This window comes from Rutidosis leptorrhynchoides, chromosome 9 (genome assembly GCF_046630445.1).
Source record: "Rutidosis leptorrhynchoides isolate AG116_Rl617_1_P2 chromosome 9, CSIRO_AGI_Rlap_v1, whole genome shotgun sequence".
Taxonomy (NCBI): Eukaryota; Viridiplantae; Streptophyta; class Magnoliopsida; order Asterales; family Asteraceae; genus Rutidosis; species Rutidosis leptorrhynchoides.
This window is the reverse complement of record NC_092341.1, coordinates 292117875-292189963: the sequence shown is the minus strand read 5'-3', so window position 1 is coordinate 292189963 and position 72089 is coordinate 292117875. Positions and strand designations below refer to the sequence as shown.

Below are 72089 nucleotides of genomic sequence, written 5' to 3'. Positions count from 1 at the left end.
AGAATTAACTAAACTATGTTCTAGTGATTACAAGTTTAAACCTTCGAATAAGATAGCTTTATATGTATGAATCGAATGATGTTATGAACATCATTACTACCTTAAGTTTCTTGGATAAACCTACTGGAAAAGTGAAAAATGGATCTAGCTTCAACGGATCCTTGGATGGCTCGAAGTTCTTGAAGCAGAATCATGACACGAAAACAAGTTCAAGTAAGATCATCACTTGAAATAAGATTGTCATAGTTATAGAAATTGAACCAAAGTTTGAATATGATTATTACCTTGTATTAGAATGATAACCTACTGTAAGAAACAAAGATTTCTTGAGGTTGGATGATCACCTTACAAGATTGGAAGTGAGCTAGCAAACTTGAAAGTATTCTTGATTTTATGTAACTAGAACTTGTAGAATTTATGAAGAACACTTAGAACTTGAAGATAGAAATTGAGAGAGATCAATTAGATGAAGAAAATTGAAGAATGAAAGTGTTTGTAGGTGTTTTTGGTCGTTGGTGTATGGATTAGATATAAAGGATATGTAATTTTGTTTTCTTGTTAATAAGTCATGAATGATTACTCATATTTTTGTAATTTTATGAGATATTTCATGCTAGTTGCCAAATGATGGTTCCCACATGTGTTAGGTGACTCACATGGGCTGCTAAGAGCTGATCATTGGAGTGTATATACCAATAGTACATACATCTAAAAGCTGTGTATTGTACGAGTACGAATACGGGTGCATACGAGTAGAATTGTTGATGAAACTGAACGAGGATGTAATTGTAAGCATTTTTGTTAAGTAGAAGTTTTTTGACAAGTGTATTGAAGTCTTTCAAAAGTGTATAAATACATATTAAAACACTACATGTATTACATTTTAACTGAGTCGTTAAGTCATCGTTAGTCGTTACATGTAAGTGTTGTTTTGAAACCTTTAGGTTAACGATCTTGTTAAATGTTGTTAACCCAATGTTTATAATATCAAATGAGATTTTAAATTATTATATAATCATGATATTATCATGTATGAATATCTCTTAATATGATATAAATGTCTTTACAACGATAATCGTTACATATATGTCTTCTTTAAAAATCATTAAGTTAGTAGTCTTGTTTTTACATATGTAGTTCATTGTTAATATACTTAATGATATGTTTACTTATCATAGTATCATGTTAACTATATATATATCCATATATATGTCATCATATAGTTTTTACAAGTTTTAACGTTCGTGAATCACCGGTCAACTTGGGTGGTCAATTGTGTATATGAAACATATTTCAATTAATCAAGTCTTAACAAGTTTGATTGCTTAACATGTTGGAAACATTTAATCATGTAAATATCAATCTCAATTAATATATATAAACATAGAAAAGTTCGGGTCACTACAAATTGAACACCACTGCAAGAAGAGAGCAGATGCAGATGGCAACAAACATTAAAATATGGAAAATGGATGTAAAGGACCAAATGGCAGTATGAGATATATAAACAATAAGCGGGAAGGAGACCTCATCTTTTCCTTGAAGTCGATAATGGCAGGTATTTCAGCGTTGTTGATAATAAGTGTTGCTGATGTGCTAGAGAGCGAAAGGACACCTGCCAATGAGGGTGTTTAAAATCAGCAACACGTAAGGCAAATAATGAGAATCTACAGTTGTTAACCGTGCAGCATACCATTGAATCCCTTTTTTCACCGCGACAGAACTTAAGATGATGTAGTAATAGGCAGGGGCTACAGCCTGCCTTTTAAGGAAAGAGGCACCTGAAATGTCCCGTTCTTATTGATTAAAAACGTTCCATATTAATTGATTTCGTTGCGAGGTTTTGACCTCTATATGAGACGTTTTTCAAAGACTGCATTCATTTTAAAACAAACCATAACCTTTATTTCATCAATAAAGGTTTAAAAAGCTTTACGTAGATTATCAAATAATGATAATCTAAAATATCCTGTTTACACACGACCATTACATAATGGTTTACAATACAAATATGTTACAACAAAATAAGTTTCTTGAATGCAGTTTTTACACAATATCATACAAGCATGGACTCAAAATCTCGTCCTTATTTAAGTATGCGACAGCGGAAGCTCTTAATAATCACCTGAGAATAAACATGCTTCAAACGTCAACAAAAATGTTGGTGAGTTATAGGTTTAACCTATATATATCAAATCATAATAATAGACCACAAGATTTCATATTTCAATACACATCCCATACATAGAGATAAAAATCATTCATATGGAGAACACCTGGTAACCGACATTAACAAGATGCATATATAAGAATATCCCCATCATTCCGGGACACCCTTCGGATATGATATAAATTTCGAAGTACTAAAGCATCCGGTACTTTGGATGGGGCTTGTTGGGCCCGATAGATCTATCTTTAGGATTCGCGTCAATTAGGGTGTCTGTTCCCTAATTCTTAGATTACCAGACTTAATAAAAAGGGGCATATTCGATTTCGATAATTCAACCATAGAATGTAGTTTCACGTACTTGTGTCTATTTTGTAAATCATTTATAAAACCTGCATGTATTCTCATCCCAAAAATATTAGATTTTAAAAGTGGGACTATAACTCACTTTCACAGATTTTTACTTCGTCGGGAAGTAAGACTTGGCCACTGGTTGATTCACGAACCTATAACAATATATACATATATATCAAAGTATGTTCAAAATATATTTACAACACTTTTAATATATTTTGATGTTTTAAGTTTATTAAGTCAGCTGTCCTCGTTAGTAACCTACAACTAGTTGTCCACAGTTAGATGTACAGAAATAAATCGATAAATATTATCTTGAATCAATCCACGACCCAGTGTATACGTATCTCAGTATTGATCACAACTCAAACTATATATATTTTGGAATCAACCTCAACCCTGTATAGCTAACTCCAACATTCACATATAGAGTGTCTATGGTTGTTCCGAAATATATATAGATGTGTCGACATGATAGGTCGAAACATTGTATACGTGTCTATGGTATCTCAAGATTACATAATATACAATACAAGTTGATTAAGTTATGGATGGAATAGATTTGTTACCAATTTTCACGTAGCTAAAATGAGAAAAATTATCCAATCTTGTTTTACCCATAACTTCTTCATTTTAAATCCGTTTTGAGTGAATCAAATTGCTATGGTTTCATATTGAACTCTATTTTATGAATCTAAACAGAAAAGTATAGGTTTATAGTCGGAAAAATAAGTTACAAGTCGTTTTTGTAAAGGTAGTCATTTCAGTCGAAAGAACGACGTCTAGATGACCATTTTAGAAAACATACTTCCACTTTGAGTTTAATCATAATTTTTGGATATAGTTTCATGTTCATAATAAAAATCATTTTCTCAGAATAACAACTTTAAAATCAAAGTTCATCATAGTTTTTAATTAACTAACCCAAAACAGCCCGCGGTGTTACTACGACGGCGTAAATCCGGTTTTACGGTGTTTTTCGTGTTTCCAGGTTTTAAATCATTAAGTTAGCATATCATATAGATATAGAACATGTGTTTAGTTGATTTTAAAAGTCAAGTTAGAAGGATTAACTTTTGTTTGCGAACAAGTTTAGAATTAACTAAACTATGTTCTAGTGATTACAAGTTTAAACCTTCGAATAAGATAGCTTTATATGTATGAATCGAATGATGTTATGAACATCATTACTACCTTAATTTCCTTGGATAAACCTACTGGAAAAGGGAAAAATGGATCTAGCTTCAATGGATCCTTGGATGGCTCGAAGTTCTTGAAGCAGAATCATGACACGAAAACAAGTTCAAGTAAGATCATCACTTGAAATAAGATTGTTATAGTTATAGAAATTGAACCAAAGTTTGAATATGATTATTACCTTGTATTAGAATGATAACCTACTGTAAGAAACAAAGATTTCTTGAGGTTGGATGATCACCTTACAAGATTGGAAGTGAGCTAGCAAACTTGAAAGTATTCTTGATTTTATGAAACTAGAACTTTTGGAATTTATGAAGAACACTTAGAACTTGAAGATAGAACTTGAGAGAGATCAATTAGATGAAGAAAATTGAAGAATGAAAGTGTTTGTAGGTGTTTTTAGTCGTTGGTGTATGGATTAGATATAAAGGATATGTAATTTTGTTTTCATGTAAATAAGTCATGAATGATTACTCATATTTTTGTAATTTTATGAGATATTTCATGCTAGTTGCCAAATGATGGTTCCCACATGTGTTAGGTGACTCACATGGGCTGCTAAGAGCTGATCATTGGAGTGTATATACCAATAGTACATACATCTAAAAGCTGTGTATTGTACGAGTACGAATACGGGCGCATACGAGTAGAATTGTTGATGAAACTGAACGAGGATGTAATTGTAAGCATTTTTGTTAAGTAGAAGTATTTTGATAAGTGTCTTGAAGTCTTTCAAAAGTGTATGAATACATATTAAAACACTACATGTATATACATTTTAACTGAGTCGTTAAGTCATCGTTAGTCGTTACATGTAAATGTTGTTTTGAAACCTTTAGGTTAACGATCTTGTTAAATGTTGTTAACCCAATGTTTATAATATCAAAAGAGATTTTAAATTATTATATTATCATGATATTATCATGTATGAATATCTCTTAATATGATATATATACATTAAATGTCTTTACAACGATAATCGTTACATATATGTCTCGTTTAAAAATCATTAAGTTAGTAGTCTTGTTTTTACATATGTAGTTCATTGTTAATATACTTAATGATATGTTTACTTATCATAATATAATGTTAACTATATTTATAACCATATATATGTCATCATATAGTTTTTACAAGTTTTAACGTTCGTGAATCACCGGTCAACTTGGGTGGTCAATTGTCTATATGAAACATATTTCAATTAATCAAGTCTTAACAAGTTTGATTGCTTAACATGTTGGAAACATTTAATCATGTAAATATCAATCTCAATTAATATATATAAACATGGAAAAGTTCGGGTCACTACAGTACCTACCCGTTAAATAAATTTCGTCCCGAAATTTTAAGCTGTTGAAGGTGTTGACGAATCTTCTGGAAATAGATGCGGGTATTTCTTCTTCATCTGATCTTCATGCTCCCAGGTGAACTCGGGTCCTCTACGAGCATTCCATCGAACCTTAACAATTGGTATCTTGTTTTGCTTAAGTCTTTTAACCTCACGATCCATTATTTCGACGGGTTCTTCGATGAATTGAAGTTTTTCGTTGATTTGGATTTCATCTAACGGAATAGTGAGATCTTCTTTAGCAAAACATTTCTTCAAATTCGAGACGTGGAAAGTGTTATGTACAGCCGTGAGTTGTTGAGGTAACTCAAGTCGGTAAGCTACTGGTCCGACACGATCAATAATCTTGAATGGTCCAATATACCTTGGATTTAATTTCCCTCGTTTACCAAATCGAACAACGCCTTTCCAAGGTGCAACTTTAAGCATGACCATCTCTCCAATTTCAAATTCTATATCTTTTCTTTTAATATCAGCGTAGCTCTTTTGTCGACTTTGGGCGGTTTTCAACCGTTGTTGAATTTGGATGATCTTCTCGGTAGTTTCTTGTATAATCTCCGGACCCGTAATCTGTCTATCCCCCACTTCACTCCAACAAATCGGAGACCTGCACTTTCTACCATAAAGTGCTTCAAACGGCGCCATCTCAATGCTTGAATGGTAGCTGTTGTTGTAGGAAAATTCTGCTAACGGTAGATGTCGATCCCAACTATTTCCGAAATCAATAACACATGCTCGTAGCATGTCTTCAAGCATTTGTATCGTCCTTTCGCTCTGCCCATCAGTTTGTGGATGATAGGCAGTACTCATGTCTAGACGAGTTCCTAATGCTTGCTGTAATGTCTGCCAGAATCTTGAAATAAATCTGCCATCCCTATCAGAGATAATAGAGATTGGTATTCCATGTCTGGAGATGACTTCCTTCAAATACAGTCGTGCTAACTTCTCCATCTTGTCATCTTCTCTTATTGGCAGGAAGTGTGCTGATTTGGTGAGACGATCAACTATTACCCAAATAGTATCAAAACCACTTGCAGTCCTTGGCAATTTAGTGATGAAATCCATGGTAATGTTTTCCCATTTCCATTCTGGGATTTCGGGTTGTTGAAGTAGACCTGATGGTTTCTGATGCTCAGCTTTGACCTTAGAACACGTCAAACATTCTCCTACGTATTTAGCAACATCGGCTTTCATACCCGGCCACCAAAAATGTTTCTTGAGATCCTTGTACATCTTCCCCGTTCCAGGATGTATTGAGTATCTGGTTTTATGAGCTTCTCTAAGTACCATTTCTCTCATATCTCCAAATTTTGGTACCCAAATCCTTTCAGCCCTATACCGGGTTCCGTCTTCCCGAATATTAAGATGCTTCTCCGATCCTTTGGGTATTTCATCCTTTAAATTTCCCTCTTTTAAAACTCCTTGTTGCGCCTCCTTTATTTGAGTAGTAATGTTATTATGAATCATTATATTCATAGATTTTACTCGAATGGGTTCTCTGTCCTTCCTGCTCAAGGCATCGGCTACCACATTTGCCTTCCCCGGGTGGTAACGAATCTCAAAGTCGTAATCATTCAATAATTCAATCCACCTACGCTGCCTCATATTCAGTTGTTTCTGATTAAATATGTGTTGAAGACTTTTGTGGTCGGTATATATAATACTTTTGACCCCATATAAGTAGTGCCTCCAAGTCTTTAATGCAAAAACAACCGCGCCTAATTCCAAATCATGCGTCGTATAATTTTGTTCGTGAATCTTCAATTGTCTAGACGCATAAGCAATCACCTTCGTTCGTTGCATTAATACATAACCGAGACCTTGCTTTGATGCGTCACAATAAATCACAAAATCATCATTCCCTTCAGGCAATGACAATATAGGTGCCGTAGTTAGCTTTTTCTTCAATAACTGAAACGCTTTCTCTTGTTCATCATTCCATTCAAATTTCTTCCCTTTATGCGTTAATGCAGTCAAGGGTTTTGCTATTCTGGAAAAGTCTTGGATGAACCTTCTGTAGTAACCAGCTAGTCCTAAAAATTGGCGTATGTGTTTCGGAGTTTTCGGGGTTTCCCACTTTTCAACAGTTTCTATCTTTGCCGGATCCACCTTAATACCTTCTTTGTTCACTATGTGACCGAGGAATTGAACTTCTTCCAACCAAAATGCACACTTTGAAAACTTAGCGTACAATTCTTCCTTCCTCAATACTTCTAACACCTTTCTCAAATGTTCACCGTGTTCTTGGTCATTCTTTGAGTAAATAAGTATGTCATCAATGAAAACAATGACAAACTTGTCAAGGTATGGTCCACACACTCGGTTCATAAGGTCCATGAACACAGCTGGTGCATTAGTTAAACCAAACGGCATGACCATAAACTCATAATGACTGTAACGTGTTCTGAAAGCAGTCTTTGGAATATCATCTTCTTTCACCCGCATTTGATGATACCCGGAACGTAAGTCAATATTTGAATAAACAGACGAGCCTTGTAGTTGATCAAATAAGTCGTCGATTCTAGGTAGTGGGTAGCGGTTCTTGATGGTAAGTTTGTTCAACTCTCGGTAGTCGATACACAACCTGAATGTACCATCTTTCTTCTTGACAAACAAAACAGGAGCTCCCCACGGTGATGTGCTTGGTCGAATGAAACCACGCTCTAAAAGTTCTTGTAATTGGCTTTGCAGTTCTTTCATCTCGCTGGGTGCGAGTCTGTAAGGAGCACGAGCTATTGGTGCAGCTCCTGGTACAAGATCTATTTGAAATTCAACGGATCGATGTGGGGGTAGTCCCGGTAATTCTTTCGGAAATACATCGGGAAATTCTTTTGCGACGGGAACATCATTGATGCTCTTTTCTTCAGTTTGTACTTTCTCGACGTGTGCTAGAACAGCATAGCAACCTTTTCTTATTAGTTTTTGTGCCTTCAAATTACTAATAAGATGTAGCTTCGTGTTGCCCTTTTCTCCGTACACCATTAAGCGTTTTCCTTTTTCTCGTATAATGCGAATTGCATTTTTGTAACAAACGATCTCTGCTTTCACTTCTTTCAACCAGTCCATACCGATTATCACATCAAAACTCCCTAACTCTACTGGTATCAAGTCAATCTTAAATGTTTCGCTAACCAGTTTAATTTCTCGATTCCGACATATATTATCTGCTGAAATTAATTTACCATTTGCTAATTCGAGTAAAAATTTACTATCCAAAGGCGTCAATGGACAACTTAATTTAGCACAAAAATCTCTACTCATATAGCTTCTATCCGCACCCGAATCAAATAAAACGTAAGCAGATTTATTGTCAATAAGAAACGTACCCGTAACAAGCTCCGGGTCTTCTTGTGCCTCTGCCGCATTAATATTGAAAACTCTTCCGCGGCCTTGTCCATTCGTGTTCTCCTGGTTCGGGCAATTTCTAATAATGTGGCCCGGTTTTCCACATTTATAACAAACTACATTGGCATAACTTGCTACGACACTACTTGCTCCGCCATTACTCGTTCCGACACCATTTGTTCCTTTCGTTCTATTAACCCCTGGTCCGTAGACCTCACACTTCGCCGCGCTATGACCATTTCTTTTACACTTGTTGCAAAATTTGGTGCAGAACCCCGAGTGATTCTTTTCACACCTTTGGCATAGCTGCTTCTGATTGTTGTTGTTGTTGCGGTTATTATTGTTGTTGGGATGATTGTTGTAGTTGTTGTTGTTGTTGTTGTTGTTGTTGTTGTTGTTGTTGTTGTTGTTGTTGTTGTTGTTGTTGTTGTTGTTGGGCCGTTTGTTGTAGTTGCGATTGTTGGGATAATTGTTGCGATTATTGTTGTAATTGCTGTTGTTGTTGTATTGGTGATTCTTATCACCGTTTTCCTCCCACTTTCTTTTGACTTGCTTCACATTGGCCTCTTCAGCAGTCTGTTCTTTAATTCTTTCTTCAATCTAGTTCACTAGTTTGTGAGCCATTCTACATGCCTGTTGTATGGAGGCGGGCTCGTGTGAACTTATATCTTCTTGGATTCTTTCCGGTAATCCTTTCACAAACGCGTCGATCTTCTCTTCCTCATCTTCGAATGCTCCCGGACACAATAGGCACAATTCTGTGAATCGTCTTTCGTACGTGGTAATATCAAATCCTTGGGTTCGTAACCCTCTAAGTTCTGTCTTGAGCTTATTGACCTCGGTTCTGGGACGGTACTTCTCGTTCATCAAGTGCTTGAATACTGACCACGGTAGTGCGTACGCATCGTCTTGTCCCACTTGCTCTAGATAGGTATTCCACCATGTTAACGCAGAACCTGTGAAGGTATGCGTAGCGTACTTCACTTTGTCCTCTTCAGTACACTTACTTATGGCAAACACCGATTCGACCTTCTCGGTCCACCGTTCAATCCGATCGGTCCTTCGGTTCCATCAAATTCCAAAGGTTTGCAGGCAGTGAATTCTTTGTAGGTGCATCCTACACGATTTCCTGTACTGCTAGATCCAAGGTTATTGTTGGTATGTAGCGCAGCCTGTACTGCGGCTATGTTTGAAGCTAGAAAAGTACGGAATTCCTCTTCATTCATATTCACGGTGTGTCGAGTAGTCGGTGCCATTTCCTTCAAAATAGTCAAATGGAACAAGTTAATCATACAGAATATTAAGAGTAGTTAATAGTATTTCGTAGCATAATATGAACTCATTTATAAAAGCTTTTTCTTCATATTAGCGTTTTATAAGTTTAAATTCGGGTAGTACCTACCCGTTAAGTTCATACTTAGTAGCTAATATACAATTCAACTACTACAATTCTATATGAAAAACTGATTATAATAATATTTCGCGTTCAAACTTTTACACAATATTTTACAAACTTACAATACCGCTTATTTTACATATAGCATGAAATATAGCACACAATAAATTTGATACAAGATGGTTGTGAAGATAATTCTAGCTAGTATACAAGTCGTTCAGCAAAGGCAATAAAGACACGTAATTCATACGTCCAGAAACAAGTCATGCATTCTGGTTTTACTAGGATTACTTCCCATCCTTGGTCTTGTGGAACATAACCGTTATGGCCGTTGATAAGACAGCGTGTTGTAACGTCGTCAAAGGGACGAGGGTTACGTAATGTCCAACAGTCCCGTAACAATCTAAAAACCTCATTTCTTACCCCAATTACCGACTCCGTCACTTGTGGAAACGTTTTGTTTAATAGTTGTAGCCCGATGTTCTTGTTCTCACTTTGGTGAGAAGCGAACATTACTAATCCGTAAGCATAACATGCTTCTTTATGTTGCATGTTAGCCGCTTTTTCTAAATCACGAAGTCCAATATTCGGATATATTGAGTCAAAATAATTTCTTAACCCGTTGCGTAAAATAGCATTTGGGTTCCCCGCAATATATGTGTCAAAGTAAACACATCGTAACTTATGGGTTTCACAATGTGATATTCCCCATCTTTCAAACGAAAGTCTCTTATAAACCAAGACATTCTTGGAACGTTCTTCGAATGTCTTACAAACTGATCTCGCCTTAAATAGTTGTGCCGAGGAATTCTGACCGACTCTAGACAAGATTTCATCAATCATGTCTCCGGGTAGGTCTCTTAAAATATTGGATTGTCTATCCATTTTGTGTTTTTATACTGTAAAATAGACAAGAGTTAGATTCATAAAAAAAATACTTATTAATACAAGCAATTTTTACATATATCATAAAGCATAAGCACACTATATTACATATATTACACCACACGAATACAACTATCTTATTCCGACTCGCTCGTTTCTTCTTCTTCGGTTTTGGTTCGTTTTGCCAGGTTTCTAGGGATATATGATGTTCCCCTAATACGAGCCGTAATTTTCCACATTGGTTTAGAAAAACCTGGTGGTTTAGAGGTTCCCGGGTCATTGTTACAACTTAAGGACTTCGGGGGTTGACGATACATATAAAGTTCATCGGGGTTGGAATTAGATTTCTCTATTTTTATGCCCTTTCCCTTATTATTTTCTTTTGCCTTTTTAAATTCAGTTGGGGTAATTTCTATAACATCATCGAAATTCTCGTCGGAATCCGATTCATCGGAGAATTGGTAATCCTCCCAATATTTTGCTTCCTTGGCGGAAACACCATTGACCATAATTAACCTTGGTCGGTTGGTTGAGGATTTTCTTTTACTTAACCGTTTTATTATTTCCCCCACCGGTTCTATTTCGTCATCCGGTTCCGATTCTTCTTCCGGTTCCGACTCTTCTTCCGGTTCCGACTCTTCTTCCGGTTCCTCTTCGGGAACTTGTGAATCAGTCCACGAATCATTCCAATTTACATTTGACTCTTCATTATTATTAGGTGAGTCAATGGGACTTGTTCTAGAGGTAGACATCAATCACATAATATCAAACGCGTTAAGAGATTAATATATCACATAATATTCACATGTTAAAAATATATAGTTTCCAACAAAATTTGTTAAGCAATCATTTTTCAACTAAACACGGTCGAAGTCCAGACTCACTAATGCATCCTAACAAACTCGATAAGACACACTAATGCAAAATTCTGGTTCTCTAAGACCAACGCTCTGATACCAACTGAAATGTCCCGTTCTTATTGATTAAAAACGTTCCATATTAATTGATTTCGTTGCGAGGTTTTGACCTCTATATGAGACGTTTTTCAAAGACTGCATTCATTTTAAAACAAACCATAACCTTTATTTCATCAATAAAGGTTTAAAAAGCTTTACGTAGATTATCAAATAATGATAATCTAAAATATCATGTTTACACACGACCATTACATAATGGTTTACAATACAAATATGTTACAACAAAATAAGTTTCTTGAATGCAGTTTTTACACAATATCATACAAGCATGGACTCCAAATCTCGTCCTTATTTAAGTATGCGACAGCGGAAGCTCTTAATAATCACCTGAGAATAAACATGCTTCAAACGTCAACAAAAATGTTGGTGAGTTATAGGTTTAACCTATATATATCAAATCATAATAATAGACCACAAGATTTCATATTTCAATACACATCCCATACATAGAGATAAAAATCATTCATATGGAGAACACCTGGTAACCGACATTAACAAGATGCATATATAAGAATATCCCCATCATTCCGGGACACCCTTCGGATATGATATAAATTTCGAAGTACTAAAGCATCCGGTACTTTGGATGGGGCTTGTTGGGCCCGATAGATCTATCTTTAGGATTCGCGTCAATTAGGGTGTCTGTTCCCTAATTCTTAGATTACCAGACTTAATAAAAAGGGGCATATTCGATTTCGATAATTCAACCATAGAATGTAGTTTCACGTACTTGTGTCTATTTTGTAAATCATTTATAAAACCTGCATGTATTCTCATCCCAAAAATATTAGATTTTAAAAGTGGGACTATAACTCACTTTCACAGATTTTTACTTCGTCGGGAAGTAAGACTTGGCCACTGGTTGATTCACGAACCTATAACAATATATACATATATATCAAAGTATGTTCAAAATATATTTACAACACTTTTAATATATTTTGATGTTTTAAGTTTATTAAGTCAGCTGTCCTCGTTAGTAACCTACAACTAGTTGTCCACAGTTAGATGTACAGAAATAAATCGATAAATATTATCTTGAATCAATCCACGACCCAGTGTATACGTATCTCAGTATTGATCACAACTCAAACTATATATATTTTGGAATCAACCTCAACCCTGTATAGCTAACTCCAACATTCACATATAGAGTGTCTATGGTTGTTCCGAAATATATATAGATGTGTCGACATGATAGGTCGAAACATTGTATACGTGTCTATGGTATCTCAAGATTACATAATATACAATACAAGTTGATTAAGTTATGGTTGGAATAGATTTGTTACCAATTTTCACGTAGCTAAAATGAGAAAAATTATCCAATCTTGTTTTACCCATAACTTCTTCATTTTAAATCCGTTTTGAGTGAATCAAATTGCTATGGTTTCATATTGAACTCTATTTTATGAATCTAAACAGAAAAGTATAGGTTTATAGTCGGAAAAATAAGTTACAAGTCGTTTTTGTAAAGGTAGTCATTTCAGTCGAAAGAACGACGTCTAGATGACCATTTTAGAAAACATACTTCCACTTTGAGTTTAATCATAATTTTTGGATATAGTTTCATGTTCATAATAAAAATCATTTTCTCAGAATAACAACTTTAAAATCAAAGTTCATCATAGTTTTTAATTAACTAACCCAAAACAGCCCGCGGTGTTACTACGACGGCGTAAATCCGGTTTTACGGTGTTTTTCGTGTTTCCAGGTTTTAAATCATTAAGTTAGCATATCATATAGATATTGAACATGTGTTTAGTTGATTTTAAAAGTCAAGTTAGAAGGATTAACTTTTGTTTGCGAACAAGTTTAGAATTAACTAAACTATGTTCTAGTGATTACAAGTTTAAACCTTCGAATAAGATAGCTTTATATGTATGAATCGAATGATGTTATGAACATCATTACTACCTTAATTTCCTTGGATAAACCTACTGGAAAAGGGAAAAATGGATCTAGCTTCAATGGATCCTTGGATGGCTCCAAGTTCTTGAAGCAGAATCATGACACGAAAACAAGTTCAAGTAAGATCATCACTTGAAATAAGATTGTTATAGTTATAGAAATTGAACCAAAGTTTGAATATGATTATTACCTTGTATTAGAATGATAACCTACTGTAAGAAACAAAGATTTCTTGAGGTTGGATGATCACCTTACAAGATTGGAAGTGAGCTAGCAAACTTGAAAGTATTCTTGATTTTATGAAACTAGAACTTTTGGAATTTATGAAGAACACTTAGAACTTGAAGATAGAACTTGAGAGAGATCAATTAGATGAAGAAAATTGAAGAATGAAAGTGTTTGTAGGTGTTTTTAGTCGTTGGTGTATGGATTAGATATAAAGGATATGTAATTTTGTTTTCATGTAAATAAGTCATGAATGATTACTCATATTTTTGTAATTTTATGAGATATTTCATGCTAGTTGCCAAATGATGGTTCCCACATGTGTTAGGTGACTCACATGGGCTGCTAAGAGCTGATCATTGGAGTGTATATACCAATAGTACATACATCTAAAAGCTGTGTATTGTACGAGTACGAATACGGGCGCATACGAGTAGAATTGTTGATGAAACTGAACGAGGATGTAATTGTAAGCATTTTTGTTAAGTAGAAGTATTTTGATAAGTGTCTTGAAGTCTTTCAAAAGTGTATGAATACATATTAAAACACTACATGTATATACATTTTAACTGAGTCGTTAAGTCATCGTTAGTCGTTACATGTAAATGTTGTTTTGAAACCTTTAGGTTAACGATCTTGTTAAATGTTGTTAACCCAATGTTTATAATATCAAAAGAGATTTTAAATTATTATATTATCATGATATTATCATGTATGAATATCTCTTAATATGATATATATACATTAAATGTCTTTACAACGATAATCGTTACATATATGTCTCGTTTAAAAATCATTAAGTTAGTAGTCTTGTTTTTACATATGTAGTTCATTGTTAATATACTTAATGATATGTTTACTTATCATAATATAATGTTAACTATATTTATAACCATATATATGTCATCATATAGTTTTTACAAGTTTTAACGTTCGTGAATCACCGGTCAACTTGGGTGGTCAATTGTCTATATGAAACATATTTCAATTAATCAAGTCTTAACAAGTTTGATTGCTTAACATGTTGGAAACATTTAATCATGTAAATATCAATCTCAATTAATATATATAAACATGGAAAAGTTCGGGTCACTACAGCACCCAAGTCGCCCCATAGTGTTGTCCGTATCGTTTTACCCCTGCACACAAAAAACAGGTCATCACACAAACTACAACAAACACAGGTATGCATAAAACTGAAATGTACGTAAACATTTAAATGAGATATGTAACGCTCATTCACCAGGTCAAACTCAACAATCTCTTTGGCCGATTCCCGTGGGTGGGGTTTAGTGACATTCACAGCATAGCCGACCACATCTAACAAAATAATGAGATAGGTCAAAGCAATCAGACAATGCAAATAAATAAGAGATTAAGGTGCAGAAAATAATACCAAAGAAAAATTTTCCCAAAGTTGGTTTCAAGTCTTCGATTTGAATACATTGGAAGGGATAACAGATGAACGGGCTTGTGTCAACATTTGGCTGTTTCCTCAACAATGTGGACCCAGTGAGCTCAATCATCAGGGCTTTGTCCTTGAGAATATGGTAGTCATCTCTATTAGATATGAAGTCAAAGTTGGTTAGCAAGTAAACAAATTTGTCCTTAAGGCATGGGATGAAGTGGTGCGCCACATTAGTTTTAGCAGTTAATTGTATGACATTCCCCTGAGTTATATGTTTGAGCAACATCATACACATAAGAAGAAATTGCACAATTAATACAATCGACAAATAATAATAACGAAACCTATTCAAACAATATTGACCTAACATCATCTTTGATATGCGTTATTACAAAGTGAGTTTAGATTTGTATACCTGCTCATCTGAAGCTATGAATTCGGTCCCCAAATACCTGCCATAAATTGTATGTGTATCCCAACTTCTGCAGATCATGACCTGCACCTGTGATTGCTTGCTTAATTCAAGCTCATTGAGAAAGACATATGTTTTCCTGTCAACAGCAGATATGGAGGGTGTCTTGTTCTGAGCCATTGCAATATAATTTGATGTTTTGGTTGATACACATAACAATAACGCAGATCACTTGAATTTATAAGCATCAATGCATGCAGCATATACGGAATCCGAAACATCCCTCTAATTGGGTGATTGAATTCAAATGTAAGTTACAAAATTGAAAACTTTTCTTGCAGGCTGGAATATGAAGGTGAAGGTAATCAATTGAATTTCATGAATACCAATTTAGTTGCAGTTTAAACCGAGCAATTAAAGATCCAGTTATTGGGTAAATTGAAAAGTTTCATCACAGTAGTTACCTACATCCACAAACAGAGGGAGAATGGGAGAAAGTGATAGTAACGTGCGGGAACAGGCGATGGGAATTAGGGTTGGGGTGGGTTGCGACGTTAGTAAAGGGAAGGGAGATGGACGATTGAATTAAGGAGGTTACGCGGTTACCTAACTTCTTAAATCTGGTATTCAGGCTGGATAAAGTAAGTGGACCCACTCCATGCCGATGCGTGAGTATTAATGAATTGAGTGGGTTTTAATAATTTTTTTTTTACATTATTACGTATAAAATGTTTTTTTAAAAGAACATACACTTTGTTTGCTTTTAAATGAATAAATTACAAATTTTTATTTGGCTCATTTATGAAGATGGGAGTCAGTTTATATATATATATATATATATATATATATATATATATATATATATATATATATATATATATATATATATATATATATATATATATATATATATATATATATATATATATATATATAGTGGTAGGATCAATAGGGAAGTAACCATTTGGGGGGAAGCGGGGGGAAGCAATTTTTTTTTTTTCGTTTTTTGAAAAAACTTTGTTCACGAACATTATAGATTGGATGAAAATAAGAATATTTAGAAAAGACACTTTGTGATGAATGTTATTATTTTGGTGGGAAAACGCTCGAAGAAGTAATATATAACAATTATCGTGTTTTTCGAGCGTATGTTGAGATTTTAGACATTAGGGTTTAGATATTAGGGTTTATAGGGTTTAGATATTAGGGTTTAGAAATTTAGGGTTTAGGGTTTAGATTTAGGGTTTAGATTGAGTTTTTAACACGAACGGTTTATAGCCCAAAACACCAAACCCTAAACCCTAAACCCTAAACTCTAAATCGAGCTAAATTTTACTTCACAAAACATGAAGAAAAAAAAACGTTAACATTCTTCACGAACAATATTATCTTGAATGTTATTTTTGTCGAGCGTTTTCTCGCCAAAATAATAACATTCATCACGAAGTATCTTTTCTAAATGTTCTTATTTTCATCCAATCTATAATGTTCGTGAACAAAGTTTTTTCAAAAAATGAAAAAAAAATAAAAATTTTGCTTCCCCCCGATTGGTTACTTCCCCATTGATCCTGCCCCTATATATATATATATATATATATATATATATATATATATATATATATATATATATATATATATATATATATATATATATATATATATATATATATATATATATAGGGGCAGGATCAATGGGGAAGTAACCAATCAGGGGGAAGCAAAAAAAAAATCGTTTTTTTGGAATTTTTTCCCGGCATCAAGATCACACGAAAATATGAACATTTAGAAGAGACACTTCGTGATGAATGTTATTATTTAGGCGAGAAAACGTTTGAAAAAAATAACATTCAAAATAATATTGTTCGTAAAGAATATGAACGTTTTTTTTTTTATGTTTTGTGAAGTAAAATTTAGCCCGATTTAAAGTTTAGGGTTTAGGGTTTAGGGTTTAGTGTTTTGGGTTTATGGACTAAACCGTTCGTGTTAAAAACTCAATCTAAATCCTAAATCTAAACCCTAAACCCTAATATCTAAACCCTATAAACCCTAATATTTAAACCCTAATATCTAAACCCCAATAGCTAAAACTTCAACATACGCTCCAAAAACACGATAATTGTTATATATTACTTCTTCGAGCGTTTTCTCGTCAAAATAAAAACATTTATCACAAAGTGTCTCTACTAAATGTTCATATATTCATCCCATCTATAATGTTCGTGAACAAAGTTTTTTCAAAAAACGAAAAAAAAAAGTTTTTGCTTCCTCCCGCTTCCTCCTGATTGGTTACTTCCCTCTTGATATATATATATATATATATATATATATATATATATATATATATATATATATATATATATATATATATATATATATATATATGAGGAATATTCATTTGAGTCCATAAATTAAGTTGAGATTCAAGGGACCAATGAGAGCGCGACACGTGTCGCGAAAATCACATGTGATTGAAAAAAATTCAAAACTTTTTTTTTGAAAAAAAAAATTTCAAATTTTTTTTTCGAAATTTTAAAAAAAAAAAAAAATTTTAAATTTTTTTTTTTTACAATCACATGTGATTTACCTGCACAATTACATGTGATTGGATTTGCCATGCATAATCATATGTGATTGGGTTTACAATCACATGTGATTGACATGCATAATCACATATGATTTTTTTAAAAAAAAAATTTCGAAAAAAAAATTTTCGGAAAAAAAATTTGAAAAAAAAAATTTTCGAAAAAAAAATTTAAAAAAAAAAATTTCGAATTTTTTTTTTTCAATCACATGTGATTTTCGCGTCACATGTCGCCATCTCATTGGTCCCTTTGTTTTCAAGCTAATTTATGGATGCAAGTGATTACAACTCATATATATATATATATATATATATATATATATATATATATATATATATATATATATATATATATATATATATATATATATATTACTTGGCACATCTTAATTTGGCGTTGACTCGTGTTATTATTGTATTGCGCAGTGACATCATATTTTCGAACGAACTGTCTTTTTAATGTTTTTAATATATTTTTATTAAGCATATGTACCATCCCTATTTGTGAATGATAAATTCAATGTATATACTTAACCTATAAATAATTTCGTACAACTTAATGTCACACTACGATAAATCATGTAATTTTATACATTCAGACCCATACTACAGTTATTGTGGATTGTAAATAATTTATTTAATTAATTAATTCAATAGGTTAAAAGATAAAATCTTATATAATAAAATTTACTCTTCCGACTTTATAATATATTATTATCTTGTCTAGTTTGTCTTTTCATTCAGGGGGATGATTCTCACACACACTTTTTTAATCCTCACACACCAATTTAAAGAAATGGAGTATTATTAGAAGAGTAAAAGGTTAAAATAGATGTGTGAGAATCAAAAAATTGTGTGTTAGAATCATCCCCTTTCATTAAATGAAATATTTCTTGTTTATTGTTTTCTGGACTAAATACCTCTTAATTTGAGCACAATTTTTTTCTTTTTAATTAACACAAGTACATTATATTTTAATTATTATATAAATCTATAAAGTTTATTATCTAGTTTATGTAATGTTTTATAAATGTATTATTTTTATTTCAAGTATTTTTTTTTCGAATTTAGTAGTTTGTATTTTTTTAATATTAAATTATTATTATTATTTATTAAATAATTTAATTTTATATAATAAAATGTAAAAAGAAAAAATATGTGAACCCTACAAATGTTTGACACGGAAATTTTGACATTATGTGTTTATGAAGGTCAAATAGTGACATTGTCACGTCACGACCTCACATGTAGTTTTCACTTTTTGGCTAAAAATGCAATATTTGCTTAATAGCAGTCTTAAAAAGTAATTATTAAAATAACTGACATTTATAATGTTACATTTTCAATAATAAACCGGTAAAGTTGGAACTTCAGTGGTTTTATGTGATTATTCAGAGTAGGGAACAATATTTTTGTAGATAAATAAAAATAGTATGCTGAACAATTTTTTTTGGAACGAGGAGTAATATCTTTCTTTTTTAATTAGTGTTTTTGGGATGTGATGTTGTTCTTCTTCTATCAAAAGTTCATTTTCTTCTATCAAAAGTTCATTTTCTATTATCTAATCATGAGATGTTTGTTATAAAGATATATTCAAATATTCAATTAATAATATACATATACAAACAAACACCAACATACATATATCAAGTAGGCGTGTATGCCCACCCACTACGGATAAACTTAACTGAAGTTAAAATTCCATGATTGTGAAGCTATGAGCTTGTGGTTGATGAATGCTCTTTGTTTGAGAGAACGATACACAAAGATGTTTTGTGATCTGTCACTGATCATTCAATTTTTGTTCACGTTTCTAGTCTCAACAAGAAGAAAGTACGAAATTTTATCGAGTAACGGGAAATGGTGGCCTTTCGGAAGAGGATAGACTTCGGTCCAACCTTTCGGGAGGAATGTGGCATAATATTATTGTTGCAGGTACTTCCATTGAAAACCATGGCGTAGCTTACAAAAAATCCTTTGTTCGAGTGATTGGGGATGGCTCATCAACGTCCTTTTGGAATGATATAAGGCTTGGAGACTACATGCTGAAAGACGAATTCTATAGATTGTGGAGACTTGAATCTGAAAACAATTGCAAAATTAGTGACAGAATCGCATGGAGTGGGGATCGGTTTGAATACAACTGGAAGTGGATCAGAAGTCCAACGAGAAGAGAAGTAGGTGATCTCGATCAGTTAATTTGCTTGCTGGAAAATTTCGAGCTTAAAACAGGTACAAATGATCGCTGGAAGTGGAATTTATCGAGTAACGGGAATTTCAATACAAATATACTTACAAAAGCAATCGAGGAGGCGAGACTTGTGAACCAAACTGTTCAACCGGAAACATTAAGAAATAATTTGGTACCAAAAAAGTTGAAATCTTCACGTGGAGCTAAACTTCGACGGCTACCGGTAAGATTAGAGCTAGATAAACGGGGTGTTGATCTCCATTCCACCCATTGTCCGTTGTGCGATGACGACGTGGAATCAGTTGAACATAGTTTAATTCTATGTAAGCATGCTTTCGAGGTTTGGGAAAAGGTTTTCAAATGGTGGGGTGTATATAATGTCACAAATTTATGCATTAGTGATGCTTTCATGGGAAACCTCAACCAAACGCTTTCACCCTCGGTGAGTAAAATTTGGCAAGCCGTTGAGTGGACGTGTGGTTATTTAATTTGGAAGAATAGAAACTCTAACGTGTTAAAAAATAAATCGTGGAATGGTCATGTGGCGCTCAACGAAATCCAAATTAAAAGTTATGAATGGATCGCGAGGAGAATGAAGAACAAAAAAATAGAATGGACGAAATGGATTTCGGATCCAAGATCCTCTCTGTAGGAGGCATGGTTAATCCCTTAGTAGTGTTGCTGTTATTGTGTGCTTGTTGGTCCCATATTGTTTTTATTTTGGTTTGCAATGTGGGCATTTGTCTGTATGTTCATGGGACTAGCCAATTTCGTAGTATGCATATATGTTCAGGTTAGTGTCCTGTTTATAGTTGTATATTTTTGGGGTGGGCTTGCCCACTCTGTACAGTTGCTCTTGGGCCAAATTTCTTGGCTTGTTTTATAATAAATTTTTGTCTTTTCGAAAAAAAAAGTACGAAATTTTATTGAAAGGGATTTAAACATAAAACCTTAACTAGCTAGATATAGAACGTTTGATTGATTCTAATATTGGTCAATAGGATGTACAATCTTTTGGTGGAACATATTGAGGCGTAACGTCGAAATTGGCAGTGGCACAGCGACAAATTTATGATTGAAATGACCAATATTATCTATCCTGATTCGACATTATCAATATATTGATTTCTCCAATAATTATATACCAGATTTCTTTGAATGGTAGCACTTACAAAGAAGACATAATTTGAGAATTTAATATATTATAATGCAAAAATCATATTATACTACACTAAAATCAGGGGCGGATTTGAAGACGTGCAACACGTGCGCTCGCACAGGACCCATAATTCAAAAGGGCCTATAATCCAACAATATGTGGTACTTATGAAAAATATTGTTATGATTGATGCTGGTATTTAATCTAATTTTTCTAGTATTACTTGTGACGACCCGGAAATTTTCGAACAAATTTAAACTTTAATCTTTATATGTTTCCGACACAATAAGCAAAGTTTGTTAACTTAAAATTCAAGAATCTTAAACTGTGTTCATACATTCATTTAACCTCGACCAAACTTCGACGATTCACGAACCATTAGATAAACGGATACAAATATATATGTATATGTGTATATATTATAGCTTGAAAACATTAACAAAGTATTAGACGTATAATACTTTACATAAACGTATTTGTTTCAAAATATATTCAAATAATTATCGATAGAATTAGAAGATGATATCAAATGATTGATTTATCAGATACATTGAATTATGATTACGAGTCTCTGTTAAGAGGTCCATTTTGATTTAGAAAACCTTTCCTTTTTAACGATATTAGGAATAAATGGTAAAGTGATCTTCGAGTAAGGACAAAGTGTCAAGTAGCGAGAGCAAGTCAGATTGGTGAAAATTTCTGTTAAATTCCAATATATGCCTTACAATAATTGTCTCGTGACTTTTGATAAGATAAATTAATTAACCTTCATATTAGGTATTGTGAAAGTGAAATTAGGGAATATAGGTAAATTAGAAAATAGATATTGACAAGTTAAATAGATCGATATTTTACATTAAAATGATTCCTTACGTTTGATTTTGTCTTTAGACTTAATCCTACGAGTCATGATTAAACTAGAAGTTAAAACCTTGAAACCTGATATGATTCATATATGATTTTACGTTCATAAACGAAAACGTCATTTCGATATAATTGACTTTTTAAGAACGTCTTATGACATAACAACTTCTTCTATTATAACCTTTGTAATAAAATGATTTGGAATATAAAGTAATTGGAATATTAAAATGTCTTTGTAAACATTTTTATATAAATAAAGTATATCAATTTTAAACTTTAAAAATACAAATGTTACGAAATAATATTTCTTATTACTTAAACGATTTCAAGATATATAAATTTGAATATTATTAGTTTTGAAAAACTATATATTATATATTGTCCCAAATTTATATTTCGAAATGAAAATATAAAAAAATATATATTTTAACTTAGTCATAAAACGTCCTGATTTAAAATAATATATTTTGATAAACAACGAGTCACTGATTTATAGAAGCAAATGACCACAACGCTCAATTTTATAAATTACATTTTTTATAAGGTAATTTATTGATGAGTAAGTCAAATTATTAATAAGGGTACACGTCGTGTAACGTAAAAGGCTAGTTATCTAAACGTACGAAAGTGCGTTCGAAAAACCGAAAGTGGTACATAAGTCGAGTGACAACATACGACTCATTGGAATTAAAATTACAAATTAACTATGCACGAGAATATAATATAATATTTTATTAATTCTAACGAATAAATATATTATATATTAAATAATATATAAATATAACATATGTTACAAATAAATCGTCGGTAGAAGAAAGAATGCGTTTGAGCTGTAAAGTTGTTGCCATGCGATCGCATGGCTATAAAGGAGAGACACCATGCGATCGCATGGTGTGTTTGGTGAGCTCCCATTTCCTTTAAAACGCGTTTTTAGTCCGGATGGAATTCATTCTATCTATCTCTCGATCTCACACATATACGGAGTATATATTATATATTATATATTATTATTAATTATTAAGATTATTATTATTAATCTTACTATTATTATTATAAGTATTAGGAGTGATATTAGTAGTGATATACATAAAATACTACGACGAGGTTCTGCTCGCGTGATTTCAAAAATGAGTTTTTTCGAGTAGGAGAGGACTAAGGAAATTATGGGTTATAGCTATGGAGGTTATGGGTATGGATCATGGGTATGCTCGTGAGGTCAACCTAGTGTTTATAGTCTCCGTTGCGTCTACGTACCTTTCCTGCAATATTGAATCTCAATATTGATACGTAAGCACTCATAATTTAATTTTTACATACTAATAGTGTATCCCTGACTAGTGCTCGAGGATATAGGATTATGCATGATTGTACTTTTGACATTTCCATTAGATAGGTTATGTTGAATCTTGAATTAGTTACATATGCAGTTGAGATAAGGTATAAGATATGCATGTTGTTGGAAAGCTAGCGAAAAATTAAGAACTTTTCATTTAGATATCGAATGGTTTCGATGAACGGATTAGAAGATATAGTCAATTGAATTTTTGTATTATTATTAAAAATGATTATTATTATCGTCGTTATTATCGTCGTTCTAATTTTTATCTAATTATTATTATTATTATTATTATTATTATTATTATTATTATTATTATTATTATTATTATTATTATTATCATTATCATTATTATTATTGTTATTATTATTATTATTATTATTATTATTATTATTATTATTATTATTATTATTATTATTATCATTATTAATATTATCATTATTTTTTTTATATTATTACTATCATTAAAATAGTTTTAAGTATTATCATTAATGTTATTATAATAATTATTATTATTAGTATTATTATCATTAAAATTGATATTAGTATCATCTAACTATTATGACTAATATTATTATCATTATTATGAATGCGATATAAAAGACGACTACAAGATATTAAACAAATCGATTAGGAAATAATGAGTATGAGTATCATGATGAAATTAAAATATTGTAAGATATTGAATTAGATAAAATTATCGTTCTTATTATTTTTATCATTTTATTATTATTAAAAGTATTATTAATATTAAAACTATCATTTTTACTAAAATTATCATTTTTAATAGAAATATCATTGTTATTATAAAATATCATTATTATTACCAGCTTAGTACTATTATTAATAAAAATTATCATTTTAATATCATTTTTAGTAAATATAAATATAGATATTTTATTAGCAGAATAATAATAACTATTATTACAAAATAATAAAACTTCTAATTATTATTGTTATCGATATCGATATTATTTTATCAAATAAATATGTAATACAAAGATATTTTATTACACGTAATATATTTACATTAATAATACTTATCGCTATATTAAATGAACATTATAAATTTTATTACTTAAGATATATAAAAGTATATTTTTATCATATATAAATTTTAAATATAAATTTTTATTAACAAATGACTTTTATTATTTACTTTCATAAAACCGGTTAAAAATATTAAATATATATAAAACCACGATATTTAAGTTATATGATAATCATGTATGGATTTCGGAAAATCATTTTGGGTCAAGTTGACTTTTTGTTGACTGTTGCATATTAGTCTCGAGCATTAGGATTGTGATACACTATGACCTGACCTAAATTGTTAGACAAATATTGACCAACATATAAATATATATAATTAACATAGGTTCGTGAATCCGAGGCCAACCATGCACTTGTTCAATGACGTCATATGTATTTTTACTACGAAATACAGTATGGTGAGTTTCATTACTCCCTTTTTATATATATTTTTGGGACTGAGAATACATGCGCTGTTTTTATGAATGTTTTACGAAATAGACACAAGTACTTAAAACTACATTCTGTGGTTGAATTATTAAACCGAATATCACCCTTTTTAGTCTGGTAATCTAAGAATTAGAGAACAGAAACCCTAATTGACGCGAATCCTAAAGATAGATCTATTGGGCCTAACAAACCCCATCCGGGTTACGGATGCTTTAGTACTTAGATTTTATCATGTCCGATGAGAGTCCCGGAATGATGGGGATATTCTAGACGCGTTCTATTAATGTCGGTTACCAGGTGTTCACCATATGAATGATTTTTATCTCTATGCAGTTTATGCGAAATGCCTGATATGAGATGGATTTTTAATTCGCGGGTTACGCGTGTTATTTTGTACTCGGGTTACGTGCACAATTATATATCTGGAGATCTTGTGGTCTATTAAAATGATGAAAAATGATTGTTTATGATAAAATAATGAACTCACCAACCTTTTGGTTGACACTTTAAAGCATGTTTATTCTCAGGTATTAAAGAAATCTTCCGCTGTGCATTAGCTCATTTTAAGGATATTATTTGGAGTCATTCATGGCATATTTTCAAAAAACGTTGCATTCGATTCGTTGAGTTCCTCAAGATTATTGTTAAGTCAATTATAGTTGAATGTATTATGAAACGGTATGCATACTGTCAACTTTCGGTGTAAAGAAAGTTTGTCTTTTAAAAACGAATGCAATGTCTGTAAAATGTATCATATAGAGGTCAAATACCTCGCGATGTAATCAACTATTGTGAATCGTTTATAATGTATATGAACGGATCCTTTCATTACTGAACTTATTCTTACATATATTTAAAACTTTGTAGATAAAAGTCTATCTTTTTTATTAATTGAATTGGGCTCGTATGGAAAATTGGAATCAACGAGACGTCCCTAACTAAAATGATACAATGTACTCGTAGATAGGGGCTACCCCTACACGTAAGGTAGCTATGCCTAGTAATTTTAGGTTTTCTTTTTCGAAAAGTGTAATAACGTTAATAACTGATCCGGATAGTAACAAATACAAAACAATAAAAAAATTAAACATGAACCCTAGTCAAACTAAACAAACCTATACAAACGCCGCCAACAGATTGGGAATACATTTAGCCATGATATAAAGCAACACTAAAACTACAGCAAACCAAACTAAAGTATCAGTTGTACTAAATACAACAAACGTACAAACAAAAAAACAAACAATGATGATGACCTGGAGAAAGCCGACCACCACCACAACACAATAACCAAAGAGAAACCCGACCTCCGCGGTCCAGCTTAAGCTGCCACATATAATCCGTCCGCAAAAACACACATCTCACCTTCAGGGCAGAAACTAGATCTCCAACAGGGATAGTCTCGCCTGGCACAACCCCGACAGTACAACTAGAAATATAAACGAACCCAGGCAAGAAGACTGTGCCTGCAGCACCACCGCCGGTGACCCAAACTCGCCTACTGACACCGTCCTACACCCTCTACTAATGAAGACAGTCCACACCAACGGGGTAATGGACCAACTACCACATCAACGAAAAGAAAAGCTACCTCTTCCACCACCACCAACCACCTTTACCCCAACAGGGTGGAGATGCACCAAAAAACCGGCAACGGACAAGAACCCAATCAGAAAAGACAACAACCAGTGGCCAAACCAAGTGTGTGGTACACCATCGACGTCATCATGCCGAACAAATCCAGCAATGGCAAGTTCCCCGGCAAGGACACCGGCAGTTGAACCAATTAGAGTTACTACCTCCGGTGTCCACCACCAACAAGGTGGTGCACCACCGGAAACCACCAATATTGTCAGATCCGACAAGAAAAGTATGCCTGTAGGGGCTGTGAAAAGAGGCTAAAAGGAGGAGATTAAAGCAGCTGTCATCGGATCCACCACGAGAATGGTGGTGGATAATGACTACGACCACCGGAATGCGCCTTCGCCACTAGGGAAAAGGAATAACACCGCCGAAAAAAATGCTAGAAAAGCAGCCGAAAATATGGGGAACTACGTCACCGACAGAAGAAAGAAAACAATCAACCTTAACCCTTTCCACCGCGAGAACGATGGCTAAAGAGGGTTAAAGTCGCCAGAACTTGCAATCAACGCTGAAGACATATACAAACAACATCCAATGAGGAACAAGAGAACGACGAAAAAAAGTTTAGAATTACTCATAAAATTTTAGATTTGATGCACATCTTAGTCTTTTGTAAAGTTCCATAATTCCTAATCACCACAAGTTTATATAACCCATTGACCTGCGTGAAGGCAAAATTGATCATTATAGCCTTTCCATGTTCTAGTAAACTACGTAACCAAACGATATTGAATCTTAAAGGTTGATTAATTAATTTAGAATCAATTCAAAAAAGACTACAATATTTAATTATAATGTTTGAACAATAGCAAGTGTGGAATATTGAGATCGAACGAACAGTGTATCAATAATTGTATATGTTATAATTTTTGAATTCACAAGATACAATTTCAAATCGTGTAGCAGATAATGAGCAACTAAACATTGTGTATATAGCCTACTCTTTTAATACTACACAAATTCGGTTACAATACGATAGCCTAGACTTGATTTTCAATTCTTGAAATCAAGGTAAATCCCATGAAATATGTGATCTCAATAACTATACTTGAATGCATACAAAATCATTATCATATTGACAACTTAACTTTGTAAACATGCTTCTAATTGTAGACTCTTTCCGTAACATATCCACGTAAGTAGGAAATATGGTTTTCTTCACAAATGTGGAAAACACAGATAGTCCAGTAAGCATGAGATAGTCTGATCGGGCCAGACTCTCTTGAGATAGTCTGGAACTTCTAGACTTCCACACTTAATAAATTTCTAAATTTCTAAACAAACGTCGTCAGATTCTTCATACAGACTGTCTACATTGTTTTCGAACCAAAGAGCCACTTAACAAACATTTAGTAAAGTTCATATATAAGGGTGGTATTAACCCAACGTGATCAAGGGACATTAGATGAGGTGGAATCCGAGGTGTCAGCTGTCTGACGCTCCTGACGCCCCAAACGGGGCGTCACCGTGACGCTGAAGGGGCATCAGTCACAAATCTAATAAATAAAAATACGGAAGTGTCACGGATTTTTCAGCCAAGCAGAATCCACCATTAATTTTTATATATTATTAATTTAGTTATGTTATACTCAACTACCAATCATATTTTACCACACCACTCACCGCAAATTTAACACTCAAAATTGATACTCACCTTTATTTAATTTCACTTGTCACAACACTTAAAAAGTGTATCATTTGACTACATATCAGCACCGCTAAAGTTAACATCGGTATAAGGGAATTCGAGTTATGACATACACGACTATTTCATTCCAATAAAATAGCAACAACTATGAAGTGTTACATGTATCATGCTATATGTAAGAAATTTAAGACTCAAACAACATTGTTGCTCACAATCACAATCCACTTTCAACAAATGTATGTTTATAATAAAGGAACAGTTCTTTATCACTAGTTAGTTTTAAAGTATGTAATAAAAGACTTATGAACTTATATTTAGGACGTTGTTGTTGGGCTATTAGATCCAACACTACTTGTTAAGTCAAGTTACAACCTATATAAGTAGGTTATATATCATTTCAACATAAAATAACTTAATATTATAAACCATAACATATATTATATTATATTAATATACTCTCTATAATATAATATAATATTGTATTGTAATATAATATAATATAATAATAATATAATATAATGTAATATAATATAATATAATTATTAATTATAATAATTAATTAATATCATATAATATAATAGAATATTATAACATTAACATCATAGAACAATAGCATGCACCCAAAAAACTGTGGAGACCACAAATTAACATACCAGTGGGTATAGGACTACCTTTCGTAAGGAATGTATAATATCTCATCCACAATAATAACTTCATCCTTCCTAACAATCTAACTTTATATCTACTTACAAGAACTAAATCCTGTCTATTTCTGGTTGTGGTCCTTTTCACTTGTGCAGGGAGCTAGCTAGAACCCATCTAAATAGTTCCATATATACAGCTAGCTAGCCAGAGTTCACTCAAACACTTCAAATAAATCAACCATTATGGCTTCATCAACAGCACCACATCATGCACTCAGCATTGATGGGAGCAGTTTTCTGCATCAGCAAACTCCCAAAATAATGAACCACAGTTCGAAATGGGTTCTTAGTTCTCCAGATCCTCCTGGATTTTTCGAACACGTATTTGGTTCAATAAAGTGTTGGAAAATAAACTTGATTTTGGGCTATTTGTTTTGGATTTGGGCTTGTAAGTATACAACTATTTTGGATCAAGATTATAGCCCATTATGTAGAAGCTTCTTGTAATATGTAGTAGTGAAAGTGTGTAGAATGTGTGTAGAATAATCTTGTAAAATATCTAGGTCTAGAAATACTAGGAAATATCTAGATAGTAGTAGATGATGGAGTGATCTAGACTACTCCATTGAGTAGTATAAATAGAGGGCTTCACCCCTCATTTGTAATTAAGCAACAAAGCAATTCAATAAGCAATAAAAGAAGAGTTTTCAAGATCAATCAAACTTCTAAATTATCAATCATCTCTTCCATAAATAATATACACATAACCTCCTATTTCTAACAAATTGGTATCAAGAGCTTGGTTCGACAAGATGATGGCCAACAATGTCATCACATTTCCTCGCCTTACAAAGGATAATTATGATCGATGGAGCATCCAAATGAAGACCTTCCTAGGTGGACAAGACTTATGGGAGATTGTGGAGGAAGGCTATGAGGAACCTGCAGAAAAAGGTCCTCTCGGCAAGGAGAAAAAATTAATGAAGACGAACGATCAAAAGGCTCTTTCCATCATCCAACAAAGTGTAGATGATGGAGCTTTTGAGAAAATTGCAAGTGCAACCACCGCCAAGAAAGCATGGGAGATCTTGGAGAATTCTCACAAGGGAGTTGAAAAGGTGAAAAAGGTTCGACTACAAACACTACGAGGTGAGTTCGAATCCTTAAATAAGAAAGACTCAGAATCAATTTCTGATTATTTTACAAGAGTCTTGGCGGTTGTCAATCAATTAAAGAGGAATGGTGAAACTCTAAGTGATGTAAGAGTCATTGAGAAGATTCTTAGATCATTAGATTCAAAATTCGACTATATAGTCGTAGCCATCGAAGAATCTAAAGATCTAGAATCAATGACTATCGATGAACTCATGGGTTCACTACAAGCCCATGAAGAGAGGTTCAATAAGAATAATAAGGAGCCATTGGAGCAAGCTTTACAAGCAAAACTGTCTTTCAAGGAAGAGAGCAGTGAAAAGACTCATCAAACGAGTCAACGAGGTCGTGGTCAAGTACGTGGCCGAGGACGAGGACAAGGATATATCAAACGTGGAGGTTATAGTTCTTACAGAAATGAAGAAAGAAGTCAAAATTTTCACCCGACAAGAGGTCGCGGGAGAGGTTACACAAGTAGAAAGCCAAGGTATGACAATTCTCAAACCAAATGCTATAATTGTCATAAATTTGGCCATTATGCTTCGGAATGCGAGAAGTCAGACAATTACGTGCAAGAAAGAGCAAATTTAGTGCAAGAAGATACCGAAGCCGTGAAAAACACTTTGTTACTAGCATGCAAAGGTGAAGATAACGGAGAATCAAATTTGTGGTATCTCGACACGGGTGCAAGCAACCATATGTGCGGTGACAAAAACATGTTTGTGGAGTTAGACGAGGTAATTAGTGGAAATATCACCTTCGGAGATTCCTCTAAAGTCCCGGTTAAAGGCAAAGGTAAGATTCTCATCCGCTTGAAAAATGGAAGGCATCAATTTATCTCTAACGTGTATTATGTGCCCAATATGAAGACGAATATACTGAGTATTGGACAACTCTTGGAGAAAGGCTATGATATTCACATGATAAATCGTACCCTTTCTTTAAGAAACCAAAAAGGAGGTTTGATTGCTAAGGTGCCAATGTCAACGAATAGGATGTTCATGCTAAATATTCAACATGACATTCCAAGATGTTTAAAAGCATGTTTCAAAGATAATTCTTGGCTTTGGCACATGAGATACGGGCACTTAAATTTTGGAGGCTTAAAATTATTATCAAGTAAAGGAATGGTGAAGGGTTTGCCTCCAATTAATCATCCGGATCAAATATGTGAGGGATGCCTTCTAGGAAAGCACTTTCGAAACAGTTTTCCAACAGAAGCTTCTAGTAGAGCGAAGAAACCTCTAGAACTTATTCACACGGATGTGTGTGGACCCATCAGCCCACTGTCTTTTGGTAAAAATAGATATTTTCTTCTATTCATTGATGATTTTAGTCGAAAAACATGGGTCTATTTTCTAAAAGAGAAGTCGGAAGCTTTTGGAATGTTCAAGAAGTTTAAAGCATTTGTGGAGAATCAAAGTGGTCTCACCATAAAGGCGTTGAGATCCGATCGTGGAGGAGAGTTCACATCCAAGGAATTCAAGGAATTTTGCGACAACAATGGCTTACGACGTCCTCTAACCCTTCCGTATTCACCTCAGCAAAATGGTGTTGCGGAAAGAAAAAATAGGACCATTCTTGATATGGCCCGGAGTATGTTAAAGAGCAAAAGGATGCCTAAGGAGTTTTGGGCTGAGGCAGTGGACTGTGCGATCTATCTATCAAATCGCTCGCCCACTAGAAGTGTCAAGAACAAAACGCCCATTGAAGCTTGGAGTGGAAGGAAGCCCGGCATCTCACACCTTCGAGTGTTCGGTAGTGTGGCATATGCTCATGTGCCAGATCAGAAGAGGACGAAGCTCGATGATAAAAGCGAGAAACTCATATTCGTGGGTTATGACTCAAGTTCGAAGGGTTACAAGCTATACAATCCCAATAATGGTAAAGTAATCTCAAGTCGAGATGTGGTGTTCGATGAAGAAGAAACATGGGATTGGAATGTTCCCGAAGAGGAGAACTACGACTTTCTCCCTTATCCATTCGAAAGTACTACAAGGAACGAAGAATATCTAGAAGTTCAAGAACCTTCTAGTACACCATCTCCGCACTCTCCACGTACTCCAACCACTACACCTAATGAAGTGACACCAACATCAGGAGGAGAATCAAGTAGGCTACAACATCACACAAGGAGCATTAGGGAGTTGTACGAGGTAACCCAGCCTATGGAGGATCTATCATTGTTCTGCCTTCTTGCCGATTGTGAGCCAATAAGTTATGAAGACGCAGCGAAAAGCCAAAAGTGGAAACGTGCCATGGACGAGGAGATTCAAGCAATCGAGAAGAATGATACGTGGGATCTTGCTACACTACCAAAGGGACATAAGGCTATTGGTGTAAAATGGGTGTACAAGGCCAAGAAGAATTCCAAAGGTGAAGTTGAAAGATATAAGGCAAGGTTGGTGGCGAAGGGATATAGTCAACGAGCCGGCATAGACTATGACGAGGTATTTGCTCCCGTCGCTCGTCTAGAAACTATAAGATTGATAATCTCACTTGCGGCTCAACATAATTGGAAGATTTATCAAATGGATGTCAAATCCGCGTTCCTTAATGGCCACTTAGAAGAAGAAGTCTATATAGAACAACCTTTGGGATACGTCGTGAAAGGCCAAGAGAATAAGGTGCTGAAATTGAAAAGGGCCTTATATGGGTTGAAGCAAGCGCCTCGAGCATGGAATAACAGGATAGACAAGTATTTCCAACAGAATGGCTTTACAAAATGCCCACATGAGCATGCTCTATATACCAAAGTAAGCAAGGAAGGAGATGTTATGATTGTGTGCCTATATGTGGATGACTTGATATTCACTGGTAGTAATCCCAAAATGTTTGATGAGTTCAAGAAAGCAATGGTTCAGGAGTTCGAGATGACCGACATTGGACTTATGGCTTACTATCTTGGGATCGAGGTAAAACAAAAGAAAGAAGGAATATTCATATCCCAAGAAGGTTATGCGAATGAGGTGCTCAAGAAGTTTAAGATGAATGACTGCAAGTCAATGAATACACCGGTGGATTGCAATCTCAAATTGTCAAAAGATGATGAAGGATACTTGGTGGATCCAACACAATACAAGAGTTTGGTTGGAAGTCTGAGGTACCTAACCTGCACGAGGCCAGATATTCTCTACGGAGTTGGACTAGTAAGTCGATACATGGAAGCACCTACAATAAATCACTTGAAGGCGGCCAAGAGGATACTTCGCTACATCAAAGGTACGATTGACTATGGCCTATTTTATTCGCCTTCTGAGCACTTCAAGCTAGTTGGATACAGTGATAGTGATTGGGCTGGAGACATAGATGATCGTAAGAGTACGAGTGGTTTCGTGTTCTATATGGGAGATACGGCGTTCACATGGAGCTCGAAGAAGCAACCCATTGTGACTCTGTCAACGTGTGAAGCCGAGTTTGTAGCAGCAACATCGTGCACCTGTCATGCAATATGGCTCAGGAAGTTACTAAGTGAGCTTAAGTTTTTTCAAAAGGAACCTACAGAGATATATGTGGATAACAAGTCTGCGATTGCTCTAGCGAAGAATCCAGTCTTCCATGATAGAAGCAAGCACATTGATACGAAATACCATTACATCAGGGAGTGTGTTACAAATAAAGAGGTGCAGATAAAGTACGCGAAGTCACTTGACCAAGTTGCTGATATTTTCACAAAGCCTCTAAAACACGAGACGTTTCAGAGATTACGGAATATGCTCGGAGTAACGAAATCAAGTTTAAGGGGGGCTGTTGGAAAATAAACTTGATTTTGGGCTATTTGTTTTGGATTTGGGCTTGTAAGTATACAACTATTTTGGATCAAGATTATAGCCCATTATGTAGAAGCTTCTTGTAATATGTAGTAGTGAAAGTGTGTAGAATGTGTGTAGAATAATCTTGTAAAATATCTAGGTCTAGAAATACTAGGAAATATCTAGATAGTAGTAGATGATGGAGTGATCTAGACTACTCCATTGAGTAGTATAAATAGAGGGCTTCACCCCTCATTTGTAATTAAGCAACAAAGCAATTCAATAAGCAATAAAAGAAGAGTTTTCAAGATCAATCAAACTTCTAAATTATCAATCATCTCTTCCATAAATAATATACACATAACCTCCTATTTCTAACATAAAGAACGTATTCCTTCGAAGAAACGATACGAGTTCTTCATCGTCATTGTCTCAGCTTTCAACTTCTGCACGTGTCAAGGAGGTTTTGTGTAGTGTATTTCCTGTACTTAACTGGGGAAAAAACTACAAAGCTTCAAAGTTTAAGAGTGACTTGATTGCTGGCTTGACTCTTGCAAGTCTCAGCATTCCACAGGTACATTACTCACCCAGTATAAATTTATAAACACACATATTATATAAGTTCACTGTTTAAAAGTTCTCTTTTGAATTTTTGCAGAGTATAGGGTATGCTGGTTTAGCAAATCTAGATCCTCAATATGGCCTTTGTAAGTTAGAAAATCTTGTTTACCTCATACATTTTTATTATCGGTTATCATAATATTATATACTCCATCCTTCCCAAAATAACTGGATCAGTTTCACTTTTGAAGTCTTTCTTTTAAACTTTGAATATAAATTTAAATATTTATATTTGTATTATACTTCATATAATATTCGGTGAAAATTATACCAACGTTTATAATCTACTCCATTTGTATAAATTTCATCATAAATTTTATGAAACAAACGAAAATATTTAAAGTCAAATTATTTTGTAAGATCATATTGATTTAATTGGATATATGTATTAATAGATGGAAGTGTTGTCCCACCTTTGATATATTCTGTAATGGGAACTTCACAAGAATTAGCCGTCGGTCCAGTAGCTGTGGTGTCCCTGCTGATATCATCGATGGTCTCAAAAACAGTTGATCCGTTAGCTGATCATGTTTCTTACAGAAAACTCGTTTTCACTGTTACATTATTCGCAGGCACCTTTCAAGCATTTTTTGGATTGCTTAGGTACTAATCCATATTGTCTGAAAAAATTATTTTTGTAAGTTTATAAGAAAAATGATTGTTTCGGATCATTAATTTGTATGACTGCAGGTTAGGTTTTCTTATTGATTTTCTATCGCATGCTGCGATTGTAGGATTTATGGCAGGTGCAGCCATAGTTATCGGTCTTCAACAACTTAAGAGTTTACTTGGGATTAGTCATTTTACTACTAAAACTGATGTTGTCTCTGTGTTGAATGCTGTTGCTAAATCACTTCACACTTCGGTATGCTTTTACTTAGATTAACATTTTAATTTATTACTCACTATACTAACTGTGTACCATGTTTAATTACTAAAATGCCCTTGTGAACAGGAACTATCAGAGCTGTATACACAGGGGTAATTTAGTAATTTTATATTAGTACTTTTCAAAGCTTTTTTTTCTTTTCTTTTAATATCGTTAATTTTCTTTTAACCTCGGTGAAACGGACCCACACTCCCCTAGTTTAAACTAAGTATCCTTTAACTACCGATTAATGATTATACACTTTTGTACTCTTATTTTGACAGTGGTATCCTTTGAACTTTGTTCTTGGATGTTCCTTCCTTATTTTCATCCTCATTACTAGATTCATTGTAAGTATATCACTTTTAAACGCGATGTCTGTCCATTAAAAAAAATGTTCTGTCTCTAGAAGATTAACGTGATAGAATTACAGGGTAAAAGGAACAAGAAATTATTCTGGTTGCCAGCTATATCTCCAGTTATATCGGTCATTTTATCCATGTTGATCGTATACTTAACAAGAGCAGATGAACACGGAGTTAAAATTATTAAACATTTTAAAGGTGGATTAAATCCAAGTTCACTCAACCAACTTGAGTTCAATAGTCCACACCTTGGTGAAGCAGCCAAAGCTGGCTTCATTTGTGCTATTGTCGCACTAACGATGATTTACATACTTTATAATCCACACTTCATTTCAACATCAACATCAACATATTCACTAATAATAATCTTACAATTCATTTCATAATACTTAGATATGTAAATTTTACAGGAAGCTGTTGCTGTTGGTCGATCATTCGCGTCAATTAAAGGGTATAATCTTGATGGGAACAAAGAAATGTTAGCCATGGGATCTATGAATATTGTTGGATCTATGTCTTCTTGCTATGTAACCACCGGTAGCAATTTTTCTAATTTTTTTTTATTTTTTTGAACAGCAGACACATACTTTTCTTGTTCACGACCAGACTCGAACTCGTAACCTCAAAGTTGATGAGTTCACTTGACACTCCTAAGCCAGAAACCTTTTGGTTAACCACTGATAGCGATACATATACTTTTTATTTAACTATGACACTCCGCAAAATTACAATTGTTATCATTTTTACTCCCCAAGAAAAAGTTTCAAGTTTTGCCACTGACAACTAACTATAAACTATTTTATCTCAAAAATGATCGATCCGTTTGTAATGCACGACTATTTTTCTTGTATGGCAGGATCGTTTTCGCGGACTGCAGTAAACTTTAGTGCAGGGTGTCAATCTGCAGTATCAAATGTAGTAATGGCAATAACTGTGTTCATATCACTACAATTATTAACCAAGCTATTGTATTACACTCCTCTTGCGATACTTGCGTCGATCATTTTGTCTGCGCTTCCTGGATTGATCGATTACAACGAAGCTTATCATATTTGGAAAGTTGATAAAATGGACTTCCTTGCATGCGCTGGGGCTTTTTTTGGTGTACTATTTGCATCCGTGGAGATTGGTCTTTTAGTTGCTGTAAGTTTTTGTTACTATATTCAAGATTATTGAAACATATGTTTAAACCTAGTTTTTAAGATTATGTTTATCTTAATATGTATTCACCTTCATTTGAACTAATTAAATGATGTCAATAATGATGTGTAGGTTTGTGTTTCATTTGGAAGATTAATCCTTAATTCGATCAAACCGGGGATCGGAGAGCTAGGAAGACTTCCAGGTACAGACATCTTCTGTGACAAAGCACAATATCCTCAAGTTCTTGATGTTCCAGGTGTTTGCGTAATTCGCCTCAACTCTGGCTCATTTTGTTTTGCAAATGCAAATCCCATCAAAGAAAGGTATTTAAATTGTGTTATCTACATTCAATTCAATTCATCAATAAGAAAAATACTTTTTTACTTAAAATGTTTGTTTCATATGGTGGTTCACATTGTAGGATAACCAGTTTATTGACTCGTGAGTACGAAAAGGAAGGAGTAAAGAAACCAATAGGTGGAATCATCTTAGACATGTCAAGTAATAGTTTTTTACTTCACATTATAATAATAATAATAATATAATAATCAAGTTTATTACAAACGAGTAAATGGATAAAGTTTTTCTTGTTCCGGCTACCCGAGGTACACGGTCTATCAGGGTTATTCCGTGACCATTTTTGACCATTTTCCCTGGTCACCTAAAAAATATGCTACTGGTGAACCTAAGACCTCTTTTGATCGATCAGAACACCATTCACTCGGCTATATTGATCGATTTAATTAATAACCAATGATGAATTCTTACTTTAATATTGTATTCTAGGTGTCTTGAGCATTGATTCTTCCGGAGTTCTTGCACTAGAAGAAATGCACAAGAAATTGGTTTCAAAAATGATACATGTAATATTTTCGATCAAGAACTTAAATTTTGAACCTTTTTGCAGTTATGCAATGATCTATAACTACCAAGTCTTATTCGTTTACTTTGTTGCAGTTGGCTATTGTGAATCCGAGATGGAAAGTGATTCACAAGCTAAAATTAGCAGGGTTCATCAATAAAGTAGGAAACGGAAGTATTTTTCTCACAGTTAGTGAAGCTGTTGATGCTTGTCTCAGTTCCAAACCTATTGGGCTAACAGTTGTTGATAATGCCTGAAAACAGTTGTATGTAAAAACATCTAGTGTACAATGTAACTAAGACCCTAGTTAGTATGTGTACAAGAATGATATATCAGGTATGCTCTGCTTTTCGTCTTATAAAAAGTTCTCAATCAATCTGTTGTCCATATGATAGGTTGCCATTGTTTATGTGTAGAAAAATCATTCACTTCTAGTCAATTTATATTGACCATGCTAGTCTAAGTTCATGTACCGGCTTCAAATAATACATTAATATGGTGTTCATTGTATGTTATATCAGTGACAATAATGATAGGATTGAAACAACATGTCCTACATATCCCTTAGTACTTTAAAACCAATTGGTAGTAGGAGGAGTTACGCCTAGACTTATATTCACACGTTTGTTTCTTTCCAAATTCGATGTGAGACTTTGATTTGCACCATAACAAACCTTCTCTCAAACCCAAGTCTATGGCCCCCCTCCAGCGATAGTCCAGTCCAACCTATACCACCGCAAAACGTAACTCTCAACCTGGGTCAAGAAGATTTATGGGCTGAGAGGTGCACCCTCGGCGCTGTCCACCACATCTGGGCTATAGCCCAAACAACATGTCCTACACACAAGCCCAACGGTTCCTTGGTACTCTAAAACCAATTGATATTAAATGGAGTTCCCCCTGGAGTTATATGGACACATTTGTTTCTTCCAATATCTACTTTGGTTTGTAGCCTAACAAAAAAGACAATGTAACTAAGACCCTAATTAGTAGGACTACTCTTGTAACAGAGTTTATTGAAAACAGTGTTATGTGTCAACTTGGGCCAACCTTACCCGTTCCTTTCGGAGGCTATGATTTGTTGCGTCAAACTGCCTTTCAAGTTTCAACGTGCATGTTTTGTCGCTTCTGGTTTTACGGAAACTAAATGGCTTTCTAACTCAAGCGCATCCTATCGTATTTTCATGTTTCATATTTGTTTGGGAAGGTTACCTAGAAGATATACCAGTTATACACTTGTAAATCATGTTAAGAAAGTTGTGCATTTAACTAAATGTAAAATAGACTTTTGACATGTAAATTGTCGGAAAAAGAAAATCAATTCAAGCAATTCACATATGTTGCAGAACTAAGGAAACTAAATTACTACTGGATTGATGTTTTGTTGTATAAGTTGACATATTGGTCAGCTTTTACAATGGGTCTCACAGAAAGTCAACTGTTTGTTAGTTCACATATAGTCAAACTGAAAACACATGGAATAGGAATAAAATGATCAAGACTGAGTAGAAGATAGACCTTAAAGGGTGTCTTTTCTGTTATTATTTGTGTGCTTTTGGAATATGATCCTCATGGTGCACAATATCGACAAATCGACAATACTATTCAAAAGAACTATTTAAGTTATGAAACTCAAATTTGTGCACATCACTTTTGCTAGAAGTTTAATTTCAAAAAGACACCATGAAACACAGACCTTTAATCACTAGACATGGGCCATAGTACCTCAACAAAAACCAATGAAATCGATACGAAACACGTCTCGAGGAAAAGTTAGCAACAAATTATTAAGAGAACAAAGTGAATGAATCAAAATATAGATCAAGCATTCTTCATCTTCTCTTTAAAAGTAACCCTCAAAAGTGCCATATTGCTTGTTTAGGTTGTTGACCTTATCCAAAATTGGTCCCATTTTTTTGTGAGTGCCCTGTTGCTTGCTCTTTTGTTCATATTGAGTTCAAGAAATCTATATGTAGGCCTTATTCCTTTATGGGTGCTCAATGTCTTGTGCTTTATTCACCACAATGTGTAATGAAAAACAAATAAGTTCAAATAAATTGGGGGGCTGTGCCCGTTCGTAGTAGGGGTTCCTCGTAAAAAAAAAAAAAAAAAAAAAAAAAAAAAAAAAGCTACGTGACTCGGAGCACTGTATCGAATTATTAGTTAGAAATGTTAGAATGTTATAATTCACTCAGGATTCTTATTGATCAAACACGCCAAATATATAATATATGATATAAGCTCATATCCCTTGATTTTAGGGATTATGTCTCTTGCTACATTTAATACTAGATATGCCTATATTTAATATGAGATGCGCTAGATATTACATATGATATATTCTATGTTTAATATCCGTTAACATCCCCCCGCAGTTTGAGCGAGAGAGGAATAAACGGTCAAACTAGATTAAAATGCTAAAAACTAAATAATATTCTTCTTTCCGAGCAGACTGATATTCGTTGATGTGGTTGCGTATTGCTTGACTGCGTTTCCTTTTCCGAATCGTTTTTTTTTATTTTTATTTTTTTTTTTACGTCGTGGCTTGCTTTACCTAACGATTGAGCAGGACTTGGGCATTGAACTTTGTCGATGATAACCAGTCTTTATCGGAAGAGATTATAATTCTTATTATTAATTTTTTTTCAAGGTTTGGAACCTAGTCTAGCTAGGCGGCTCATCCTCACGCCGATTATAAAATAAATATATATAAAATGATGTGTAGGGACCAAATATTGATTATTGATAAGTGAGGACAAAATAAAAATTGATAGTATGGGTATGTGATGGAGGTTTAGTGGGAGAGAGAAGATTAAAGGGAAAATAAAAGTGCAAGCAAAGATAAAGAAAGATTAAAGTGTGAGGTATTACATCCCAATTTGTCTCTGGAATTTTTCTACAAATCAGCCAATTCTTCGGTCACAAATTAAACAAAGCCCAACAAATAAAAACACACAGAGAGAAAGGGGGTTTAGGATCGGTGGTGACTAACTGAGACTTGGAAGAAATCACTCTATTAGGGTGAAGAAAAAAAGAAGAAAGACAGATAGAATACGGGAGCTGAGACGGCGTATATGTCAACCGTGATTTGCTGCTCCGGTGGTGATATGACGGTGTATATTTCAACCGTAATTGGATGTTTTTTGCAAGAAATGGAAAAACAAAAGAAAAGGATAAAGACGGGAGCTGAAACGGTGTATATTTCAACCGTGATATTTCAACCGTGATTTGCTGCTCCGGTGAGTGATTTGAGGTGGTGATTGTGACGGTGTATATTTCAACCGTGATTTTTTTTTCGTTAAGTTTTGCAGGAAACAGAAGAAATATATAGATAGAAGACTGAAGAGGTTCGGTGTTGATGGTGGATAGGAAGATTTGCAACGGTGTATATTTCAACCGTGAGTTTTGCAAGAAACAGAAGAAAGATAGATAGAAGAGTGAATTATAGGTTCGGTGGTTGATTGGAAGATTTGATGGGTGGTAGAGCAGAAGCGGCACACATTCGGCCGACTAGGTTTTGGATCAAACCCTCTGATACCATGTTAGAATGTTATAATTCACCCATGATTCTTATTGATCAAACACGCCAAATATATAATACATGATCTGAGCTTATATCCCTTGATTTTAGGGATTATGTCTCTTGCTACATTTAATACTAGATATGCCTATATTTAATATGAGATACGCTAGATATTACATATGATATACTAGTGAAGGGACATGTGGTTTCACGGGTTTTTTAAGAATTTTTTTTTATAATGATACATTATATAAAAAACGTGCAAATAAACTAACGAAATTAATCGAGTAATATTAGATAGAAAACAACATTGTTTAAACAAATATTTGGTAGAACGACAATAAGAAAGACAAATCCAAAAGCACAGTGTTTAATATTCAAAACATTAACAAAACAACTTGAAAAGGATGTTAATACTTCATTACTTCCAAAAATCATCAAATAGCCATTTTAAATGTCAGTCGGCCATCTAAATGAAACCACCTACTAAAGCTAAACGTGCAGGTAACGAAACAGATTCAATTGCTTCAATTCTCGTCCACCTTCAAAATCCCAAATGTAGGAGTAAATAGATTAATATAATAAATATATTATATTATAATATATAATATGTTTTTCCAAAACATACACCTACATTCATGTTCATACATGGATGTACATTCATGTTCATGCATGGATGTAACGATTATAACCTATTTTTATATGCAATAAGGTTGTAAATAAGTTTTCCTAAACTTCAAATAAGCATCATTAATCCACTAATCAAAACCTAATTAAAAGTGTAGGATCTCTAACGCCTTAACCTATGTTGGGTCAAAGCATACAAATATAATATAAACAATACCTTAAGTAGCCTCTTATGTTGTCATATAACCATTGCCAGCATTCTTCCTGAATTTGTTACCACTTTTCTCGAGCTTCTTTCCCACTCTACCGTTCTTTGAGCTGACTTAATACAAACGCTATACAATCAATAGTACCCAATTACTGAAATAGGGCACAGAGTAAATACAAATACAAATACAAATTTGTATTATAATAATTAAAACATTATTTATTATCATTCAATTAAACCAAGGAGAATAACCATTACCATATTTCTGAAATATTTATAGGAAACCCACCGAGTCTAATCTGTTAATCTTAAAAAGCGAATAAAACAAATGAAAATATGTCAGAAAATTCAAATCAAGGTAGAAAAATAATAGAATTGAGTTATGAAATCGATATATCAAAACCTTTAATTAATTAATGCAACTGTTGTCGGAAATTTGAGACACTGGTTGCTTTCAACAGCCATGATGAACCTATTGCTCTATATCCTTTTAACTGCAACATAAGAATATATTCATGATATACATATAACTAAGGGTGGTAAAACTACTCAAGATGCACAAAAAAAGACATTAAGCAATGAGAACCATCAATAATTAGCAAGTTGAGAAAACCTTTATTCAAGATACAGAGCAGAGCATTTCAGTGACATCCTATTTTTTTTTAAATATATATTAATTATTAGGTCATTTTTAAGATGATGTTTTAGGCTTAAATAACATTACTTTAAAACTATAAAATCGAAAGGCAACATACGCTGGAGTTTTAATCTGTTCCCAAAAGTAGATCGTTTCATAAGTGTATAACTGCTTTTTTCCAGCAAGAGGTGACAAAATATCTTGATTCAATCTAACAAAATCCTTAGCAGGTGTCCTGTTCGATTAAATTTATGTTAGTATGAACTCAAATTGGTATAATAGTCCAAAGGATAACTTCTATATTTGAATACATAAAATATCGTTTCAAGTATAAATAAATAAAAATAGATAAAAGTATAGGCATACTATCTTACTTTGCTGCCAAAAGTTTGTCTGTGTGATGCAAAAGTTCCTTGGTAACTGTATTAGCAACTAATTCACCAAATTCGTTAGCAGACTCAGCAAAAACCTGCTCAAATATTATTACACCCGATTCGGGTACAGTGGCTAACCAAGCATTTCGGGTACAGGAAAGCTGCAACTCACATCACAGTTCAACAAAAAAATATGCGACTGCAAGAAACAATTAAAAAACTATAAAAAGCAAAATTTTACTGATAAAAAGATGGATTATAAAACTATAATGATTCTTCAGTAACCGAGTCACTCGATGTGAATTCTTGCTCTCCTTCACGGCTAAGCCCGCCATATTGAACCGGAACCAACTCGGGTGCTATGTACCTAAAATTCACCAAAACAAATCAAATCATATTTAGGAAAAAACAACAAATAAAAACGATACACAAATTATAAACTAAAGTTGGTACTCAAACGCAAAGCTCAAACTTAACAAATCTGAATTCAACTTAACAGCCTACATGTAACTCTTATAAACAAAACAAACAAACAAAAAATTTACCTTGATGCAATTTTCTGAAGACATCGATACCTGCATCATATTCAACAACATAATATTAAACACACAAAAGGGTCATAAAAGTCAAAAACAAAAGTATGGTACCAAATAAATGAATTTGTACTGATAAATGGTTCAAATTGATTGAATTCAGAATGATTTGTAATTAAGTAATTCATCGATACAAATCAACCCAAATAATCAAACTTCAAAAATCAGAAACAAAGAAAAGAGTTTGAACATTATAGTTCATTCAAATTGAGCAAACCATCTTTATCAGTTCTTCTATCTATAAACAGTCATGTTAAAAACTCACATGTTAAGGGATTAACACTTTCGGCTACACCACCACCATACACAATCGAGTTATTACGTATGAGATTCCTAGCAACACACAATGCATCATGAAGACTACGCTTTGTCTCGTCTATCATCATTTTGTTACCTAAATTCATCACAAAAATAACATATTTTAGATGTACATATGGTATAAAAAACTATGTTTCCATAAAGCTAGATTCCATTATGATAACTTACCTCCACGAATAAATATGGTAACAGCCCTTAAGTTTGCACAATGCTCAATATAAAGCATCCGATCTTTTGTTGTACCAAACGCCTTTTCCCTAACCAAACCAGCCTGTCCAAACATAATTTAATGATATATCATGATTTCAAATAATCAATAAATCAATAATGGTATAAAGATGAACAAAAAAATCAAGAGCTGTAAATTACCTTCCTTAACTTGTCAGGTGTAAGTTCCTGGAACCTCGAAACAATTATACCACCTGCAAAAAAAAAAAAAAAAAAAAAAAAAAAGAAGATAAAATAGTGACCATTTAAAACTTAGTATTCTGTAAAAAGTATATAAAAATCTAATTATATAATGAGTTAGATAATGAATAAGCACAAACCAGTTGCTATTGCCATAAGCTCGAGTTCAACGCCACCAACCCATTTTAAAGTATACTGGACTAACACTGCCCATCTTATAGTTTTTATTTATGAACTTCAAAAGAGAAAAAAATCTTCAAAATTAGTTCATTCAAGCATTATAGCAAACAGTTAATGTGCATAATCAAAAAAGATATTATTACTTATAAAAAGTAGAGATTAACAGCTTATGATCAATACCTCTAACCAAACAAAAGGTTTCAAAGTCTTATTCTTCAATCCTGCAAAACCATATCGAGCAAATTGTACAGCTTCAGTCTCAATTATACGTATCCTCAAATGATTAAAAAAAAAAAAAAAATCAACTCAATAATTAGTTAAAGAGATTAAAACAGAAATTAGAATTACAATCATGAATACTTGCGATGCAAATACATAACTCAATCCCTAGTGGTTTACACCCATTTCACACAATTTAACACCAATATTTATACATTCAATGGCCTTTTCTGTTAGCCATATCATCATACACTCGTGATTTGCTTCATGATTCGAATTAGAAATAAGAAATTAAATATAGTCGATTACACAGATTTATATATACAAAATAGTAGCATAAAGCCATAAATATATTGAACCTGAATTTTTTTTACCTGTATAGCCGTGAAGTTTCAGCGAAAAAGAGCAGAGTAGAAACGGAAAAAGAAAACAATGCAGAAAGAGCAGCGGCAACGGTGGTGGTAGCAGCAACAACAGCGACGATAGTGGTAAGAGCAGCGGCAACGGTGGTGGTTGATGGTGGTTGATGTTGGTTGATGAAGGATGAAGGATGAAGATGGGTAGTGGACAGTGTTTTGATTATGGGAATTTTTTGAGAAGAAATTATTTGAATTAAAGTGTATGTGAGAAGAAGCGTGCTTTTTTGATATATGTATTTACCTTCCCAAGATTAATAATGATGTGGTAAATTTGTTCAGTATTTAAATTTGAAGTTTAAATAATTGTTTTAAATATTTATTATAAAATACGTTTTTTTTAAAATAAGTTTTTTTTAAATAATAAAAAATGTTATTTATATGATGATGTAAGCAAGGGTATGTAATGTAGTGCCAAGTGTCCCATAATTTTTTTAAGCTAAGGTTAAAATAATAAAGTGATGTCATGTGCTAAGCCATTTCATATATAGTATAGATTCTATGTTTAATATCCGTTAACAAGAAATACAAAAATATGACTGAAACGACATCATATAGAAGCCATGGTATATTCATGTATATACTTTGAAAAATATTATTAAATAGAATTCTTGATCCTTTTCTGCATAATAAATTAAAACAACAAAGGCAGTACATGTTTCTCGCAATATCTTAACTACAATTGAGTTCACAGCAAGGTTGAAAAAAACGCGAGACGAAGTCGAAATGGAGTCGAGACGGACGTTGATCAATGTTGACTTATATATATATATATATATATATATATATATATATATATATATATATATATATATATATATATATATATATAAGCGTGTGACAATAATCCTACGTGTCAACTCCTGGTTAAATCTTGTCACGTGTCAACTCCTCCTTTATTCCTGTCACGTGTTGTTATTTCCATCTATTAATCGAATTATTATATTTCCTAATTTAATTTATTATACAAATTTCATTGCCTAATCATATAATATTATATATTATTATATTATTACTATGAAATTAACTAATAAATATCATCACAATCGATTTACAGTCGACCATTATCACTTTTGTAGTACGTTGGGCTAATTACTCATTCAAATGCTCAGCTATTGTGATATGCAAAATAACACATGTATAATTATTTACTCTGTATTTTATAATTGACAATATCAGATTGAGATAGTTCCAAAATTAATGTTTATGAATTTTTCTTTTAAAAATATTATTCCTAACAATCAATTTTAAAACAACGTTTTAGGGGCTCATATTTGGTGTTTTATCAATTATTTGTCAATTGAAGTTACAATAATTCCAACGAACGAGCTCAGAATCTATGCGTTAGTAGTCAATACTAATATTTTCGATACAAATGTTTTCAGTAATAAACAATTTTATTTTGTAATTGTACCATACATTTGATAAGTATCAATATTAACGTTATCGACTACTAATATATACAAATTCCGTACAACGCACGGGCTCATAAAACTAATTAATATATATATATATATATATATATATATATATATATATATATATATATATATATATATATATATATATATATATATATATATATATATATATATATATATGGGAAGGATCCAGCGCTAAGCAATATTTTTGGGATAAGGGAATAAGTGATTTTGTGATTTTTATATCTTTAGTTTACAACTCCGATTTAAAAAAAAAACAAAAAAAAAAAATAATTGCTGGTATCAATTTTCATTGTGTAGATTTAGATTTTTTTTTTTTTTTTAACTTGATCCTTAACATACATCTGATGCATGTTAGCTGCTGTTCATGCACCAGAAATATGTTAACAAAAAAAAGAAAAAAACAAACAATGACTTTTGATTAATTAAAAACTATGTTTAGGGTTTAGTAATTAGGGTTTAGAAACTAGGGTTTAGGGTTTATATTTAGGATTTAGAATGAGTTTTTAATACGAACGGTTTAGTAAATTTTTTGTTAAAAAAAACTCAAAACGGGTTAACATGCATTATATGTATGTTAAGCTGTGGTCAAAAAAAAAAAAAAAAACCTTTTTTTCAGAATCTACACAATGAATGTTATTCTGAGATATTTTTATTTTTTAATTTGGAGCTCTAGAAATAAAGATATAAAAAAACAAAATCACTTATCCTTTTATTCCAAAATTAGTGTTTATCCCCTGATCTTTTATATATATATATATATATATATATATATATATATATATATATATATATATATAGTATAACAACAACAAAAATCAATCCCACAAAAATGGGGTATGTGGAGGTAAGATGTAGACAATCATTCTCCAATCCTAGAATAAAGAGAAGCCTTCACCTAGAGTAAAACACCACAAGAGTAGAGAAAGTTCTCCCTCTCAATATTCTATGGATAGAGAGATTGTTTTCGAATGGACTTCCGACCAATAAGTAGGTTAAAAAAAGTGTGAGACGCCATTAAAATGGTAGAATACAATATGTGTATATAAATATAAATATATATATAAATATATACACACACACACACACATATTTTAAAGTCGAAAAACTTTCGTTGATCAGTTCGTACCTATAATCGCTATTATCGCTAATGTAATAAAAAGTAACACTAAACTACATCAATTTTGATCGATTTGACTGACTTTTGACCGATTTTAATCGAATTATCGACTTTTGACCGTCATTGACCCGCTCTTTCCCGCATTTGACCCGACTTTTGACCGTTTTATTAGACGCCGAAAAGGAGTCGAGACGGGATAGTCACAAAAACATCGCAACGGACGTTGCAACGTATGCCGTTTGCAACCATGGACCACAACATGACTCGTTCAAGTAACATCAAGTAAACTGTTGGAGGTTTTAAATCTTTCGTGTAGGGTAAAATAATCGATGACCGGATATATCACTGAATCGTGTAATCACTTTCCGAAAGTAATTATTCGACCCTTATTTACTGGGTTACACGAATATCACTTTGGGATAAGACAGAGATGATGTTCTTGATTTTGGTAGAAATAAAGAACCTTTTGTTAGAGAGTATTTTGTGTCTTTTTTGTCCTTCTCATGAAAATAGTTTATCCTCTTATATAGACACCCAAAAGATGAAATACATTATGAGACTTAATGGCCAATTAATCACTCATAATGATATTTCATAATTACTTGAAGCAGTTACACGACAATATATAAATGTCATATTAAACCATAGGAAATGGTTACAAGAATATATCTTTAAAGACATTAACCCACATGCTATAGTTACAAGACTATTTCATAATAGTCACTAAACCATTAGATGGTTATAAGACCAACCTTAATAACATTAAACTTATCTTAATAACATTAACCCACAAAGTAGGTTACATGACTAAGTTAATAGTCATCAAACCATAAGATGGTTACAAAAATAACTCTTAATGCTATTAGTGGTTGCGTGATTAATCTTAATGCCTTTGAGGTTACAAGACTAGTCTTAATAACATTAAACCACAAGTGGTTACATGACTAATTTTAATATCATTAATATTAAGACAATTACCAAACCGCTTTTGGGTCAAGGAAGTCTATCACTTAATGGGTGTACACTCCGTACTTTCAAATCCAATTCCAAGTGTAAAATAAGTCCCTCAATTACACTAAATTACCAACAATCCTCCCGAATTTAGTGCAATTTGTTGCATGAGAAATAAACAATTAAAACAAAACTCATGCATAAATGAAAATATCTTGAAGATTGAATTTTCACCTTAGTACATTACACATTCCAAATATTCGAGAATCAAGGTGTTATAAATATTCAACCCTTCAATCCATTTGAATACCTAAAAATTACATACACATAAGTTTTCAAATACTCTAAAGCTATCCTGACACTTTACAAGCCATGTGTCCATATCCTTTCATGAATGTATCCAAAGCTAAAAAGTCCAAAGCTTTCTTGAAGCAGCAAAACTTCACTATCATAGGTAGTTTACTTCAGTCATGCACCTGCTCTCACATTTTTTCAAATAAACTATTAAGTAGCTAGACTTCAACCTTACCTTCAGCAGGTTTGAGTACATACCTTACCTTGGGATGATACAAAATTTATGTACTCCAAAATTCTAAGTATAAGCCTTCCACATTGAATTCAGCTTCTGATTTTCATCAGAATGGAGGTATCTTATTATCATAAATTTATGTGGACTTTAAACCATCCCCACAGTAGACTTGTCAACCAAGTCTCTTGCCAATCCCTTCGTCAAGTGATCAGCAAATTTCTGTTGCGACCTCACAAACACTATAATAATTACCCCATTCGTGATGAGTTCATAAATCATATTATGTCTGACACCTGGGTGTCTAGACTTCTCATTGTACATATGGCTATATGCTTTTGCCAATGTAGCAACAATATCATAATGGATAGACATGAGTGCAATAGGTTTAGGCTATAATGGTATCTCATGGATCAAGTTTCTAAGCCAATCTGCCCCTTTACCAGCAGCAGCTAAAGCAACAAACTCCGACTCCATCGTTGAGTTGGTAATTGATAATGCTAAAAAGGAACATATATTTAGTATCAATATCCTTCCAATATGTAAAGATTTTTTTAGTTATAATTGTTCTATTTTTATGTAATATTCGTTTAAATAAATAAGTGTGAAGATAAAAGAAGAAAATAACGATTTGAAGACGCAAATGACCAAAAAGCTAAAAAGTACAAAGTACAATCCAAGTGGTTCGAAATATTGATGAGAAACGTCTAAAAATTACAAGAGTACAAGTCGCGGAACACAAAGTACAAGATATCTAAGCGTACGAAAAGGCGTTCGAAAATCCGGAACCGGGACCAGAGTCAACTCTCAACGCGCGACGCAACGGAGCTAAAATTACAAGTCAACTATGCACAAGAATATAATATAATATTTAAATAATTATATAAATTATTTATATATGATATTAAATAACGTCGGCAAATAAGAAAACAAAAATATGTGAGCTGTCCCAGGAGGCCATGCGATCGCATGGCCAGAAGGCACAAAATCCATGCGATCGCATGAGCATCAGAATCTGGCCAGGTCCTATAAATTCAGCCTTTTTCGACGAGTAAACACGCCTTTTTCTTTTCCTTCATATGTAACGTGTATATATATATATATATATATATATATATATATATATATATATATATATATATATATATATATATATATATATATATAATATAATTTTAATTTTAAGTTTAATAATAATTGGGTTATTGTAAGGAATGTTTTACGGGTTTTAAGTCAAAACTCTGTCCGTGCAACGCTACGCGATTAATCACCACTGTAAGCTATGTTCTTCCTTTTTAAATTAATGTCTCGTAACTAAGTTATTATTATGCTTATTTGAGCCAAAGTAATCGTGATTTTAGACTAAAAATTAAGATTGGGTTATTAGATTTTGTACCATAATTAAGGTTTGGACAAAAGACCGACACTTGTGGACATTGGACTATTGACTATTAATAGATAGGGGGTATTGTCTAATCGAATGATAACTCATTAGAATAAGTCGAACCTATCTTCAAATTAGTTAATCTAATAATTATTAAAATGATTATGTATGTTCTATTTAGTGACGTTTATACGACATCTTTTACGATCATTTAATTAATTATTCGGGTTGGGTAATTGATTATTCATTCTGATCAAGTGGGTAAATTAATATTCATATCTCATTAAAGCAGGGGTGGATTACATACAAGGATAATTGGTGTAATTGTTAACAAAGTAATAAAACCTTGGATTATACAAAGTCGATAACCTGGTGTAATCATTAAACAAAGTATTAAAACCTTGTTATAGTTCGAATCTCTAATTAGTTGGAATATTTGACTTCGGGAATAAGGTTAATTTGACGAGCATTTTATAATTATGACCGATGGACTATTATGGACAAAAACCAGATAGATATCAAATAAATCAGGACAAAGGACAATTAACCCGGGTAATAAATTAAAATCAACACGTCGAACATCATGATTACGGAAGTTTAAATAAGCATAATACTTTTATTTCATATTTCATCGTACCTTTATTTACTGTCATTTTAATTACTACAATTTACTTTATCGAAATTTAAATTCTGTCATTTATATTATCGTCATTTATCTTTACGCTTTATTTAAAATCGACAAACCGGTCATTAAACGGTAAAACCCCCTTTTATAATAATATTACTATATATAATTATATATAATATATTATAGTTGTTAAAAATATAGCGTTAAACTCAGCTAGCTCCCTGTGGAACGAACCGGACTTACTAAAAACTACACTATTCTACGATTAGGTACACTACCTATAAGTATTGTAGCAAGGTTTAGGTATATCCCATCTATATAAATAATAAAAAAAACTTGTGTAAATTATATCGTATTTAGTAGTAAAAATATAACTATTTCGTATACGCCGCTGCACACATCAAGTTTTTGGCGCCGCTGCCGGGGATCGAAAGCGAAACGCTATATTCTAAAAAAAAAATATTTAGTTTTTAAGCTATTTTGTAAAAATATATAAGTTTTAAAAAATATATATAAAAACATAAAAAAAATATATATTTCTATATTTTTAAGTGTTTAAATTAATACTTTTATAAAATAATAATATAAAAATAATATTTTTATAAAAATAAGCAATTTTATCATTTTTTGTATTTTTTATAAATTGTATATTTTAAACATATAGTTCGTAATTTGTATTTTTATCGTTCGTAACTAGCTTTAAGTTATAGTTTTTGCCGTAGTTATTTTATATTTCTAGATTTTTAGGCTTTGCGGTAAAATCCCTTAAGTGCTTTTTCTTTAGACTAAGATTTAGGTGCTTTAGAATTTTGCGACGTCGTTTTAAGATTTTAGTACTTTTTAAGTTATTGCCGTTTTGGATATAGAATTCCTTTTAAGCTTTAATACCTTTAGACATAAGTTTTAAATTTTAGTTTTTAGACTTTTAAGTTACGACGCTGCATTTTATTATTTTTTTCGACGCTTAATTTTCAACCTTTTATTTTTCGACGTTTTTCGACGCGCTTTTTTTTCTTATTTCTCGACGCTCTAGTTTTTAGGACATAAAATTTTCTATTTCTTCTCTAAAATTTCAAAACGAAAAAATTATTTTAAGCGGTTAAATTGATAGACATCCAAAATTTTATGGTTCGTAGTAATAGTTGAATTTGTTAGTAGCGAGTTGTGGGCTTCCGATTTAAAGGGTCCTGGCTACCTACTACATCTATTGGCTATTCGAAACGTGGACAAAATCAGAAAAGTCTATTAATTTGATAACTTATATAATTTTTATCTTTTATAAATAATAGGATATTCAGTGAATGCACCGAGCAAAACGTTCACCACATTTCATACGTTCACCACCTGTAACTCGATCAAGACATCTAGCCAACATTGTCGCCGTTGATTTTTCTTTAGAATCATCATCTAGTCGAACAAGTACTCCAATTCAAATTTTCGATAATCCATTTTTTGAACCCGACTTCACAATTGAGAACCCGGAGAATATTCAAGGACAATTCCAAGATCCAGATTCACTAATCATTACTCCTGAACCACAAACCGTTAAATCATAATACTCTAGTGATTCATATTCAACAATTTCAATTATGGAAGTAACGGAACCTCTAAGTATGGAAGACCGAATGAGAGCCACACGCACTGGCCAAGGTCACACCATTATTAAGCCAGACATTAATGCGCCAGATTATGAAATCAAAGGACAAATCCTATACATGGTAACTAATCAATGCCAATATAGTGGTACGCCAAAAGAAGATCTAAACGAACATCTTCGAACCTTTAATAGGATCTGTACTCTATTTAAAATCCGAGAAGTGGAGGATGAACAAATCTATCTCATGTTATTTCCCTGGACTTTAAAAGGAGAAGCCAAAGATTGGTTAGAATCGGTACCTGAAGGGGCGATTGATACATGGGATGTCTTAGTTGAGAAATTTCTTAAACAATTCTTTCCGGCATCTAAAGCCGTGAGACTTCAAGGAGAAATTGTTACGTTCACGCAAAAGCCAAATGAAACTCTATATGAGGCGTGGACAAGATTTGAAAAATTGTTAAGAGGATGTCCGCAACATGGTTTAGACACTTATCAAATAGTACAAATATTCTACCAAGGATGCGACATTGCTACATGAAAAGACATCGACATAGCAGCTGGTGGTTCCATTATGAAGAAAACCGCAACCGAAGCTCACAAAATCATTGATAACACAGCCTCCCACTCACATGAGTGGCACCAAGAAAAAGATATCTTTCGTTCATCTAAAGCGGCTAGAGCCGATTCTAGCCATGACTTTGATTCCGTTTCCGCAAAAATAGATGCTTTCGAGAGACGAATGAAAAAAATGACTAAAGATATTCACGCAATACGAATCAGTTGTGAGCAATGCGGTGGACCACACTTAACGAAAGATTGTAATGTTGAACAAACGATGGAACAACGTGAGAATGTTTCCTACATGAACCAAAGGCTGGGAAATAATTATCAAAATAATTATCAACCGCCAAGGCCAAACTTTAATCGAAATTAAAACATTCTTTACAATCCAAATGGACCCAACAATAACTCATATAACCAACAAGGTCTGAATAACCAACCAACTCAAAACAACACTTTCAATCAACAAAGACCTAGCTTGTATAAACCAGCACAACAAATCGAAGAGAAAAATGAGAGGTTTGATCAGATCTGGAAGAAATGATGGCAAAGCTAATGGAATCTCAAACATAATTTATTACATCTCAAACCCAAACAAATGAGAGGTTTGATCAGTCATTAAGAACTCAACAAGCTTCCATTCTGAATCTAGAAAAACACGTAGGTACTCTTGCTAGCATGATGAGTGAGAGGGAACAAGGAAAGCTACCAAGTAATACTGAAGTAAATCCTCGAAATGAGAATGTTAATATGGTTTCAACAAATTCTGAAAAACCAGCATCAGAAGATGGGAAGGTTTTCGATGTGAGTAACAATGAAGAAGTTACAACACCACCACCACCCGAGTATGTAAAGCCAGTGGTGGCACCATACAGACCACCCATCCCGTTTTCAAGAAAAGGAGTTGAGTATGAGCAAGTAATAGGTAATAAAGTTTGTGATACCTCTGGAAAGAAAAAGAAGAATAAGAAAGTAAAAGAAACAAAAACCGTAAAAGTAAACCCGGTGAAGATAGTTCCACCAAAACCTCCACCCAGGTTGGGTGATCCAGGTGAATTTATTGTTCCTTGTCTACTTAGTGATTGTGTCATGTATGATGCACTAGCAGATTTAGGTGCGAGTGTGAGTGTTATGCCTCTTTCATTATATAAGAGATTAGGAGTAGGTGAGTTAAGTCCAACGAAAATGAGTGTTCAACTCTTTGATCAAACTATTAGGCACCCAGTTGGAATTGCTGACAACCTACCCGTTCAAGTAGGTAATTTAACCTTTCTAGTCGAATTTATTGTCATTGACATAAAATAGGACCCAAACATTCCTCTAATTTTAGGTCGACCATTCTTAGTGTCCACCGGGGCATTATTTGATGTAAGAAAAGGTAGAATGACACTTAGTAATGATGAAAAATCGATCACCTTTGTGAGTCGAAAGTCTAAATCTCCAACAACCAAAACCGTTGAACCAACAAAAACGATTGGTAAGAACCATGTTGTTTTACCAACTCCAACGGTAGTGCTTAACAGTAATAAAACGCCTAAGTATGGGGAAGATGAAGTAACGCCTAATAATGACTTGATAACAAAGAACCCCATTGTTGGTACGAAATTAAATGATCCCGTTATTAACAGTTCAATGAAGAAACTTATTAAACGGATTCGCGATGCTAGAACCAAGGGGAACTTTAAGTTATGTAACCGGTTAGTATCCAATCTTTCGCCTAAATAAAAGGCGAAACTAATTGAATTTGTGGATATTACACATGAATCTGACCAATGGCTTAAAGCAAAAGTCACAGATATGCAAGTTGATTATGGTCCAAGAGAAATTGACGATGAAGTTTACCACAATTTCGATACCACAGCTACCTAAGTGTGGGGAGATTCAAATGTTCTAAGAAATAATGCTGTCTAGGGTTAGTCGTTCTGTTCTCGTGTAGTTCTGAGAATGGAATCCGATTGGTCTTTTCAACTAGCAGACACTAAAGAACTAGTTTTCTCCCCCCATTCTGAATTTTTGTTTTGTAGGTTTTGTATGAAATTAATACACTTTTTCAATTTAAGTTTTGTTCGAATTTAAAAACAAAATTTACTTTATTTCATTAAGTTTAAAAAATGATTTCTAAAATTCGTCGTAAGTTGAAAACTAGGTCGTTGAACCGAAATTGCTTTACCCGAGGGCGGGGCGAAAAATTTTGTTATCATTATTTTTAATTTTATTGATCTAAAGTATACCAAAAAATTTAAAAACCCAAAAATCTTTGCTTTTAAAACAATCACTTTAACGACAAATTTTAAATTTTGTCGAGGGACGGACTAGGTAAACATACCGAAACTACCTAAAGTAAAAGGAAACAAAATTTTAAAAAAAAAAAATTATTCATTTAAATTGTTTTAATAAATAAAGGTTTTATAAAATATATATATATATATATATATATATATATATATATATATATATATATATATATACATACATATATATATATATATATATATATATATATATATATATATATATATATATATGTTTGTAGTTTATTGATATTGCTCAAAACAAACATATATTTAGTCGCAATATCGTTCCAAAATGTAATGTTTTTAATTGTAATTTCCTTATTTTTAGTTGTAATCTTTTAAATAAATAAGTGTGAAGACGAAAGACGGAGATCGCTCGAAAATGAAGATTTGAAGATGAAAACGAAGATTTGAAAGATGAAAATGTCCAAAACGCTCAAACGTACAAGTTACACTCCAAGTGGTTTAATTTATCGAAGAAAAACGTCTAAAAATTGACAAAAGTACAAGTCGCGGAACGCAAAGTACACGATATTAAATTATAAGAAAATGCGTTCGAGAAACTGGAACCGAGACATAAATCGGGCGTAAATGTACGAGACAACGGAGCGAAAATTACAAGTCAACTATGCACAAGAATATAATATAATATATATATAATTAATATAAATTATATATATATATTATATATATATATATAAATATGTCGACAAAGAAGAAAACCAAAAAATATGTGAGCTGGATCTGGCGGCCATGCAATCGCATGGGAAATAGGCATAAAACCCATGCGATCGCATGGGTTACTGTAGCAGGCCAAAATCCTATAAAAAGGCAGTTTGATCGAGAGTTTTATACACAATATTTTCATTTCTTCTCTGTATACTTATATTTATATTTATAATTATAATTTTAATTTAAGTTTATTTTAATAATAAGGTTATTGTAACATTTAATTTACGGGTTTTAAATCAGAGTTCTGTCCGTGTACCACTATGCTAATAATATCGTTTTTTACCGTTCCAACTCGCTGTAAGTCTCCACGTCCTAACTTTATTTTCACGTATCGTTATTATCGTTATTATTTCTATTGTTATTATTATTATTATTATTATTGTTGTTATTTTTATTGTTATCGTAATATTTATTATTATCGTCGTTATTATCGTTATTTATTATTTATTATTGTTATCGTTTATTATTATTATTATTGTTACCATGTCCACTTTATATAATTTATATTTTTACGCCGTTATAATGTCCAACTAAATATCCATAGTGGTAACTAAAATGTAGAACCTCTGGACAAATGGATTGAACCATATTATAATATTATGATGTAACTTTGACTATTTTTAATATTAAGTTTAATCACCAACCCATTGTTATATAATTTAATATTTTCACCCCTATCACATAATTTATCAAAATTAATAAGCGAAGGTGCATTGAATTTACATAAATTATGCTTCAACACCTCGGTGATCTAGACGAACATATGGACAAATTATTGACAACAATTTAGAAGTGTGATTCGGTGGTTTGGGTAATATTACAGTTTATATAATCGTGTAATTATAAAAAGGGTAAGACCGTTATAATTTTGGTTTTAACGAAAGTAAAAACTGGATTAAATCTCAATTTAAATAGTCGGGGTATAATTTAATTCGCTAAAACGAGATCTAAACGAAAGTGAGATTTAGTTTTAGTTAATTAAATCTTTATAAATCGAAAGATAAAATATAAGGATATATATTAAAACATCGTAATCGGACTTAAAAACAATCCATAAATCCAGAGGGGACATATTTTAGTAGCCACTACTTTACCTTATTTTAAATCTCTTCAATTTCACTTATTGCCATATCGTAAACTTTAATTACTTTTTACTATTTTGCTATATTTCCATGAAAAACCTTATTTCTTCTACTTTGTTAAATTAGTTTAAATTGTATTTTTATTGTCGTTAATTTAGTTATTTCGTTTTAGTTAAATCTAATTTCCGTTCAATTAAGTAGTAAACCCTAATCCAAAATCCCCCTTTTAAATAGATTAACTTTTAGCAATTAAAAAATCTTGAAAACTCCATCTCCCTGTTGAACGAACCGGATTTACCAAATAAACTATTACTATACGGATAGGACAAAGTTGCCTATATGTGTGAAATCAATCCGAAATCATAAGAACACCATATAATCACAAGCAATTCGTGTAATAAATTCAATCTAAATCCGATCAAAATAAAAGGACACGATCGAGCACATCAACTTTTTGGCGCCACTGCCGGGGAAAGTTGGTAGTTAAATAAATAGATATTTTTTCTGATTCGTAGTAATAGTTGGATTTGTACGTGGACTGGGTTATTGGAGCCAAACAGTACTCAGTTATATTGAGACCAAACGAATCCTGCCCCTCTGCTGCATCTTTTGGCTATTCGAAACGTGGGTAAAATCAGAAGGAAAATCTGTTTGTTTAAAGGTTTTTATCATTGTTTTTAGTTATTCGATCCTTTCGTGAAAATTCATTTTCAAGAAAGTTCAATGTTTATACACTTAGTGAATAAATCCTTCAAGACTACATACAATTTTTCAATTGTATGACCCGTTCAGGAAATCCTAAACTCGTTGCACTTAATTCAGAACCTGAAAGAAACTTGAACAAAAGATTAAAACAAGAAAAACAAAAAAAAATTAGGTAGTACTAGTCAACCGAAAACACCGAAAAATATCAAAAAACAAGTAGGAAACACTAGTGGTCAACCAGAAATCAAAACTGAACCTGAAACCATCGTCATTAAAGAAGAAATGGTTGAAGTAACACCTGATCCAAATGATCTACTGATGTGGAATACCAGACAAACTGTTCCCCCTCTCGCACTTGCACCTATATGAAGACCTGAAATTGAGGCTGAAAACTGGGAAGTCAAGGGGCAGTTTATGCACATGGTTCGTGAAAACCAATTCGACGGAAGACTTAATAATAATCCGATAGAACATTTAGAAGCTTTCGAAGATTTATGTGAACTGTACAAAAACAAAGATGTTTCTTCAGATGCATTTAGGTTAAGAACTTTTCCGTACTCATTAATCGGAGACGCAAAAGCATGGTTGAAAGCATCAAAACCTGATTCTATCACAACTTTTAACGAATTAAGAGAAAAATTCATTACCCGATTTTTCCCACCGGCAAAAGCCGAAAGACTTAGAACTGAAATCACCACTTTTAAATAAAAGTCGGATGAAACTCTTTATGATGCATGGGAAAGATTAAAAAGAATGTTACAAAATTGTCCGCAACACGGATTGCAAAAAGGGCAAATAGTACAAACTTTTTATCGTGGTATTGATGAACATACTCGTGGTATATTAGATTCCTCCGCTGGAGGAGTATTTATGTACAAATCACCAAATCAAGCGTATGACATGTTAGAAGACATGTCAGTTCATACTTTTGAATGGACACCATCTAGAGATCAACTACCTAGAAGGACGGTGGCAAGCCTTGAAGAAAATGAAGACAACAACACAACCATAGCTTCACTGTCGAATCAATTCAAAAAGTTTGGAAGAGAAATAGAGAAACTAAATTCAACAGTTTTAGCATTACAAGTAGGATGTGAAATCTGTGGACAACCACATTTCACAAAAGATTAGGATATCAATGATCAGCCAATGAACTCAGTAGCACAAGTTAATTTTATGGCCAATCAAAGAAAAGGAAATTTTCAAGGAGGAAATTCTAATTATCAACCTGCAAACCCAGGATATCAAAACTCGAAGAATTTTGCTTTTCAAAGAAATGGACCACCTGGCTTTTTCAACAGAAACCAACCTCCATTTCCACCTCAACAAAATTTTCAACAACAACCGTTACCTCAATTACCATATCAACAACAAAACCATAACATGCAACTAGTAGAGAAGAAATCTAACTTTGAAGAAGTTATGATGAATTTTGTCAAAAGTCAATTAGAAACGAATGAGCAAGTGAAGAGACAACTTCATCAATCCCAAACAGAAAACGAGCAAGTACAAAGGAATCATCAAGCTTCAATTCAAAACCTTGAAAGAGATATGGGAAGAATATCCCAATTACTTGCTGAAAGGCAATCGGGCACTTTACCATCAAACACGCAACCAAACCCTAAGGGTAAGGAAACTCAAAATTCAAGTAATATTTCACAAGTTAATTCAATCACTACGCGAACTGGGTTAACCATTAACCCAGAGATTTCAAAGCCTCTCACTCCTATATGCCAACCACAAGTGCACTAAAGACTCAAAATCAACCACCATTGAAGGTATACAAATATCCAATTCCATATCCGCAACGTTTGAAGAAAGATAAATTACAAGCACAATACAACAAGTTTGCTGACATGATTAAGCAAATTTGTATAAATGTACCGCTTGTAGATGTTCTTGCGGGTATGCCGAATTATGGAAGGTTTATCAAAGATCTTATAGCAGACAAAGGAAAATATGCAGAAGTTTCAACCACATTCCTTAATGAAGAATTCTCAGCAATTTTGCAAAAGCAAAATTTGCCACCAAAACTTGAAGATCCTGGAATTTCATCATTCCTTGTCTAATGGGAGATTCAGTAATGTACGATGCATTAGCTGATTTAGGAGCGAGCATTAACCTTATGCCTCACTCCCTGTACTTAAAATTGAACTTAGGTGATTTAAAACCAACTAGGATGTGTATACGATTAGCTGATAGAACTTACAACTATCCTTTTGGCAATGCTAAAAACCTACCGGTTAAAGTAAATCACTTAATATTTCCTGCTGATTTCGTTGTTCTTGAAATGGAAGAAGATAGTAAGGTTCCCCTAATTCTAGGGCGTCCCTTTCTAAATACTGCGGACGCAATTGTGCGCGTAAAAGAGAAAAATCTCAGCTTAGGTGTGGGGGAGGATAGAATTATATTGAACATAGATAAGGCTATGAAACACCCTATGTCTCCAGATGACGAATGTTTCCAAATAGACATTGTTGATTGTTGTATTGAGGAAGAACTACAAGAACTATTAAATGTCGACACCTCATATTTCACCCCGATGGGTGAAGATGAAGATTTTGATGTCGATATAGAGTTAGACAAGCTGTTAAAGGTAGTCACTGATGAAGAATACGTAGAAGAAGAAATTCCCGGGGAAGATGAACCTTTTGAAGAAATTACCGATGGTAATAGGTTCCGGATAAAATCTTCCTTGGAAGAACCACCCACTTTGGAACTTAAAGAACTCCCGGAACATTTGGAGTATGCTTATCTCCAAGGAACGTCACAATTACCCGTAATAATTTCATCAAAACTTTCCGATGACGAAAAGGGTAGGTTAATGTCTATTTTAAAAACCCACAAAAAGGCAATTGCTTGGAAAACAACTGATATTCCAGGGATTAACCCTGCTTATTGTACTCACAAAATTCTAATGGAAGAAGATTTTAAACCCGTGGTACAAAGACAATGGAGGTTAAATCCTAACATGAAATAAGTTGTCAAAAAGGAGGTTATCAAATTACTTGATGCCGGGTTAATTTACCCTATATCCGATAGCCCGTGGGTAAGTCCTGTACAAGTAGTACCCAAGAAAGGGGGTACGACTGTTATTCTAAATGATAAGAATGAACTCGTTCCTACAAGAACAGTCACTGGGTGGAGAGTCTGTATAGACTATCGTCATCTAAACGACGCTACAAGGAAAGATCATTTCCCGCTACCATTTATCGACCAAATGCTATAACGTTTGGCGGGAAAAGATTACTACTGTTTCCTTGATGGATTCTCAGGTTATTTTCAAATTCCAATTGATCCAAAAGACCAAGACAAGACCACTTTTACTTGTCCATTTGGTACTTTTGCGTACCGATGAATGCCATTCGGATTATGTAATGCACCAGGCACCTTCCAAAGGTGTATGATGGCAATTTTTCATGACATGATTGAAGAAAGTATAGAAGTCTTTATGGACAATTTCTCTGTTTTTGGGGACTCCTTCAACTCATGTCTCTCAAACCTTAAACGAATGCTAATTCGTTGTGAAGAATCAAATCTTGTTTTAAACTGGGAGAAATGCCACTTCATGGTGAAGGAAGGCATTGTTTTAGGACACAAGATTTCTCGAGCTGGAATGGAAGTAGACAAAGCTAAGATAGACGTTATTTCAAAACTTCCTCCTCCAACCAATGTTAAAGGAATTCGTAGTTTCCTTGGTCATGCGTGATTCTATTGACGATTCATAAAGGACTTTTCCAAAATCGCTCGACCCATGACTAAACTTCTTGAGAAAGACAGTACATTCGATTTCAACGAAGAATGTCTAAATGCTTTCTCCATTATGAAAGAGAAACTTACGAATGCACCTATTATGGTATCACCCGACTGGTCCAAACCTTTCGAGCTAATGTGTGATGCTAGTGATTTTGCACTGGGAGCTGTTTTAGGCCAATGTCAAGATAACAAATTTCAACCAATCTACTACGCAAGTAAAACGCTTACAAGAGCTCAGTTGAATTACACAACTACTGAGAAGGAGCTTCTTGCAGTAGTTTTTGCTTTCGATAAGTTTAGATCTTACCTTGTGTTATCTAAAACAATTGTTTATACCGATCATTCAACACTAAAGTACTTATTCAAGAAGCAAGATGCTAAGCCTAGACTAATTCATTGGATTCTTCTCCTACAAGAATTCGACATTGAAATCAAGGATAAAAAGGGTGCTGAAAATCTCGCTACAGATCACTTGTCCCGTCTTGAAAATCCTAACTTAGAAACACTCGACGAATCTGTTATTCATGATACTTTTCCAGACGAGTTCCTTATGAAAATTAAAACGGAAGAAGAAATTCCATGGTTTGCGGACTTTGCCAATTATCTAGCCGCAGGAATTCTTGTTAAAAATCAAACTTATCAACAAAAGAAGAAATTTTTTTCTAATCTAAAATTTTACTTTTGGAAAAGCCCTAATCTCTCGTATAGGAGCAGATCAGGTTATTCGTCGATGTGTATACGGTAAAGAAGCTCAACAAATTCTAGAGCACTGTCATCAAGGATCAGCTGGCGGACATTTCGGACCAAGCTATACAGCTAAGAAGGTCTTTGACTCATGTTTTTACTGGCCAACTATTTTCAAAGATTCTTACAACATGGTGAAAACCTGTGACGCTTGTCAAAGATCCGGAAATATCTCCAAGAGAGACGAAATGCCACAACAAAGCATCCTAGTATGCTAAGTATTTGACATTTAGGGTATTGACTTCATGGGTCCATTCCCCGCTTCTAACAAATGCAAATATATTCTCGTAGTAGTCGATTACGTTTCTAAATGGGCTGAAGCAAAAGCTCTACCTACTAACGATGCTCGAGTTGTTGTCAGCTTTCTCAAAAACTTTTCTCACGATTCGGGCTTCCAAAAGCATTAATCAGTGATCGTGGAACTCATTTTACAAATCAATTACTCGAGAAAGTACTTAAAAAGTATGGAGTTAATCATCGTTTCTCAACTTCTTACCACCCTCAAACGAGTGACCAAGTTGAAAACACAAATTGAGGTCTTAAACGAATTTTAGAAAGAACAGTTAAGAATAATCTAAAAATCTGGCATCAAAAGCTAGATGATGCACTGTGGGCATTTAGAACCGCGTTTAAAACGCCTATTGGTACCACTCCTTTTCGATTAATATATGGTAAGGCATGTCATCTACCTGTCGAGGTTGAACATAAGGCGTACTGGGCAATAAAAGAATGTAATACGGACCTTGTGGAATCCAGAGAAAATCGATTCTTACAATTGCATGAATTAGATGAGCTAAGACTTTAAGCATATGAAAACTCGAGATCATACAAAGAGAGAACTAAGAAATGGCACGATGCTCGCTTAAAAGAGAAGAAAGCTTTTGAACCAGGAGACAAAGTTCTAGTTTTTCAATCACGTTTTAAGTTTTCACCTGGGAAACTTAAGTCCCGATGGAGGGGACCGTATGAAGTAAAACAAGCATTTTCATCTGGATACGTAGAATTATATGACAAAAATGGTGGTATTTTCAATGTGAATGGTCATAGACTTAAATTCTATTATGAAGGGTTCAACAACACTGAAAGAGATGAAATCACATTCTACCCTAAGAACAAATAAATTCAGGGTAATTTTAGCTAACCACTCGCCTTCTTAAAATGTTTCAAATTATTTCAAGAGTGGAGCCCGATTGGTCTTTTTTGCTAGCAGACACTAAAGAACTAGTCTTCTCCCTCCAATCTGAATTTTTTTTTTAGTTTTGTATGAACTTAATATGCTTTTTAAATTTAAGGTTTGTGTGAATTTAAAAACAAAATTTACTTTATTTCATTAAGTTTAAAAAATTGATTTCTAAAATTCGTCGTGAGTTGAAAACTAGGTTGTAGAACAGAAATTGCTTTACCCAAGGAAGGGGCGAAAAATTTTGTTATCATTATTTTAATATTATTGATCTAAACTATGCCAAAAATATTATTTGAATGTGGGGTAATATACCAAACTTCAAAAATATGTATATATGTTTGTAGTTTATTTTATGTACTAATAAGGGTAAAAGACGCATTTTCAAAGACTGAAATTTAGTTTAGCAAAAGCAACCAATTTTTGGCAAAACATATGAAAAGATGACAGAAATTTTGGGATGACGAACAAATCAACATCAACGGATTAAACAGAAAACTCGCAAGTTACGGCTTTTTAGCTAAAGAGGTTTTAACTCCCTTTCTATTCTAATTGCCCTCATGAATTTTATCTTGTCTGATTTCATTGCAAATGAGGGTATTGCATGATCTCAAGTGTGGGGAGGGGTTATAAATTCTCTCGGGTTTACACTAGGCTTATTTTCTAAATCTTGTGAAAATTTTTAAAAAAAAAATTAACTAAATGAATTCAAATCTTGTTTAATATGTTTATGAACGATAAAACTAGGTGCGGGTACCGAAATCATTGTTAACCTTAAAAAAGGACATAAATTGAGAAACAACTAAAACGCTTGAATTTATTTATTATAAATAAAAAGACGCATGAAAAAAGCCAAGTGTGGGAAGATTTGTCAATATATATGAGCTGTTATCACATGTTTGTGCGAAGTTTATTGCAGGTACTTTTGCTTTGGGCTGTATAAATTTGTTTTACCCAGTAAATTATAATATAAATATAAGAAAAGATGGATCTACATGATGAATCAATTCCATCATTAAAATGAAGTAAAGTCTTCAGAAAAAGAAACGCGCTTCATGATTTAGGTCAGGAAGTTGTCGTCCAGACCAGTTGTAGAGTCTACGAAAAACCTTGAAAAGTTTTCTCAAAAATCAGCTGGAAATCCACGGACCTCAGCACCAAACAGGGTCGCCATGTGGTCAGACTTATCCTAACCATGAGAGGATGTGGTCAGACTTATCCTAACCATGAGAGGATCTGTCTCGTAAAATGGGGAGGGCGCCGTGCAAATTAGCTTGATAAGACTAATGAATCAGACTCCCAGAAAGGATAATCTCCTTAAAGATTAAAAATCAGCATTTAAGCCTGATATTACTCAATCCTTGAGATTGATCTTAAAGATTGAGAATTACAAACTCATGGAATTCGATGATATCTAAACTCGAGCTTGAACGAGAAAATATTTTGATCAAATTAAAACCGATTTGTTTTCTGTAAACCTATTTTCAATGCGTTCATTACCATTGAACGTAAAATCCTGAGAATTCATCGAAATTCATTAGGTCACCTGAACCAAATCGGGTGTCAACCGTAAGAACGGTGGTTGCATAGCATGGTCGAAGACAGGACCTTGTGCCAGACCAAAAAATTATAGGGTGATCTTTACTATTTCTCCTACAAAGGATAGTAATTGCATCCAGCACGTTGTGGACCATAATCAAATGCATGTCATTAGACATTTCCTTAACAGTTGCTTGTTCATCGCTTTCCTTTACAACTGGACGGTAGTTTACAGAAAGGTAATATACGGGGCAAGTATACTGGATGTGTTGCTTTCCTAATACAAGTTTAGCAAGTGGGTGACACAAAACCGCAAGTTTTGAGCTAAAATTTAGAAAATCTGGAACCCACACAACACCCAAAAAAAATTTTGCAACATCGATAAAGGGTTAAATCGAAAAACTTATCTAGGGTAAAAGCTAGATTGAATTTTCAAAAGATTAAATATTTTCATAAAGATCCAATTTCCTTAAAGGATCTAAATTTTCATAGTCATGTGGGACTGTAAACTACAGTCGTTACTATCATTGTTTATACCGCCGTACCAAAATCACTGATGTATAAAGTGTGAAAATAAAGAAGTGATTAATTTTCAACCTTTTATTTTTCGACGTTTAATTTTCAACCTTTTATTTTTCGACGTTTTTCGACGCGCTTTTTTTTTCTTATTTCTCGACGCTCTAGTTTTTAGGACATAAAATTTTCTATTTCTTCTCTAAAATTTCAAAACGAAAAAATTATTTTAAGCGGTTAAATTGATAGACATCTAAAATTTTATGGTTCGTAGTAATAGTTGAATTTGTTAGTAGCGAGTTGTGGGCTTCCTATTTAAAGAGTCCTGGCTACCCGCTACATCTATTGGCTATTCGAAACGTGGGCAAAATCAGAAAAGTCTATTAATTTGATAACTTATATAATTTTTATCTTTTATAACTAATAGGATATTCAGTGAATGCACCGAGCAAAACGTTCACCACATTTCATACGTTCACCACCTATAACTCGATCAAGACATCTAGCCAACATTGTCGCCGTTGATTTTTCTTTAGAATCATCATCTAGTCGAACAAGTACTCCAATTCAAATTTTCGATAATCTATTTTTTGAACCCGACTTCACAATTGAGAACCCGGAGAATATTCAAGGACAATTCCAAGATCCAGATTCACTAATCATTACTCCTGAACCACAAACCGTTAAATCATAATACTCTAGTGATTCATATTCAACAATTTCAATTATGGAAGTAACGGAACCTCTAAGTATGGAAGACCGAATGAGAGCCACATGCACTGGCCAAGGTCACGCCATTATTAAGCCAGACATTAATGCGCCAGATTATGAAATCAAAGGACAAATCCTATACATGGTAACTAATCAATGCCAATATAGTGGTACGCCAAAAGAAGATCCAAACGAACATCTTCGAACCTTTAATAGGATCTGTACTCTATTTAAAATCCGAGGAGTGGAGGATGAGCAAATCTATCTCATGTTATTTCCCTGGACTTTAAAGGGAGAAGCCAAAGATTGGTTAGAATCGGTACCTGAAGGGGCGATTGATACATGGGATGTCTTAGTTGAGAAATTTCTTAAACAATTCTTTCCGGCATCTAAAGCCGTGAGACTTCAAGGAGAAATTGTTACGTTCACGCAAAAGCCAAATGAAACTCTATATGAGGCGTGGACAAGATTTGGAAAATTGTTAAGAGGATGTTCGCAACATGGTTTAGACACTTATCAAATAGTACAAATATTCTACCAAGGATGCGACATTGCTACATGAAAAGACATCGACATAGCAGCTGGTGGTTCCATTATGAAGAAAACCGCAACCGAAGCTCACAAAATCATTGATAACACAGCCTCCCACTCACATGAGTGGCACCAAGAAAAAGATATCTTTCGTTCATCTAAAGCGGCTAGAGCCGATTCTAGCCATGACTTTGATTTCGTTTCCGTAAAAATAGATGCTTTCGAGAGACTAATGAAAAAAATGACTAAAGATATTCACGCAATGCGAATCAGTTGTGAGCAATGCGGTGGACCACACTTAACGAAAGATTGTAATGTTGAACAAACGATGGAACAACGTGAGAATGTTTCCTACATGAACCAAAGGCTGGGAAATAATTATCAAAATAATTATCAACCGCCAAGGCCAAACTTTAATCGAAATTAAAACATTCTTTACAATCCAAATGGACCCAACAATAACTCGTATAACCAACAAGGTCTGAATAACCAACCAACTCAAAACAACACTTTCAATCAACAAAGACCTAGTTTGTATAAACCAGCACAACAAATCGAAGAGAAAAAGCCAAATCTGGAAGAAATGATGGCAAAGCTAATGGAATCTCAAACACAATTTATTACATCTCAAACCCAAACAAATGAGAGGTTTGATCAGTCATTAAGAACTCAACAAGCTTCCATTCTGAATCTAGAAAAACACGTAGGTACTCTTGCTAGCATGATGAGTGAGAGGGAACAAGGAAAGCTACCAAGTAATACTGAAGTAAATCCTCGGAATGAGAATGTTAATATGGTTTCAACAAATTCTGAAAAACCAGCATCAGAAGATGGGAAGGTTTTCGATGTGAGTAACAATGAAGAAGTTATAACACCACCACCACCCGAGTATGTAAAGCCAGTGGTGGCACCATACAGACCACCCATCCCGTTTTCAAGAAAAGGAGTTGAGTATGAGCAAGTAATAGGTAATAAAGTTTGTGATACCTCTGGAAAGAAAAAGAAGAATAAGAAAGTACAAGAAACAAAAACCGTAAAAGTAAACCCGGTGAAGATAGTTCCACCAAAACCTCCACCCAGGTTGGGTGATCCGGGTGAATTTATTGTTCCTTGTCTACTTAGTGATTGTGTCATGTATGATGCACTAGCAGATTTAGGTGCGAGTGTGAGTGTTATGCCTCTTTCATTATATAAGAGATTAGGAGTAGGTGAGTTAAGTCCAACGGAAATGAGTGTTCGACTCTTTGATCAAACTATTAGGCACCCAGTTGGAATTGCTGACAACCTACCCGTTCAAGTAGGTAATTTAACATTTCTAGTGGAATTTATTGTCATTGACATAGAAGAGGACCCAAACATTCCTCTAATTTTAGGTCGACCATTCTTAGCGTCCACCGGGGCGTTATTTGATGTAAGAAAAGGTAGAATGATACTTAGTAATGATGAAAAATCGATCACCTTTGTGAGTCGAAAGTCTAAATCTCCACTAACCAAAACCGTTGAACCAACAAAAACGATTGGTAAGAACCATGTTGTTTTACCAACTCCAACGGTAGTGCTTAACAGTAATAAAACGCCTAAGTATGGGGAAGATGAAGTAACACCTAATGATGACTTGATAACAAAGAACCCCATTGTTGGTACGAAATTAAATGATCCCGTTATTAACAGTTCAATGAAGAAACTTATTAAACGGATTCGCGATGCTAGAACCAAGGGGAACTTTAAGTTATGTAACCGGTTAGTATCCAATCTTTCGCCTAAATAAAAGGCGAAACTAATTGAATTTGTGGATATTACACATGAATCCGACCAATGGCTTAAAGCAAAAGTCATAGATATGCAAGTTGATTATGGTCTAAGAGAAATTGACGATGAAGTTTACCACAATTTCGATACCACAGCTACCTAAGTGTGGGGAGATTCAAATGTTCTAAGAAATATTGCTGTCTAGGGTTAGTCGTTCTGTTCTCGTGTAGTTTCGAGAATGGAATCCGATTGGTCTTTTCCACTAGCAGACACTAAAGAACTAGTTTTCTCCCCCCATTCTGAATTTTTGTTTTGTAGGTTTTGTATGAAATTAATACACTTTTTCAATTTAAGTTTTGTTCGAATTTAAAAACAAAATTTACTTTATTTCATTAAGTTTAAAAAATGATTTCTAAAATTCGTCGTAAGTTGAAAACTAGGTCGTTGAACCGAAATTGCTTTACCCGAGGGCGGGGCGAAAAATTTTGTTATCATTATTTTTAATTTTATTGATCTAAAGTATACCAAAAAAATTAAAAAACCCAAAAATCTTTGCTTTTAAAACAATCGCTTCAACGACAAATTTTAAATTTTGTCGAGGGACAGACTAGGTAAACATACCGAAATTACCTAAAGTAAAAGGAAACAAAATTTAAAAAAAAAAATTATTCATTTAAATTGTTTTAATAAATAAAGGTTTTATAAATATATATATATATATATATATATATATATATATATATATATATATATATATATATATATATATATATATATATATATATACATTATATATGTTTGTAGTTTATTGATATTGCTCAAAACAAACATATATTTAGTCGCAATATCGTTCCAAAATGTAATGTTTTTAATTGTAATTTCCTTATTTTTAGTTGTAATCGTTTAAATAAATAAGTGTGAAGACGAAAGACGGAGATCGCTCGAAAATGAAGATTTGAAGATGAAAACGAAGATTTGAAAGATGAAAATGTCCAAAACGCTCAAACGTACAAGTTACACTCCAAGTGGTTTAATTTATTGAAGAAAAACGTCTAAAAATTGACAAAAGTACAAGTCGCGGAACGCAAAGTACACGATATTAAATTATAAGAAAATGCGTTCGAGAAACCGGAACCGAGACATAAACCGGGCGTAAATGTACGAGACAACGGAGCAAAAATTACAAGTCAACTATGCACAAGAATATAATATAATATATATATAATTAATATAAATTATATATATATTATATATATTTAAAAAATATGTCGACAAAGAAGAAAATAAAAAAATATGTGAGCTAGATCTGGCAGCCATGCAATCGCATGGGAAATAGGCATAAAACCCATGCGATTGCATGGGTTACTGTAGCAGGCCAAAATCCTATAAAAAGGCAGTTTGATCGAAAGTTTTATACACAATATTTTTATTTCTTCTCTGCATACTTATATTTATATTTATAATTATAATTTTAATTTAAGTTTATTTTAATAATAAGGTTATTGTAACGTTTAATTTACGGGTTTTAAATCAGAGTTCTGTCCGTGTACCACTACGCTAATAATATCGCTTTTTACCGTTCCAACTCGCTGTAAGTCTCCACGTCCTAACTTTATTTTCACGTATCGTTATTATCGTTACTATTTCTATTGTTATTATTATTATTATTATTATTATTATTATTATTATTATTATTATTATTATTATTATTATTGTTGTTATTTTTATTGTTATCGTAATATTTATTATTATCGTCGTTATCATCGTTATTTATTATTTATTATTGTTATCGTTTATTATTATTATTATTATTGTTACCATGTCCACTTTATATAATTTATATTTTTACGCCGTTATAATGTTCAACTAAATATCCATAGTGGTAACTAAAATGTAGAACCTCTGGACAAATGGATTGAACCATATTATAATATTATGATGTAACTTTGACTATTTTTAATATTAAGTTTAGTCACCAACCCATTGTTTTATAATTTAATATTTTCACCCCTATCACATAATTTATTAAAATTAATAAGCGAAGGTGCATTGAATTTACATAAATTATGCTTCAACACCTCGGTGATCTAGACGAACATATGGACAAATTATTGACAACAATTTAGAAGTGTGATTCGGTGGTTTGGGTAATATTACAGTTTATATAATCGTGTAATTATAAAAAGGGTAAGACCGTTATAATTTTGGTTTTAACGAAAGTAAAAACTGGATTAAATCTCAATTTAAATAGTTGGGGTATAATTTAATTCGCTAAAACGAGATCTAAACGAAAGTGAGATTTAGTTTTAGTTAATTAAATCTTTATAAATCGAAAGATAAAATATAAGGATATATATTAAAACATCGTAATCGGACTTAAAAACAATCCATAAATCCAGAGGGGACATATTTTAGTAGCCACTACTTTACCTTATTTTAAATCTCTTTAATTTCACTTATTGCCATATCGTAAACTTTAATTACTTTTTACTATTTTGCTATATTTCCATGAAAAACCTTATTTCTTCTACTTTGTTAAATTAGTTTAAATTGTATTTTTATTATCGTTAATTTAGTTATTTCGTTTTAGTTAAATCTAATTTTCGTTCAATTAAGTAGTAAACCCTAATCCAAAATCCCCCTTTTAAATAGATTAACTTTTAGCAATTAAAAAATCTTGAAAACTCCATCTCCCTGTGGAACGAACCGGATTTACCAAATAAACTATTACTATACGGATAAGACAAAGTTGCCTATATGTGTGAAATCAATCTGAAATCATAAGAACACTATATAATCACAAGCAATTCGTGTAATAAATTCAATCTAAATCCGATCAAAATAAAAGGACACGATCGAGCACATCATTTATCTTATGTACAAAACATGGTAAAACAGCGC

The 72089-nt window shown here is 33.1% G+C and overlaps 2 protein-coding genes and 1 non-coding gene across 3 annotated transcripts; 1 reads left to right on the top strand and 2 right to left on the bottom strand.

Moving 5' to 3' along the window:
- The first annotated feature begins 29262 nt into the window (after window positions 1-29262).
- LOC139868867 (low affinity sulfate transporter 3-like) lies at window positions 29263-38439 on the top strand. Its single transcript, XM_071857207.1, has 14 exons — window positions 29263-29577; window positions 33870-33937; window positions 34467-34655; window positions 34740-34788; window positions 35098-35305; window positions 35393-35567; window positions 35855-35920; window positions 36004-36233; window positions 36345-36472; window positions 36792-37078; window positions 37208-37401; window positions 37500-37579; window positions 37865-37941; window positions 38036-38439. Exons 1-14 carry the CDS (start codon window positions 29421-29423, stop codon window positions 38195-38197), a joined length of 2070 nt encoding a protein of 689 aa, XP_071713308.1. The 5' UTR covers window positions 29263-29420; the 3' UTR covers window positions 38198-38439.
- A 3438-nt stretch (window positions 38440-41877) lies between these two features.
- Window positions 41878-44503, bottom strand: LOC139866465 (T-complex protein 1 subunit epsilon-like). Its single transcript, XM_071854700.1, has 7 exons — window positions 44389-44503; window positions 44168-44296; window positions 43855-43884; window positions 43448-43676; window positions 42702-42792; window positions 42308-42605; window positions 41878-42005 (listed from the first exon to the last, which is right to left on the bottom strand). The coding sequence occupies exons 1-4, from the start codon at window positions 44501-44503 to the stop codon at window positions 43669-43671; spliced, it is 282 nt and encodes a 93-aa protein (XP_071710801.1). The 3' UTR covers window positions 41878-42005; window positions 42308-42605; window positions 42702-42792; window positions 43448-43668.
- A 14637-nt stretch (window positions 44504-59140) lies between these two features.
- On the bottom strand, window positions 59141-59247 carry LOC139869670 (small nucleolar RNA R71). The gene has a single exon (XR_011766254.1). It is a non-coding gene; the product is annotated as a small nucleolar RNA R71 (small nucleolar RNA).
- Between the last annotated feature and the right edge of the window lie 12842 nt (window positions 59248-72089).

Coding starts and splice junctions, on each gene's coding strand:
- LOC139868867 (XM_071857207.1), top strand. CDS start 29,421: ATGGCTTCATCAACAGCACCACATCATGCACTCAGCATTGATGGGAGC. Junction 35,306..35,392: donor GCATTTTTTGGATTGCTTAG/GTACTAATCCAT, acceptor GTATGACTGCAG/GTTAGGTTTTCTTATTGATT. Junction 37,079..37,207: donor AGATTGGTCTTTTAGTTGCT/GTAAGTTTTTGT, acceptor AATGATGTGTAG/GTTTGTGTTTCATTTGGAAG.
- LOC139866465 (XM_071854700.1), bottom strand. CDS start 44,503: ATGTTTGGACAGGCTGGTTTGGTTAGGGAAAAGGCGTTTGGTACAACA. Junction 44,297..44,388: donor TACCATATTTATTCGTGGAG/GTAAGTTATCAT, acceptor TGATGAATTTAG/GTAACAAAATGATGATAGAC. Junction 43,885..44,167: donor AAGTGTTAATCCCTTAACAT/GTGAGTTTTTAA, acceptor AATATGATGCAG/GTATCGATGTCTTCAGAAAA.